Source organism: Crinia signifera, chromosome 6, assembly GCF_055691185.1.
Source record: "Crinia signifera chromosome 6, ASM5569118v1, whole genome shotgun sequence".
In the NCBI taxonomy this organism is placed as follows: Eukaryota; Metazoa; Chordata; class Amphibia; order Anura; family Myobatrachidae; genus Crinia; species Crinia signifera.
The window spans coordinates 134,104,955-134,177,043 of record NC_139222.1 but is presented as its reverse complement, the minus strand read 5'-3'; the positions used below and the strand labels follow the sequence as shown (position 1 = coordinate 134,177,043).

Below are 72,089 nucleotides of genomic sequence, written 5' to 3'. Positions count from 1 at the left end.
TTACTGAACACTCCTTGTATTTTCAATGATTACATTTTTAACTTTATTTATTATTTGGTTAACGAATTATAATATGATTTATTTCTTGACAAATATTAACTTTTATACTGAACTCCCTGTAAAACAAATATATATATATATATATATATATATATATATATATATATATATAAATACTTATAGTATTCAAGTAATCAAACTCAGCATGCAATCACTCAGAGCAGTGCAACCATTATGTGATCAGTAAATATCAATATCCAAGGCCAGGTATGCATTAAACATTAAACCAATATGACAACATAAGTGTATGTGTCATTTATCAACGCAGGAACTTAACTTTGCATGATTTAAACATGTCACCAACCAATATTGCATTAAAAAATGGTAAGGCAAAACTCAATAAAATAAATCCTGGTGGGAAAATAATTTATAGAAATCATAGGTGTTCTCACACTATTTAAGTATATACACTATTATATTTTAATGATAAAGTGGTATTTTAATAGATATATTTATTAAGATGGTTGAAGGCCTCTAGAGGGCATGACATAAGTAATATGCATGGAGCATTAGATTATACAATATGTGCATAGGGTTTTATTTAACTATTACTCACACGTTTAGATTTCTTTGAAGAGTTGACTTTGCCGGCAGTTTATTTTATTTTTATTTATAGTTTATTGATGTTTTCATTAAATCATGTAATTTTTTTGTACTTGCTAAATGTCATTGCACTTACATGTAAACAACATTTTGGACTGATGAGACCCACTGTTTGGTGAAAATAACCACACATTTAATCAGGCTGTAATGGTTCTATCACATAATGGCAAGTGTCATGGTACAAACACCCTCATACTCCCCCCTCGTGAAGTATACAAATGCATTTATTATTACCTCTTTACAGAAAGGCTTAGATATTTAACTATTGGGTGTGATGGTTTATTTTGAACATCGACTAAAAGTGGGTAAAGTAGCAGTGCAAGGCCTCATAATTTAAAGCAGACCAACTGACACGAGTCATAGTTAGATTGCTCTTTCTTGAACATAATGAAGGCACACAGATGTGTTTTACCACATAAGAAAGTAATTTGAGAACAGGTAAACTTTTTTAAATTGAGGTAAATGATACAAAACACAGTGAGACATACTTCAGCACTCATCATGGTTTTTCATATCTGGTTCTAAAGAAACACTAATGCTGCTGACATACATGCAGGAACTGTATGGTGGCTTAGCTCAATTGTAAACTGGGCTAAGGACCTATTTTTCAACCATCGATGGTTAAATTGATTAGATTTTGTACTATTGGGCAGATTTAAAGGTGGACAGCAATTTTTCTGACAACACCCTCCAGCCCATTTCCAATGTAGAAAATCAGCAGCCAATGACATCACAGATAATAAACTTATAAAATAGAAATATGTGCCAGTGCTGGCTGTTCCAATAATATAGACAAGACGGTTCTCAATAAAAAGACATTTAATAATACATATTAGTGTACATCTATCACAAATATAAAATTAAATAAACCATAAGAATAAAAATAAAAATTGAGCAAAATTGATGTGATATCATAGGAATACAGATTGTATCATAGAGATCTCCGTAGTATATGGCTTTAAATGAAGTAATGTTAATTGGTATATTATCCGTTGGGGTATTCTGGTAGAATTTGTAAGTCCAGAAAGAGTGATAATGGTTTGTCCAGATAATAAACTGCTGACCGCTGTTTCTACATGTTAACCCAAAGTGAGAGGGTTGTATGGTTGCCATTAAGGGGGGGATTTAATGTTTGTCCCCCGACGGGGGAGATGGCTGTGGGGCCCTATTCTTCCCCGACAGCATTGAACAGGGGTTCTCGGCAGAACGAGCCCGACAGCACAAGCTGTCGGGCTCGTTCTGCCGAGAAAAGCCGGAAATAGGCGAGCTCCCATTTCCCTATTTCCGTCCTCAGCTCGCGTCCACGCCCCTTTCTCGCCGCTCGGCGGCCGGGACATTGAATCCCGACCTCCGAGCTCAAGTCGAGCAAAGCGAGAATGGGACAGGGGCACGGCTGTTGAGCTTGCTCGACAGCCGTACCCCTTACATTGAATACCCCAGACACTGTCATAGTCAGCCATATTAGGTTTTCTTAGTGGTAGCACAGGCCCTATTTTTTTGATTTTCAAATTACTTTTAAAGAGTAATTAACACACTCCAACACAGCTTTAATTATACAGAAGGATAGATGAAATTAAGTTAGGCTGTGTTAATGCATCCTGAGGACCAGATCTGACACTATCACAAATACACATTTTTATATGTTTAAATTATTGTTGTTAAACAACTTTTAACAACTGTTAAAAGCCATGCACTGTTTTGACATTGTTTACTGTATTTTGTACTTAGATTCCCTCTCTTATATTACAGTAGTCCTAATGGACAGAAGTAAAAAAGGTAGCACAATAGTAGGTTGTACAATGTATACTTATTAAATTAAGGGCAGAATTAGAAGAAAAATGAATAAAATAAACTATAAAACAAATGTATTGTATCTAAGGTTTTTTTTTATACTTTCATTTTTAATACAAAACACATACCGGTAATGATGTTTTCGTTTAGTTTATGTAGTGATAACTCAACACTTTGGATGGTCTATGGAGTTTAAGAAGGTTAGGAATGTACTTATTTTTGTAATTTATAGTCTTGCAGGTACGATATATTGGAATGTAGAAATGATCAATAAAGGAATTTAAAATGCATGTAGATTAATATTAATTATGGAATTTGATGAAGACCTTTATAGAATTAGGAAAGTACAAATATATATTGTTTGTCTCCTTAGAATGTTTATTTATGATCTACTATAGTTTTCTCAGTAATTTTGTACCTAAGCACTTAAATGTGAATGTTAATATACTGTACGTCTGTCTATGTCCCCTTGTCACCTACTATGTTTTGCTTTCTGTAATCTGAATTAAAGTAGCCATTCTACCACATTGTTGTGATGTGACAATTATTATAGGGAAATAATTGTGATTTGATCATTTATGATGTATCAGACATCAGAGCTATGAATAGAAACATAGGAACTTTAGATACAGATATTGGAGTGAAATGGATCTATACCACTGTAGCTATACTGTATGCAAACCAGCTGTCCCCCCAAAAGTCTATTATGTATTGTAAACCACACAACCCAAAATTTTTAGGTCCCTGGTTGGGACTCCTGTGCGGCCCCACACCATACATTTAAAAAAAAGGGCGTGGCTTTGGGAAAGAGTATGTGGTTTCATGGAATTTCACGGTCATGAAGCCATGCCCCCCGTTTTGCCTCTACTAGGCTGAAAAGTGCTGACAAAGGGGACTCCCAACTGCCCCCCCCCCCTCCATACTGTGGGACACTGCTGGACACAGGTGTTAGGCAGGATAATTTAAGAAAATCATGACAGTTGGGAGATAATGCCTCCAGTGGGACTTACTCCTCTAGGCTGGAAGGGCCTCTGTTGCTGCTGCTACTTCCCCTGGCCTTCACTGAAGGTAGGAAAGTGGAAAGCACACTTCTCCCACCCTGTTGCTTTGTCTAGCAGCAATTTCAACTATGGTGCTGGCTCATGAGCCAAAGCTTGCTGGCTCTGTATAGATGTGGCCCACAGCGCAGTGGAGGAGGACGTGGCTTACTGGCGGCACTCCCTCTAACGTCCACACTCCACCAGTGCCGATCTCTCTACACCGTATTCATTAGGAACAAAATAAGTCTACAAGCAAGTGGCATGTCTTTAATAGAAATATGTAGCTTGTTGCAACATGGCTAATTTACAGTATGCTACAGGGAATAATGGAGTGCACATGTGAGGGCATTCTTCTTCCATCAGCAAGATTTAATGCTGCAAAATGTCTTCAATGCTTTTTATTTATGTTTTTAATTGGCTTTTAAGATTCTTTTAAAGGGAACCCCTTTGCTAAAAAGGAATATATTTTTCTCAACAACATGGGACACTAGTCTACTTCCTTATAGACAACTGAGGTTTTTAAATATAATAGATACTAATACTATATTTTAATTTTAAAGAATAGGATTATACTTTAGCAACAGACAGATTATGCAAGCATTGCCCCAACCAGAAGCTTGGCATCTAGTTTAATAAATATATGTTTGAAAGGTATAACAAAGAACATTTCTCCGAGACATATGAGTGGGATGGGATTTTCAACCTCCGCATGTCACAGATTCTGGCATGTCTACCAGATCTCAGTAGAACTCACTCCACCTTCAACAACCAAAACATACATCAATGTAAATGAAAAAAGAAATGACATCATTTTATCAAATGCACAGGCTGCGTCATCTGCCTCGGGTGTAATGCTATTGGATTATTGCCAGCCTGGCATTGGCAGAATTACACCTTAAGAAGATTATTTACAGCAATATATAATTGGGTGCTAGTTAAGTGCCATAAAAAGGGTAATTTAAATACAGGAAATACATTTATGTGCAGCATATCTTTTTTTATATAAATATATACTGCCCCAACTGCATCACTGTGTAGACTGTTCACATGAACATCTATATAGCATTACAAGTATGTGCTATTATCATGTACGTCCGAAGCCCCATGCTCACTAGACAAGTTTATACATGATATCGCTCAGAAAGGCCCTTTTTAGCAATATCATTTAAAAATTTGACTAGTATGTTTACTTAATATTGTAAACGATGCGCGGACCCTCACATTGTTAATGATATCCCCCATCCGTCTGTGCATGCAGCTCAAACAGCAACTGCATGCACCGCAGGGGACCCAGTGACATCATCAAGCGATATGTATACGCACAATGTCATATGACCGGACTCACCACTAATATCATATTATCCTGCCATTTGGCAAACTACTTACCTAAAGGGTGTTTCTGGAAGTTAGACATTATGGGTGGTATACAGTTGTTTTTCACCACCATTTCAGCTCACTGTCCCTGGAGGTGGTGAGCTGAAATGCACAAATGCCTTAATAAACCTGACCATAATAAGCACGATATATGTGCAAAAAATAGATCAATTGAATATCACCTTACGATCTCCCATAACTTTTAGATGGGAGATTGGGCGCGATATAACAATTGAATACCACCCTAAGTGATTTTCATCTAATTTGCAATCTGGAGATCATAACTGATGTAAAATCAGTTGGGAAAAAAAAGACTTTAGGTAACAATATACCACCTGCCTGACGATATTTATTAATTTATGTACAGTTGCTTATAAAGCGCAGCATATTCCTTGACTATAGATTATTTTTTAACCATATTGTCTATAATGTATAATAATAATTGGCTGAAAATTTGAAGCAGAATAGTAAAAAAAAATAAAGACTACCAATTGAGCTCCAAATAATCCAATCGTCATAATGATGCTTATAATAACAGGGGCCAAATTCTCCTGCACTTACTGTACCTTAGAAACTCATCACTCCACACCAGGAGGTAGAAACAGTTGAGGATCAGCAACTCATTGAGGCACCACAGACTTCTATGCAGGAATAGTTGAAGTTAGATATCAATGCAGTTTCTGATGGCAAGGTCATGCAGATGTTCTGCGTCATATGTAATAACTTAATAAACCTGTAGGACATCAGCAAGATTAACAATTAGCCATGTACAGCTTCCAGCGTAAGTGTATCTGTATGCTACACTTAAGGAACCGCTGGTTAGTGTATTTGGGAGAATAGAAAGTGGGTCATGTTGGGCCTATCACTACAATAACACAGTTTCATTAACCAGCACCATAAGGATGTAGATTTTCATTCCACAAGGGGAAGGTTGTAGATGAGCTACAGATATAGGCCCTTATTCAGATCTGATCGCAGTACAAATTTGTTCTCAAAATGGGCAAAACCATGTGCACTGCGGGTGGGGCAGATGTAACATGTACAGAGAGAGTTAGATTTGTGTGACTTATTTTGTTTCTGGGCAGGGTAAATACTGGCTGCATTATTTTTACACTGCAATTTAGATTTCAGGGGCAGATTTAATAAGCTTGGTGAAGTGATAAAGTGTCTGATTTTTATCACTGGCCAATCAGCTCCTAACTTCGAAGCTACAGGCTTTGTTTGAAAAATGACAGGAAGAAGCTGATTGGCCGGTGATAAAAACCAGACACTTTATCACTTCACAGAGCTTAATAAATCTACCCCTCAGTTTTAACACACCCCACCCAAATTTAACTCTCTCTGCACAGGTTAAGGGCAGGATTTATTAAAATACATCGCCGCCCTTCGCCGCGATGCTGCCGCATATGTACTAACATATGCGGCTGGCATCGCAGTGCGGTGACGGAGGCCCCCCGCGATACCTGTACACTGGTGTGCGGGGGGTCTCCGTCACCTCCCTGCCGCCACGCTCTCCCCTCACACCGGGGACAGCTATGCATGCTGTCCCCTGCGCTTCCTCCTCCCCCCTGCAGCCGGAAGGATGTCTGGCTGCTTCACTAGGGGGAGGCAGGGCTTACCTTCCGGGGTCCAGGAGGACCCTTCAGGAAGGTAAGCCAGAGGGGGGGTCGGCGAGGCGGCGGGTTTGCGTCGGTGGGCGGCGAATAGAAGCACATAGGCTTCTATAGGGTATCGCCACCCAAAGGTGGGTATCATTTTTGATACATAGAAAAATGCGGTAAAACCAGGGTTTTACCGCATTTTCCATTTGAAACATCTCGCCCTAAATCTGTCCCACCTGCAGTGCACGTGTTTTTTTCCATTTTGAAAACAAATTTGTACTGCGATCAGATCTGAATAAGGGCCATAGCCACGGTTATCACGGCTACTTCACAACCTGACCTTGAATGGGTTGTGGGTGTGACTACAATGCCACTAATGTCAAATCCCCGTCAAAATGAGCCACATCTACATCTGTATGGCAATGCGTTTTGGATTATTTCCCATTGCACATTTTAAGAAAGAGAAAAATTAGAAAATAGAACCAGCCTTGTATAATATTGTACTTATAACATAAAATGAGAATATATAATGTTTATTCCTATCTGTGTTAAATATGGAACTATTTGTGTCTAGGCAAATTAAGGGTTAAATCTAAGACATGAATGCTATGTTGTCAAAATTGTCAGTTTAGAGAGGAAACGACAGTAGGTTAATCATAAAAGAACCAAATTGCCCCAGAAAGGCAATTTTACAACGGTATGCACCAGAGAAACCAGAGACTGGGTCTTACCTGCTAGCCCTCTGCCCTCTATTGGCCAGATTCTCTAGGCTTCAAAAGTGATAAAATGGAGAGTGATAAACAGCCAGCCAATCAGCTCCTACCTGCCATGTCACAGACTGTGTTTGAAAAATGTAAGACAGGAGCTGATTGGCTGGCTGTTTATCACTCTGCATTTTATCACTTTTTTTATAGCTTAGAGAATCTGGCCCAAAGTCACTTACTGTACCTTGAATAAATCTGTAGAAGATATTTAACATAGGGGTTTCCGGTGAAGACATTGATAATACCAGACCTTCTGGGTACTGGTTGAAAGGTAGGGCAGCCTGTGGGATTTCCTTACAGGGGATCCACTACTTTTCTTAGTTGTCTCTCAATTACCTGTTAGGAGATTTTTAGTGAAGTGTCACTCTAAACAGGTTTGACATTTTTAATTGGATCATTATTTGTGGTCCCGGTCTCCAGTGTTCAATTTAGCCACAGGCAAGACAATTTAGGGCATTATTCTGGTCGATGTGTAAATTTCCGAATTCTTTCGGTTGGCGTTTTTTAGCCGTCTGCGCATGCATGAGCAACGCTATGCGCATGTGCCATGCATGGTCTCCGTACTCGTTCTCACTAATAACGTACAGAAATGTGCACCGCATTCACTCATGAAATATGGGCGTAATATTCGGAACTACACAGGGGCGTAGTTTCAAAGTAGGCTAAACTGGGCGTAAACATGGGCGTACACGAGGGAGTGCACTAATTCTGGTAGGCGTTCATTGGATAGAACACCGACTGCAAACGAACCAACAGCCAGGAAATATGCTGTCTTCATAAGCAAGTTTCACTTTGCGGACACCACTCGGTCATGCGCTAGGCATTCGGATCGCCCAATTAGTATGGCCGCACCTGAACCACAGTCAGCTGAACACAATACAATCCACTCCTCTACTCATTACTCATTAATTACACTCTTTTCATTGCTTCAATTGGAACCTTTGCAGCCTAAATGGACCATTACTAAACACACAAATATATGCTGAAAGATAATAGTCGTGAGTTTTGCGTTAATACACCGCATCGGTGCGTACGGCCAGCTTCCCGTCCGTTCTGACGCTGTAAGACCGTGCAGACGCTGTAAGACCGTGCAGAATATGTGTGTGTCCACCGCACACGCAAGGTTTGGATGTCGTCCGTAAACATGCCCTCTTCTTAAAGAGTGAGTCCGTCCGAATGCAGAGGACCAGTGGGCGTTTCTTCGTACGATGTCCGCACAGCATGGCGTGCGGTCCGCTCCGAAAGAATTCGGAAATTTACGCACCAACCAGAATAACCTCCTTAGTTATCTCATGTGCTGTAGGTAATTATTCAGTTCCCTTTTAGTTAGATTTTTTTATATGTATATAAAGGGGGGTATGCAATCTGGGATCACGGCTGTCGATCCCCGCCAACAGCCGTGATCCTGGCCCGTTTGCGGTCAGATAGACCGCCTAACGACAGACAGGATTCAATGTCCCACCTGCCGATGGGCCCAAAGGTAGCATGGCCGCAAAAACTTTGGATTGTCTCTCTGCGGCATGGATCACAACAATCCACGGCCGTTATCAGCAGAACGGGCCCAACAGCTTCTGAAGTCGGGCCCGTTCTGCCTTGATCCCACATCAATGATGTCGTTAATGACAGCATTGAATATGGAGCCGCCGCTATATCCCACAATCGGGAATAGCCGCAGCACATTGCATACCCCCCTTAATGACTATATTTAATGTTAATAAGTTATTATAAGTTAATCTCCTTATTGCTCACAATGATTTATAGCTTTTCAGAATACTTAAATTGCTTCCCTGACCTTATGAATTGTTTGTGAAGGAAATGTTAGCTGGCTAGCTAATTGAATCACTCAATTCAGTCATTAAGGTAAACACTCATAGTAGCATTCTTCACTGAAGTGGTCCAGTAACTTTGATGTTGTCTAATAATGATGGTTATTTGATGTTAGTAACATACTTACTTATATTTTGGAGTGTTGCGTAAAACAAATTCATCTTTAAATGATAGCGTTGTAATGGAAATTAGCAAAATGGAAATTAAAATGCTATTCCTCTAAACCTAAATTGCTCCCCTTCGAAGTAAACATCATGAACCTGCTCGTTCTTGTCTTGCTGGGTAATAAAAGTGTCAAGAAATGAATTATAATAACATGTGCACTAACATAATCACACATTTGCAATCCTATTTACATACATACACCTAGAATCCCACCCACTGTGTTATAAACTAGTCAACAGCAAGAATAAATTAAAATATAAACAACAGACCTGAAATAAAGAGAGGTGAAAGATTTTTTTTTTTATAGATATTCTAATCTAGAGCCATAGTGATTCTTCATTAAACATATACTGCAAAGCACTGTTCATAGCTCAGTTCTCAGGAGTATGTGACCCTAACTGCATCTACAGGTTGAGTATCCCTTATCCGAAATGCTCGGAACCACGAGCATTGTGGATAAGGGATTTTTCCAGATTTTGGAATAAAAAAAAAAAAAATACTTACCTGTCCGCTGGTGGTGCCCCTATGGTCCCTCGGCGTCCACTTTGTCCCCTGGCGTCCACGGCAGGCCTCCTGCACTGTCTCCGGCATCTCCAGTGTCCCAGGAGTGTATTGCACGAGTTCCCAGGCGCGCCGGTGACGTCACCGGCACGCGCACACACTCGTATTATGCACTCCTGGGACCACTGGAGACAACACAGAGAGGATTATGAAGGCCTGCCGCGGACTCCGGGGGACTTGGTAAGTATAAAAAAAATTCTAATTATTCCCAAAAACCACAGTTTTTGGAATAATTCGGATACGGGATGCCCGAATACAGGATACTTAACCTGTACTGTATAGAGCACACGGTCCTGAATTTAAATTGGTGTCCCTTTAATGTGTCCAGAACTTTTTCTATCCTTGTTAGTAGACCGTTTTCTTGAATGCCTTTGGAGATACAGTATTTCTGATGATGCTCAATTGAAGATATAAAAGAGAATCTGATTGGTTGCTATGGGCAACATCCCATCTTCAATTGAACTACCATCTTAGTAAATATACCCTTATAAAAAAAAACAAGAGCAATAAGGTGTTTGAAAAACCCGCTCACCTCTACTTAAAATTAGACAAATATATACTTGCAATTATTTTTATGAACCCTTAATTTTAGTGGAGTAATTTATTTTTTTACAGAGAAAACTTCCTATAATTATTTTCACTATTTTATTAAAAATGCTTATAACAGACATTTGGCATTGTTATAGAACCCCAGGTACTTTTATTGTACTGCTGTCCAATATTAGTTTGTGTTTTTCGGGGGCACACACAGATTTTCCCATTTTCACCTATACTTTACCTGTGAAAAACAGCCTTTATTTTTGGGTGAAGCACTTAGGGCAAGATGTATTAAGCCCTGAAAAGTGATAAAATGGAGAGTGATAAGCCACCAGCCAATCAGCTGCTACCTGTCATTTTTCAAACACAGCCTGTGGCATGGCAGGTAGGAGCTGATTGGCTGGCTGTTTATCACTCTCTATTTTATCACTTTTCAAACATATTACAGTACATCTGGCCCTAATATCAATTGTCTAATAAGATTAAACAATAGCGAAATTAACAGGTGATATGCATGAAAAGTTAATGCGTTTTGACCTCAAATTCAATATCCCCCTTTTTCTGTTGTTTGGAACATCACCAGCTTGCTCTACTGCAGCTACTTTATGGACCAGGAAGACATTTACCTGGCTATAGGACCTTTAGCAAGCCAGAGGTGAGTTTAGCTCAGCTTTTTACCTCGGTACTTGTTTCCTAGCACAGCGCCCACGATTTTCAATCGTATGGCATATTATGCATTGTATCACATCGCATGCCATATAGCCGCATGCGATGCGATGCAATTTTAAATTTTATAAGCACCCTAATGGGTGTTTTCAATGCTAAATGGCCCCCTATATGTTTTTTAATTGTATAAGCACCCCAATGGGTGCTTACAATGTTAAATGCACCCCCACGCCACCCCCACTATGCGGAGGTACGCGTCCTCCGACCTTTTCATACCCCCAATATACACGTTGGCGTGGAGTTGACTTTAGATTGTGTCTGAAATCAACTCTACGCCGACGTGGACAGTGTGGGTATGAAAAGGTCAAAGGACGTGTACCGCCACCCCTCGCGGGCGCGCTGCTCTCGCCGCGCTTCGGGTTGGCGTTGATACTGGGGGTGGCGTGGGGGTGCTTTTAACATTGTAAGCACCCATTGCGGTGCTTATACAATTAATAATCTTATAGGGGGGCCATTTGACATTGAAAACACCCATTAGGGTGCTTATACAATTTAAAATCGTATACCATTGCATTGTATGCCATTGTATGCCATATACAATGGTATACGATTTTAAATTGTATAACATCGGGTGCCATTGTGTCACATCGCATCCCATTGTAAGGCTTATGGTATCCAATGCGATGGGCGCCGTGCTAGGAAACAAGTACAGTACCTTTACCTCATGTAACAAAGCAGAACGGGATGCCATCTATTCACTCCTCTGTGCTGACTACATATGACAAGCTGACATGTTAGAGAACTTCACCATGCAAACATGGAATGATTCTCTCACACTTGAAAAGGGTCATAATACCAACTCCCAGTAAGTAATGAAAATATGTTCCCACATTACATAAAGAGAATCTCAAGGGTGAGGGAGAGATTAAGTCATGGTATTGATCAAACATGTAGACCTGGACAAACTGGATTTTCCAGATCTCAGTTTGTTTTTACTGTACAATCTGACACAAATAACAATAATACAATGCTGTAACACCAGGTTATAAACCTCAGTGCAACTCCTATTTATAAATAAAGCACCTTATAAAGGCCTCTAGCCTGGTTAGTTAATCTCACCTTTAACTCCATTTTATTTCATATAATGTATTCCTTTTTTCTAATGACGATATTAAGTAATAATACTATGATGCAATGGTTGAAGTGAGAATTTTATAGTGCGGATATGAAAAATGTAAAGGTATTTAGTTTTTCACTTCATGAAAAGTTGTTCACGCCAAAGGCACATGTGCCAGAAAAGTGGGGGTGACCACTAAGAAAAACGTAATGGCTGCATAGTCATGGAGGAGATTAAACATGATAGCTGGGTGTGACCTAAGAGGTCATGTGACATGGAGAGCCTATGGCTGTCTTGAATTTGGGTTGTTGGCTCTAATCATTACTCTGGGAGAAGGAGGAGTCTTCCTCTTCTTCCAGAAAATTTTCTGAGTGAGTACACGTTTTTGCTGCTCTGCAGGTTAGGCCCAGTTAGATTAAAATTCACCCCTAGTTCTGTGCCCCCTTTAGTCAGGAACATGTCCCGTGCTGTTAGGCCGCCCGCCCGCTTTGCGGAGGCCTTGGGTTCAGGGAGGGGGGCTGCGTCCTCACCTCATGCAGACAACTCTGCTCTGTGTGCCGCTGGTGGCTCCGGGGGAGGGCGTAGGGGCAGCGTGGCTGATGCTGCGGTCCCTGCGCTCCCTGACTTGGAGCTGACGGCGGCTAGCGGGCGGAGGGCGTCGCGCGGCGGGCGTGACGGTTCAGCAAGCGCCCGCCGCGGCCTGGCGCTGGTGGAGAGCAGCTTCCCCCAGGCTTTCCAGGCGTCCGGGCGTGGTAGGGGACGCCTAGGCACTGCAGCAGGGCGCTCGGGGAGAGGCCGCGCGACGGGGCCTGCAGCGCAGCGGGTGCCGGATGATGACGGTGTCCCGCTGCGCGTGCAGCCGGCCAGGCGCGGCAGAACAGCATCACGCGGTGGGCGCAGGTCTGTGGACGGCGCCCGCCGCGCTGCTCGCGGGACGGGGGGCGCGGGAGGCGGCAGAGATAGGAGCAGCGCCGCTGAAGCTAGCGTGATGGCTAGCCCAGACCGGCGGCCATTACGCAGCTCAGCGCGAGCACGCAACATGGCGCCCGGGCCTAGGCGCCCAGGAGGTCGCAGGGGGGTGTCGGAAAACACTGACACAGGGCCAGAGGGAGGATCAGGAGAGTCTGAGAGGGGCATTTCTCCTTCCCCTGATCCTGAGACCCCCATGTACGGCTATAGGCCGTCATGGGAGAGGCAGAGTCATAATGAAGAAGAGGGGACACAGGCTCCTCCTAGATCGAGGGGTAGCAGTAGCACTAGGAGTAGTAGGTTGCCCAGGAGTGTTAGCAGGGACAGGGATCCCACAAGGGGGCCCAGCAATGCACGCAGGCCTTCCCCTGCTGCATTTGATCCGGCTTTATTATCTGCGGCATTATCGTCAATGGCAGGGGCTCTGGCTCCTTTGATAGAGGAGGGTCCTGAGGAGGCCGGTTCATCACGGTCTGCCAACCGCAGATCTTCTGCTAGGGGGCAAGCCATTCCTGGTTGTGCGGAATTTGTCAGGGCTTTTAGAAACATCAGCCCCTCAGGGCGCGGTTCCAGGCCTAGGTCTTCTCGCGGGCAGGATGTTAACATTGCTTCTAGCGGCCGCAGGTCGGGCCGGAGCAGGGCAGAAAGGCCCGCCAGGCCTTTGTCTGTTGTTTCCTCAGATCCTGATGAGAGAGAAGCTGACCCTGCGGACGAAGGAGAGGCTGATTTGGAGGATGACACAGATGACGACACCTGGGCGGCACAGCCTGAGTCTACAGGTGAGGAGAATACAGATGAGGGGGCCGGTTCAGTGGCGTATTCATCCACGGTGGGGTCTGGCTCTAGTCGTTTTTCCTCTTCCTCCTCCTCCTCATCTGCTGGTGGGTCTGAGGTAGGCAGTACTAAGAAGGCGCGCAAGCGGGCAGCCAAATATGCTAAAAAGGAGGCGGGTCGGCAGGCGCTTAGTCGCAAGCGTAAGCGTGCAGCATCAATTACTAAGAGGGAACGCAAGCGCCGCAATCTTCCTGGGGTCGTGCACTGTGACTACACTGCCGTGCTTCGGGGTCTTAGGGAAAGCTGTAGGGCGAAAATTCAAAAAGGAGAATTCGTGGACTTGTTCAGCCTAACTGATGAGTCCAAAAAAGCCGACAAAGCTGCTAAGGCAAAGGGAGGTATTGGAGCGGAGGCTTTCCGCTCTTATGATAATTGGCTGGCGGGATTCTGCGTTTTCTCCGCATGTTATCTGGAGGATAGGCCACGTGAACATATGAACATCATTAGATACATTCACATGGTACACGAGATGAGACGCACATATGGTGGGGTAGCGTGGAGGACATATGATGAGCAGTTCCGCCGCAAGCAGGACTGCTTACATATCATAGATTTTGGGTGTAAGGACGTTGAAGTCTGGATGGCCCTCACCAGGACTCCCGTAGAGGCGGTGGAGAGCACGCGAGCTGTTGTCGCCGCTACCCCTGCCGCAACGGTGACTCAGCGTCCCACAGGGAGTGACACGGCCGGGCCAAAGCGTTTCCCTACGGGCGGGAGGTCCTTTACACCAGGTGCTGTCAAAGGCAAATGCTATGGCTTTAATAATTCCTTCTGCAATCAGGGTCAGCGGTGCCGATACAAGCATGTCTGCATCAACTGTTCAGGGAATCATCCTGCATTTAACTGCTTTCGAGGTGGCCGCCCCTCTCGAGGGGCGGTTGCCTCGGCAGCACCAAGGCCCTCCGCGTCAGGCAACCCTAGATAGAGCCTTTACTCCGGTAAGGGTGGAAGCCATGTCACCATGGCTCCGCCAATACCCTGACAAAGAGTCTGCTGTTTTTCTGTTACAAGGTTTTACTGAAGGTTTTCACCTCCCTATACAGAGCGAAGTGGTTGGGGGGAAGTTTAGAAATCTTCAGTCTGCTCGCGCCTTGTCCTCAGTTTTAAGGGACAAGGTTGACACCGAGCTGCGTTTAGGTCGCATGGCCGGGCCCTTCCCTTCTTCTCCCCTGCCCAATCTAATTCTATCCCCCGTTGGGGTAGTGCCAAAGAAAGTTCCTGGTAAGTACAGACTTATCCAGCACCTTTCTTATCCAGCAGGCTCATCGGTTAACGATGCCATCCCGGAGGAATTCTGTTCAGTGACCTATCAGTCGTTTGATGACGCACTAGAGATGGTCCGGGCCAACGGTGCGGGGGCACTGATGGCGAAGGTCGATATTGAATCGTCATTTCGTCTCATGCCCTTGCACCCCGATGCTTTTAGGTACATGGGCTTCCGCATAGGTGAGGAGTACTTCATCGACAAGTGTTTGCCGATGGGGTGCTCCGTATCCTGTGCCTTTTTCGAGAAGTTCAGTAGCTTTTTGCATTGGTGCGTGGAAAAATCATCAGGAATGGGCGGGATCGCTCACTACCTGGATGATTTCCTTTGCGTTGGCCCTGCCGGTTCCAAGAGCTGCGCTGTATTGCTAGAGACGGTTCGTTCTGTCTTCTCGCAGTTTGGGGTGCCAATTGCGGAAGACAAAACCGAGGGCCCTATGACCTGCCTGTCGTTCCTGGGGATCCAGATAGACACAGTTTTAGGGCACTGCTGTTTACCTCTGGAGAAAGTTACCAAGCTGAAAGGAGTCATTGACGCTTGCTGCGATTCTCGTAAGATTACGTTGCGCCAGGCTCAGTCGCTACTAGGCCAGCTTAACTTTGCCTGTAGAGTCATCCCAATGGGTAGGCTGTTCTGTAGGAAGCTAGAGAGAGCAACCTCTGGAGTCGCCAGAGCACACCATCTGGTGCGATTATCCGCTGAGATCAGGCGCGACCTAGCGGTCTGGTCAACCTTTTTGGAGGACTTCAACGGCATCCGTATCTGGCTGGCCCCCGTGGTTGACAATTGCTCCCTGCAGCTATTTACTGATGCTGCTGGCGCGACGGGTTTTGGATGCTTTTTGGACGGTAGTTGGTGCGCACAGACATGGCCCTCTTCGTGGTCTGCTAAGGGCCTCACGAAGGACATGTTGCTTCTTGAGCTGTTCCCGATCATGGTGGCAATGGAAATCTGGGGCGCACGGCTTGCTAATCGCAGTGTACTCTTTTGGTGCGACAACTACAGCACAGTGCATGCGATTAACAACCAAAAGGCCAAGTCGCCTTTAGTGCTAAGAGTGTTGGCACAGCTATTCCTGCAATGTCTATGTTTTAACATCCTCTTTAGAGCTAGGCATGTCCCGGGCACTCAGAACGGAGTAGCTGACGCGCTTTCGCGATTTCAGTGGGAACGCTTTAGAGAGCTGGCGCCTGATGCTGACGTTGTTGGGGTCTCGTGCCCGGTTTATATTTGGCAGGTCATCAGCCCGGACTGGAGGGGCTAGCGGAATTATCGGTAGCGCCGGCTACTCTTAGAACATACCGCCAGGCTTGGTCGGAATGGGAGGCTTTTTCTGGAGGGTCGGCACAGCCAGGTATGCGTGGTAACAAGCTATTCCTATCTTTTGTCTGGGGGCTGTACAAGGCAGGAAAATCCAGAGCTGTCGCAGCGCGGTACCTGGCAGGAATATCATTTTTTGCGCAGCTGAAAGGGAAGCATGATTTTACAAAGTGCTTCCTAGTGCGTAGGGCCTTGAAGGGTTGGGCTCGCATTGCTCCTGTAGCTCCCGATTGTAGACGCCCCATTAGCTTCCGTCTTTTGTTATCCTTGTTGGATAAAATTAGTTTGTTTGCAGACTCCGAGTTTGAGACGTTACTGTTCAGTTTAGCCTTTTCCATGGCCTTCCATGGGGCTTTTAGAATATTAGAGCTGGTTTCGGCATCGAAAGTTAAAGTTGCTGCGCTGTTATACACAGACATTCGCATAGATGCAGGGTCTCTTTGGTGCAGGATTAGACGATCCAAAACTGACCAAGCAGCGAGAGGGACGTGGGTGCATATAGGCTCTGTTATACCCAAGTCAGCTTGTCCGGTGGCAATGGCCGAGCGTTATACACTGGTACGACCAGCAGGGGCTAAGTCATGGTTGGCACATTACGATGGGTCTCCCTTGACTAGATATCAATTTACCTGGATGCTCAGGAAATGCTTGGGTAGCCTGGGTCTGTCGCCAGGGGAATTTGGCACCCACTCCTTCAGAATTGGAGCTGCAACATCTGCTGCTAGCGCTGGGCGGTCAGTTAAGGAAATTAAGAGGCTAGGGCGTTGGCGCTCAGCGACATACAGAAAGTATATTAGGCCTCACCTCCTGCCCTAAACTGTCTGTGCATGTATGGTTTCCAGCTGTTTGGTTGTACTCCTATGTTACCCCTGCCCGATTGTTTCCTACTCGGGGATTAGCCACGCTCTGTTGTTGGGCCAGCGTCCGGAGTTTTCACGCTTTTTTACCTGAACTGACGGACTCAATTCGGCTATTTCTAATTCGGCTAATTCGGCTTCAATTAAGAGTCCCTCAGCAGGTTCAGACGTTTTTTCCTCCGGCCGAGTAATCCCTTGTTTTCCAAACTCCCATCCAAACCCATTCCTCCCTTTGTTTGTGGCTTCCCTTCTGTGTCCAGGAGTGGCTTCAATTGGCATTGAAGCATTTCAGCACCAAATTGTGCAGCAACCACCAAATTCCTTTTTTCTTTTGGCAGACCCTTCTAAAATTAGTGAATTTATGTTCCGGAATACTAGAGGCAGGCTCTAACTGATGTTAAACATCTCCTTCTTTATAGGTGTGGGCTACGATGCATGCAGAGTATGGATAGTTGGGCACTCCTTTGTGCATTGGGCGGCCAGGTTGATAACTGCAGGCGAGGGCCCCGCATGTGATTTTGGTCATTCAGGCCCTTATTCTGGTTGGTGCGGCCGGAGCCGCACACGGTGCTCCGGCCGCACAAACCAATCCCCGCCCACGAGACGGATCGCCACGGCCGTCCGTACACGGACGGCTGGCGATCCGCATAAAAATGGTGGAGGCGTACGCCTCCACCATGGTGGGAGCTGCCCCCTGCATTCGATGGTCGTCGACCATCGAAGGCAGGTCCGCACGCCCCAGCAGCTCCCGCAAGCTGAGACCACACGGACAATCGTCCGTGTGCTAGCTTGTATGGGGGCTGAGAGCTGACATCCGGCGACGTCAGCTTTCCGCCCCCATGAGTTGCGTCATACCCTCATTACCATGCATACGCCCCGCGTTTGCATGGGAACGCCCATGAAACGCGGGGCGTACACATAGGGAAATGAGGGTATGAAGCCCCTCACGCCCCTATACGCCCCCTTTGCGGCGGACGAAATACGTCTGCGGCGAAGGGGGCTGCACATGCGCAGATTGACCTCTGCGCATGTGCAGAATAAAAACATCGGCGGTACGGCCGCACGCGGGCCGTACCGTCCGAACCAGAATAAGGGCCTTGGTGAGGTGGATGGGCGTGAGAGGAATGTCCTGGCGCGAGCTAAGGACATTCCTACTGATGAAGGTGAAGTGGTTTGGCTTGCCAGAAATATTGGTGATACACCTTGGTGGTAACGATCTTGGGAAAATGTCCCAATTGCAGTTGCGGGCCCTGATTATTGATGACCTGGCTGCCATTAAGGGTGCCTGGCCTAGATGCACCCTGATCTGGTCCTTTGTGGTCCCCCGGTTGTGTTGGAGAGGTGCGAGAGACTGTAGGGCCATAGATGAGGCCAGGAAGAAATTGAATTCAGCTGTTGCTAAATGGGTGATCGGATCTGGGGGGGCTGTGGTACCACACGAACGTATAAAGTTCAGGCATCATCAGCTCTTTAGGCCGGACGGGATTCATCTAGTTAAGGAGGGTCTGTATTGGTTCATCGAGGACTTGCTTGCAGTTGTAGGTTCGGTCCTGTAGCAGGTGGCGGGCGGGGGCCTCTGGGCAGAGGCCCCGCGTTGGCGGGAAAGAGCGGCAAGTTATTGATTCAAGAGGTTTATCAAGTTATGTTATTGCGTATTTGGTCATGTTGCGGTGCGCTCGCCTCTCATTTGGCTTAGGCCTTCGCTAGATTACCCGACCGGGGATGGCGAACCCACTCGGAGGAGTGGGCAGCCAGTGCTGTGGGTTGAGTGGATACCGCTTTCTATGTTAGATTGATTATGCATGGGAGTTGGGTGGAGCTTAGTTAAAAGCCGCTCTTTTCTGGGCCACCATTAAAAATATAAAAATAATATAAAAATAAAATAAAAATAAATATAAAATAAACAAACAAATTAATAACAAAAATTAGCATAAAAATTCTTTCTAAATAAAATTCAGCTAACAACTGTTCTGCCAAATTCAAGTCTCCGTGTCTTTATTTATTACATAGAAGTATAAGTATTATGTGACATCAGAACATGCTTGGGGTCACACATCTGCTATTACAATGTTTAAAAGGGTGGTGAGGCAGACAAGGAAAGCGAGGCACACAGGGTTGGTGAGGGGGCAAACTCTGGGTCAGCTGGAGAAAACGTGTGCGGGATATGCTGTGGGTGTGGAATGACAATAAACTTGACAAACAACATCTAAAAATGTTTGGAATCAAAGTAATTGTACACATTCCAAAGAGGAAACTCTCAAACGTGTATGCTTCTGCAACATTACCCATCCCTCCCTCTTGCGGTGAGACATGTTGGGATGTATTGGAGGGTGCATGTGAAGTACATACTGTGAGTGGGCAGGAAAGGACATGGGAGAGGACATGCTGTGGGTGGTCATGTTATTTCTGTCTGGTGTCAGGAAGGGGCATGTGAAGGACATGCTGTGGGTTGGTAAGAGTGGGCATGTGAGGGACATACTGTGGGTGGGCAGTTTACAAATATGATTCATGCTGAATGAGGTCATATTACAGAAGATTTAAATAATACAGCAATATACAATCCACACAGACATAAAAAGAAAACTTTGAAAGCACAGTAATCATTATGCAGGTTTGGTGTAGGTATTTTATGTAATAGCTTCCAGTAGTTGTGTATTCCCCTCTCAAAAGGTCCCACGTGAGGCAGCCATCTTGGCTGTACTGAGTAGGATTACCATGAGTGAAATAATCTACCCCTAGAAGAGATGGCACAAAATGGGGTGACTGCAGCATCCTAACGCTGAGAATAGGGTCAAGTCCATGTCTGGGGGTTGGGATCATTTGGTCTACAGTACGATGATCGACAGTCATTAGGTCGACACCATAAGGTCGTCATGGGAAAAGGTCGACATGGGTCTAGGTCAACATGGGAAAGTCGTCATGGTTCTAGGTCAAAAGGACATTAGTTCGACAGGTCGTTAGTTCGACAGGTCATTAGTTCGACAGGTCATTAGTTCGACAATGTTTAGGTCAACAGTCTAAAGGTCAACATGGGGTTTTTCACAGTTTTTTTACCTGAATGTCAACACAGACACAGTTTAATGTGCACTGCATCCCCTCGCTGCGCTCGCGATGCGTCGGGTACATACTATTTTATTTTCCCACCACGCCCTAGTGGATGGTATGGCATGAAATACCACCTGTCGGCACATGTCGGCTCAAACAAACAGTGAAAAACCCTATGTCGACCTTTTGAATGTCGACCTAGACAATGTCGAACTAATGACCTGTCGAACTAACGACCTGTCGAACTAAAGACCTTTCGACCTAGAACCATGTCAACCTTTTCCTATGTTGACATAGACCCATGTCGACCTAGAACCATGTCGACCTAATGGTGTAGCCCTAATGACTGTCGACCATCATGCTGTAGACCAAATGACCGCATCCAGTATTTTTCATCCTATCCACAACTTTACCAAATGAGGCAGCCATGTTGGGTGTACTATGAAGGTCACCAGAGGTGTTTTTTACCTATGGGCCCACCCCCCCCCAATTTGTAGTAGGTGAGGCTCCAGCGCAGTGAAAAGTGGGCACGGACCAGCATTATACCACACACCGTAATGCCCATTGCACATTAGTGAACTTTGTAATTCCAATTACACATAAGCCCACACATGATGCCCATTACATACTATATAACACTCCGCAATGCCCACGACATACTGTATAACACTCCGCAATGCCCACGACATACTATATAACACTCCGCAATGCCCACAACATACTATATAACACTCCGCAATGCCCATGACATACTATATAACACTCCGCAATGCCCATGACATACTATATAACACTCCGCAATGCCCATGACATACTATATAACACTCCGCAATGCCCATGACATACTATATAACACTCCGCAATGCCCATGACATACAGTACTATATAACACTCCGCAATGCCCATGACATACTATATAACACTCCGCAATGCCCATGACATACTATATAACACAACGCAATGCCCATTGCATACTATATAACACACCATAATGCCCATTACACATCTGACACATAAGTGCCACTTACCTACATGCTCAATGCCAGGGGCTTCATGCTCGATGCCAATGGGCTTCATGCTCGATGCCAAGGGGCTTCATGCTCGATGCCAAAGGGGACTGAATTTGCTCGTTGCCAAGGGGGGCAGAACTGTGCAGCGGCCTGCTCCCGTCCGCTATTTTCAATTCAGTGCACCAGTGGCGGTGTGCAGCAGAGTGGGAGCGGTGGTGTGCAGCAGGGAGGGAGGGTGGGAGCGGTAGTATGCAGCAGTGTAGGTGGGTGCAGCAGGGTGGGTAGGTGGGTGCAGCAGGGTGGGTGTGGGAGGGTAAGTGCAGTAGGGTGGGTGCAGTAGTGTGCAGCAGGGTGGGTGCAGCAGGGTGGATGCGAGGGTGGGGTGCAGCAGGGTGGGAGTACACCTGACCTTACTCACCCCCCTGCCTGTGCTGCTGTGCTGCAGTGCATCCTGATCCACCTCCCCCTGCCTGTGCTGCGTGCATTCTGAGTCCCCCCCTCCCTGCCTCTGCTGCCTGTGCTGCTGTGCCCCCCCTCCCCCGGGAGAGAGACGTGCTGCTGCTATGTAAAATTCATTCATATCTCCCGCTGGACCGCTAGCCAATGGGCGCTTGCGGTCCAGCAGCCAATCAACTGGTGGCTGCTGGACCGAGTGCGCCTATTGGCTAGCGGTCCAGCCAGCGGGAGCTATGAATTAATTTTATATAGCAGCACGGCCACGGAAGTCTCTCCCGCACACAGCGGGCAGGGGAGCGGGCGAGCGAGGGAGCTGGTGGTGACAGCACAGCTCCGGCGCCATGCTATGTTCCTGCACCCGGAGCGTGTGCTCCGCCGGCTCCGGGCTCGCTACGCCTCTGCCCCCTGGTAAAATCCAACACCTTCTCTGCATAGTGAAGCCAGATGCAGTCTGTGAGACTGCTCTGGCTTCAATGTGACTGCCAGTGACTTCCTATTGGAAGTCCGACCTGCCAGTCACTCAATGCAGTCCCATTAGGAGGTGTTCCCTCCCTCCAGGATGCCTCTCTGTGTGCAAATGCACGGCAGCCACCATAACGGGTTATGCGCATGCGCGGTACTGCAGACCATACTGCGCATGCGCCGAACCCAGGAACCTGATTAAGCCTCCAGGGGACAGCTGGAAAGGCAGCCCATGGAGTCTTGGGCCAGAGGACCGGCGGCCGGAAAGTGCGGGGAGCACGACAGTGGAGGGGTGGAGGGGGGGGGGAGCATTGCAGCAGACCTCTCCTCCAAAGGGTAAGAGCTGCCACTGATGGTCACACACTGGAAAGGGGGCTATACCAGAGCCCGAATGCATATATGTGAAAACTGACACTTGTATACTGGCATACTATACCCGGTATAGAAATATACTGTACACATGAGAACATCCTGCCCGTGGAGGTCACTGCTGGCAGGATGTGCAAGCAGAAGTGACCATTGCCTCAGATGGTACACATTACAGGAATAGCACACAGTGGGGAGGAAGAAATAACAAAAAACGGTACTTATGTATTATCTGGGCTCCCATGTTAAATGCACCCCATTTTTTCATACCCCTACTATCCAACTACGCATGGAGTTGATTTTATATAGTGTGGCGAGCGCAGCGAGCCACCGTGCCCGAAGCGTGGCGAGCGCAGCGAGCCCCGTGAGGGGACACGGTCTCATAAGAAAAAAGGGAGCCCAGATATTACATAAGTGCCCAAAAAACACATGGTAAGAACGCATTTACAGGTAACCAATAGAAGCTGGAATTGGGATATAATTATACCTGTCGTGGTCTCATCGTTCCTGAGCTATTGATGTTCCACCATCGATCCTGCCTAGCTCTCAATGTTCTACCATCGCACCCCAATCATTGATGTTATACCATCCTTCCGGCATTCATCTCTGGCACCCACAGTAAGGTACCCCTCTACCTATTGTGGTTGGCGGCCGCTGCCGGATTAAAGAACTGGGAGATAGAGAGAGGTTTAGTCAGTCGCACAGAAATGAATGGATATTAATGCAAGGGTGGACCCTCCTTAAGTATTATCAACACTCAATTAGTGATGGATATGAGGGTGTGCTACCATGGACACGGATAGGACATAGTTATCAGGAAAGAAAAGAGTGTCTTTTGTTGGTGCACCTGGAGAAAAATAATAATTCAATAAAACGTCACTTTTATTTAGTTCATTAAAATATTTTGCGAATATAAAAGGAAATAACAAGACATAAGACAACACATAGTGATTTAAAAAAGGAAAAAAATCCTTACACCCAGTGTGAAACCCCACTGCTTCTTCTCCCAATCTATTGGAATAACCTGTGTGGCTTTTTACAATTGTAGCGTGGTTCAGGGTTATTGTTACTGTGTATACAATGTTTCAAACTATCCCTGGGCTCTTTCTAGCAGCCGCTGGTAAGCACCTGAGCACGGATAAATTCCGTCTCAGTGCTCCTGCAGGCTTGCTGGAGCCAATGGTACCACGTCCTACGGTTCTCCCACTGAGCAGCGTGAGAGGAGTGCCAACGTGCACTTCCTCGCTCAAGTGGATTTGAGAACAAGCAGGAACACTGACGGTTCTGGCGCCAGATACCGTCCCAGTGTTAGTCTCTAGGGGACCGTGTCCAACGGTCAGCCTAACGCAGCCAACAATTCAAAAATACAGTATATAAGTGGGGAAGGGAGAGTGGGGTATTAAACACACTAGGTGTGTGATGTAGTCAAGCGTACGCTTTCGCAACAAAAGCTTCCTCAGGACCTGGAGGGTCCTGAGGAAGCTTTTGTTGCGAAAGCGTACGCTTGACTACATCACACACCTAGTGTGTTTAATACCCCACTCTCCCTTCCCCACTTATATACTGTATTTTTGAATTGTTGGCTGCGTTAGGCTGACCGTTGGACACGGTCCCCTAGAGACTAACACTGGGACGGTATCTGGCGCCAGAACCGTCAGTGTTCCTGCTTGTTCTCAAATCCACTTGAGCGAGGAAGTGCACGTTGGCACTCCTCTCACGCTGCTCAGTGGGAGAACCGTAGGACGTGGTACCATTGGCTCCAGCAAGCCTGCAGGAGCACTGAGACGGAATTTATCCGTGCTCAGGTGCTTACCAGCGGCTGCTAGAAAGAGCCCAGGGATAGTTTGAAACATTGTATACACAGTAACAATAACCCTGAACCACGCTACAATTGTAAAAAGCCACACAGGTTATTCCAATAGATTGGGAGAAGAAGCAGTGGGGTTTCACACTGGGTGTAAGGATTTTTTTCCTTTTTTAAATCACTATGTGTTGTCTTATGTCTTGTTATTTCCTTTTATATTCGCAAAATATTTTAATGAACTAAATAAAAGTGACGTTTTATTGAATTATTATTTTTCTCCAGGTGCACCAACAAAAGACACTCTTTTCTTTCCTGATAACTAGGATTAAAGAACTGCATTAGTGTTATCACCCGCACATCAGTCTATGCAGCTATTGCATCATTAATACCTGAATGTGTGACTGAACGATACTGTGTATTTAAATTGCCAAGATAATGTACAAGTCTTTCACTGCTGTTACCATCTCGTTGCGTTAGTAATAAAAGACTGTGTTTGTACCAACTGCTTCCTCAATTCTGATTAAGCCACTGGAATTATATGGCACACATTGCAGAACCCTTGGTATTAAATGGCACACAATACAGCACCCCTGGAATTATATGGCACACACAGCAGCACACCTGGACTGATACGGCACACTTAACAGCAGTAAAAACATTTTTTTATTTTAATAAAAAAAGGGCAGCTCTCCTGTACTGATACTGTGCACATGGCTGCATCCCTGGACTGTTATATGGCACACATGGACCCCTGGAATTAAATGGTATACATGGCAGACATTTACAGGTATGCTCGGGGGGGGGGGGGGGGGGGGGGGTTGTTTCTCTAGATACCAAACTTGCTCATCTCTAATAATGACACATGAGTACATTGAATTTTCATCAATAGCAGCTCTTCTGTTTGTTGTCACCTAGTTGTTTTTTTTTTCATGCAGACTTCTTTAACCGTTTTGCGATTCACTGTAGTCTATAAGACTTTTTCCTTTGCAGAAGCATCAGGGCCGGTGCAAGGCACCGGAGCGCCCCAGGCGAGTCGGGGTGGGGGCGCCCCGGTGCCGGGCGGGGGGGGGGGGGGGTCGGGGTCGGGGGTCTGGGGGGGTCTTGGTTGGTACCTGCGTAAAAAAAACTTCTGTCCCCGGCGTCCCTGCTGAGTGCTGGTGTAGGGGTGTCCGTGCCGCCGGGGGAGCCTGCGGCGCTGTTATCGTGTATACGCTTGTCGCGCCCGGCGGGGTCCCTACAGTGCATAGAAAATAACTAGCGCTATGCGCGCGGCGTTATTTTCTATGCTCTGTAGGGACCCCGCCGGGCGCGACAAGCGTATACACGATAACAGCGCCGCAGGCTCCCCCGGCGGCACGGACACCCCTACACCAGCACTCAGCAGGGACGCCGGGGACAGAAGTTTTTTTTACGCAGGTACCACAGTGCAGGGGGTGAGGGGCGAACTGCCGCCCTCCAGGTGCCGGCGCCCTAGGCAAATGCCTAGAGCTGCCTAGTGGTGGCGCCGGCCCTGAGAAGCATACACATTTGAGAGTTTCTTCTTTGGAATGTGTACAATTACTTTGATTCCAAACATTTTTAGATGTTGTTTGTCAAGTTTATTGTCATTCCACAATTCATATGAAGTATTTTAATTATTGTTCCCAATACATTGTTTTGCAGATACATTGGCAGTAAATTGCTGGCATAAAAAGCATGATTTGCCCTCTAAGTTACACCATTTGTCTCTGGACTGTTTCAGGGCCATAGATGGACACTAGGGCGGAGTGAAAAAACTGAAATTGAGATTTTCAAAATCGGCTAGTGTGGGAAAGTTCTGACTTGACCTGAATAAAAACGTGCAAAAGCTTTTTGATCTGAGTCAACATCTTCTGTTCTGGCAAGAGTCCTGAAGTTTCACTTTTTTGGTGAAAATGACGAAAACTGTGAAGATGCTCCGATCTAGTTAAAATTATGTCATGATGTCTTAGAGTGGTTTATTAATATACTTCAGCTTAGTAAAAGAGAGTACGAGCTTGTCCTAGTGCAAAGTGACTGACTTTGTTGGGAGAAAAAATCCCTGATAAATGAGCCATTTTCATGTTTTCAATTGTGAATATGGTGTTTTCTCCGGAATGTGTTTATTTATTTTTAATTTTTTTGGGAGATGATGCTCTGTAATTGATGTGATCAAGAAAAGAATCTTGGTGGAAAAAAAAAACACGGTAAATCCCTTTTGTTTGCCTTTAATAGAATAGTGCACCTACGTGTCTTCTAATGTCCAACAAACTCTTTACTGAATGCTCCAGTAAGTTCAGTAACCAATGCATTACACTCTGTTCTTTTTGTGCAGGATTTAAAACACTTCTGTTTATTGTCTTTACTTGTGGCAGTTTATTTTGAACATGAATTGGTCTGAAAAACATTTTTGCATCCCCTATGCTGGGAACATGAAAGGGCTGCATTACGGCATATAGGCCCTTATTCAGATCTGTGCGGCCGGAGCCGCATACGTTGCTCCGGCCGCACAAATCAATCCCCGCCTACAATACGGATCGCCACGGCCGTCCGTACGCGGACGGCTGGCGATCCGCATGAAAAATGGTGGGGCGTACGCCTCCACCATGGTGGGAGCTGCCCCCTGCATTCGATGGTCGGCGACCATCGAAGGCAGGGCCGCACGCTCCACCAGCTCACGCAAGCTGAGACCACACGGACACTTGTCCGTGTGAAAGCTTGTTTGGGGGCGGAGAGCTGACATCCGGCGATGTCAGCTTTCCGCCCCCATCACTGGCGTCATAGCCTCATTACCATGCATACGCCCCGCGTTTGCATGGGAACGCCCATGAAACGCTGGGCGTATACATAGGTAAATGAGGCTATCAAGCCCCTCACGCCCCTATACGCCCCCTTTGCGGCGTATAATTTTTGTGTGCGGCGATTTCGCCTGCACATGCGCAGAGTGACCTCTGCGCATGTGCAGAGTGAAAACATCGGCGGTACGGCCGCACACGGGCCGTACCGCACAGATTAGAATAAGGGCAATAGTTATGCCAAAGATAAGCCAATATATTAACAGTTTAATACAGTGAAGTGTATAATGATATAATAAACAAATACATCTAATGTTTAGTGATATTTAAAATTATACATTAAACAGTTTACACTGTTACTTGTAATACTTATTGTAACAGTTACTGTTTTTCAATAACAGACTGCAACAGTTATTTCTTATTAGAAAGATCTGACAACCAGACACTCTTATTGATAAGACACAATATACCACACTCACAGTGCTCCAAACAATGCTAAATAGTATTTATATAAACATTTTTACAGATTCATAAACAGTGCAGGTTTTTTTTTTTAACTTGATTGACATTACTATCACAAAACATTCCTAAATTCATATAAGGTTGTGAAAAATATAATCAGTTTTACTCCATATGTGCTAATGTCCTGTTATATAGACGGTTGGTTGGACATTAATAGTGAAAAGGTAATGAGGCTTTTGAACTGTTGTATCACTTCCTTTTGGCAGTGATACAAGACCCCCAGTGGGGAATAATCCTTCCTACCAATATTAGTATACCCCCAAATGCATAGCATATATTGCAAAGGCTCACTGCATAAGGGATACAGAAAGGCTTGAATTTAATTTAATCTATTTTTATACGACAGGCCCATTTGTCCCATTTATCTTAAATAGAAAATTAATAAAAGTAAAGTTTAAAAAAAACGTATTTGACATATTAAGAGTGCCCCATAAAGAGAGTCATCTTTTCCTTCCCCATTGATACTGTGTATATTTGGACTCAGGGGAGCACCATCAACTCCAAAATTCAGCTATGCCCAATTCGGGTCATAGTCACCTTTTTCGAGAATTGGTTACAGGTCACCCAGGCCGTCCCCCACCACAGGAGAGACTAGGTCTCCCTTGACCTTTCTCACTTAAGGTGGGCAAGAACCTTGTGCGGAACCCAAAAACCACACTCCAGCCACAAAATAAACATCAGCCCGGAGAACTGTTAATGAGGGTGCTACCAGAGATTTACTATTTTTGTCAATCAAAGATTTTCCAGTATTAGAGATTTGCACTATTAGCTTGTTATGGTTCCTATACTGTAGATTAAACAATGATTGTCTGCACTATGCACTAATGCTGAAAGCAGTTGTCTTCTTAGGAGCTCAACCAAAGCTCCAAATAATTTGCACAAAGATGAAAAATAGAATGTAGAAACCAGCGCTTAAAACACACTTTAGTTGCAGTAGTTGAATTCTACAGTCCCAGCTAATTCCTTTCATGTCAGACTGATCAAGGAACACAGAAAGGTTTTTGACCTTACGACTATGTCATATAATTTCTGGGTATACTCCTTTAAATGTAAAATAGGTGACTCCACTTACATTATGGACCTTATTTAGGTGCGAGGAATGTTTTATGTGCATGTGCAGATGCAGGGTGCGTGTGACCAAGGCGAAAGGGGTGTTCACAGGGTGCACGCACCCAGGATTGCGGAAGGGGGGCATGCGGCGGGGCAGGCGATATCCCCATGGGAATGCCCAGCAAATCGCCCGGGGTCATGGGTGGAGTGGGCGGGCAGCTGAAACCCCACTTCCGCCCACTTCCTCCCAAGGGTGTACTTCGCCATCATTTGATGGTCAGCGACCATTGAAGGATGGGGGTGGTTCCCCCATGCCTGCGAATGGATGTTTATTTTAAACATCCGTTCACAGCCAGAGCGGGTGAACCCACGCTGTGAGGGGGGGGGGGCGCCCCGGCATTCGCCAGGTGGGGTTTGGTGGACTCGCAAGGTTGCAAATTTGCAGCCCTGCGAATCAACCAAAATAACTCCTCATATTCCTTACTCGAGTGCACATAAAGGTATCTTTTTACAGCCCATATACAGTACATGCAAATCATGGCTTGAATCACATAGATGAAAAACACATACCTGTACTGTAGTATTTCTGCCTCACATGTGCAACGGAATCTGCTGCACTATATAAGAAACTGTAAATAAATAAACAAATGTGCCGGTAGTGGTTTCTTTGCACCCACATAGGTGTAGCTGGCGGAAATCATGTTACACCTAATCCACAGGAATAACACATCTTATTCTCACAATTACAGGTACAATGGGTAAACAAGTAAAGCCAGGATATACAAAAAGGAATCAGATCCTTTTTTACTGCATTCCTTCCACTTCTCCACATTCCATATGGTTTTTCTCTCAAGGTCGTTTCTTCAATATTTGCATATGGTGGAAAAATGAGAGAAAATCCAATGTGTAAAGAACGTCTTAATTCAAATGATTATGATAATTGGAAAATATGACATGGGCGTACCGCAACTCACTATTTGTAAGTTGGTATACACGTATCAAGGTTTCTTTAGAAGGAATTTCGTACCACTACTCACGGTCAAAAGAAATTTTCAAAATATATAATGGTTTCTTTCAAGATTCTTCTTTTAAAAAATTGATTTATTTAGAAATACACTCCAATAAAAAAACATAATAATGAAATATAAACTTTTATTAGACCTCAGGGTGAGGGCAGTGTTGCCGTGAAGTCTACACACGCATAAAAGATCCAGATCCAAGGTGCGTGTGGACACTCACAGGACAACTACCTGCGATGTGTTACTTATTTACCACTGAGTGCCGCCGTGCGCTGCCTACTACATATTGACCCAACCGGGTTCTTTTAGAGGTCACCAGTATCATTAAATTTTCCTTACAAGGTGTGCTGCCTATTTGGAGTATATATATATATATATATTTATATATATATATATATATATATATATATATATATATATATAAATCTTGTAGTTCCGCACTCCCAGCCAACAATGTAACAAATATGCTCCTTTAAGGTGACACAATGTGTCCCAATGTATAGCAGGGTTGGATAGTCCAATAAGGGCACTCACCAGTAAATCATAAAAGGTTTATTCAGGGTACATTACCAATCAGGCATAGTAGTCTACGTTTCGGCCACCAGGTGGCCTTTCTCAAGACAGGTCAGCATAGACGTCCACACAGTACAAGAGTCAGGATGTATACATACAAAGACAAAAAGGACACCAACTGTGCTCAATAGAACAATAGCAGCACCTCTGAGGGGTCCCCTGTTAGCTGAGATCCAAGGGTTTTAGAGATCAGGGAGAGAGTTTCAGAGTGCGCTAACAGTAAATACTATTTTTTTTATAAAATAATTTTATTTATTAAAAAATTTAATACAATTGATAAATAATTTGCAGTAATTTTAGGTTTCCAAACAGTATAGCGAGCCCTACTCGCTATACTGTTTGGAAACCTAAAATTATTGCTAATTATTCATCAGTTGTATTACATTTTTTATTAAATATCATTATTTTATAAAAAAAAAATGTATTTGCTGTTAGCGCACTCTAAAACTCTCTCTTTCCCTGATATATATATATATATATATATATATATATATGAAGCAGCATGTAGGGGGGCACTCCAGTCACACACCGATGCTTGCAGTAATAATTCTTTATTTTGAATATCAGCAACATTTAAATACTAAGGTATTGTCTTCAGGCTAAAGAATACAAACAGGACTTACCTATTTAACAGACAAACACCCCAGTGAGACTCGCACCAGCAGCGGGCCCCCACCATGGACAGCGCACACAATAGACGTCACAGTCCGCCGGCTCTGCAGCCAATCGCACTATGCATCAAACGTGATACCGTCACCACGGTACCAAAAAAATTGAACACTATCATACCAAATCACATATAACACAGAGAATAAAAAACAAAAGTAAGGTTGACATGGAATATGAGCTCCATACTGTATACCACTGAATAGCACAACAAGTCAGGTTTAATTGCAATCGCAATTGAGCTCAAAACGATCAAAGTTCTATGGACTTAATTTTATCCAGTAGCGATGGTGGTCCAAAAAACGGAGCAAACCATATTAAACCATCCCTTTAGGGGTGGCAATGAGGGCCCTCATCACCGGGAGCACCAGTACACCTGTCGTGGTGGACAAAGTACCCAACAAAGGGGGAAGAAAACCACCCAGCTAAAAGAAGAGTTAATAACAAAACGTATCTTCATATGTTTTGACGACTGTAGAAGCCCAAGTGTTATCTAAAGCAGTGGTTTTCAACATTGGTCCTCAAGTACCCCCAACAGTGCATGTTTTACAGGTCTCCACACAGAGGCCCTTATTCTGATCGGTGCGGCCCGATCAGAATATGCGGCCGCAACCGTGCAGGCGAATCCCCGCCTTCCATACGGATCGCCACCTGCCGTCCGTATGCGGATATGTGGCGATCCGCATGAAATTGGACGGGGATACGCCTCCTCCGTCTTGGGAGCAGCCCCTGCATTCGATGGTCGCCGAACATCGAATGCAGGGCCGCACGCTCCACCAGGTCCCGCAACACAAGACCACACGGACACTTGTCCGTGTGAAATCATGTATAGGGGCGGGCAGCTGACATCCGTCGATGTCAGATGCCCGCCCCGTACCCACGCGTCACGGCCTCATTACCATGCATACGCCCCGCGTTTGCATGGGAACGCCCATGAAACGCGGGGCGTATGCATAGGGTAATGAGGCTAAGTAGCCCCTCACGCCCCTCTACGCCCCCTGTGCGGCGTATAAAGAATCCGTGCGGCGAAATCGCCTGCACATGCGCAGAGTGACCTCTGCACATGCGCAGACGATCAACATCGGCGGTCCGTCCGCATGCGGGAATTTCCGCACCGATCAGAATAAGGGCCAGAATCACAGGTGAAATAATTAGCTCCACCTGTGATCTTTTAAAATGTGTCAGTGAATAATGAGTGCACCTGTGCACCTGCCAGATGAGCTGGAAAACGTGCACTGTTGGGAGTCCTTGAGGACTGAGGTTGAGAACCACTGATCTAAAGGATTGTCTTACATTCCTTCCAGATTCTTCAATGACTTTGAATGGACATTAGAGCAACATCATCTGGTGAGACAATTATGCCTGAAAGAATTTTTCAACAAACCCACTAATGACATTCCTACTAACAGCGAGACTAACACTAATGTGGCCACTATAGGGGTGATCCTGAATCAACTCTGTAAAATCATGCCTAAATCAATATTCGATCCCCAGTCCATACGTTCCTTTTCCAGAATAACTAATGTAGAAGTTCAAGTATCTATTAAGGGTCAGGAACCAGTGCATAACAATTTCAGTAAAAGTGAAGACTTGGCTTCTAATAACTCTCTCATATTCCACCCTGCGGATAAAGGGGGAACATTGGTTATAATGGATGTTGGTAAATATCATGCACAAGTGATGGTGCACCTTGACGATTTATTCACTTTTTCATGCCTTAGAAGTGATCCCTCAAATCGTTTTATGCTGGAGTTGCGTAACAGTCTGCTACAGATGCAGGAGTTATTACTATGGCTCTTATGAAAGCGCTTCTACCATCTTACCCATTGGTACCTCCATTTTACTGTACCCCTAAAGTTTATAAATTAATCGTGGACCCACCTGGCCACCCTATTGTGGCAGCTCATGGGTCCCTGATGTAGCCAACCTCTGTCTACAGTATAAAGACAGTCTCCTGCAGCCTTGGATTCGCGGCCACCCTAGGTACCTCCTTGATACCATTAATCTATTACATAAGCTTTATGCATTACCTCCTCTTGGGGATGATATGTGTATATTCACAATCAATGTTTGTGCCCTATATACATCTTTCCCCATGCAATGGGTCTAGCAGCATTACGTCTTTTTTGTCTAACAATGTGTTATACCAGGGCCCGGATATTAACTTTTTGTTAGAATTGATGACACTAATTTTGACTAAAATTTTCATTTATGGAGGTAAATACTACCTGCAACTCATGGGGTGTGCTATGGGGGCGGTGGTAGCCTCCTCATACGCAAACATCTTCATGTTTGAGTTTGAGGAGTCATTCTTCTTTAATAACCCCATGATTGCTGACTGCATAGTCCATTACAATCGATATGATATTTTATTGTTTTGACGTGGACCCCTAGGAGACCTCAGTAGTTACATCGAGACACATAATTTAGACTCTAGTCCAATCAAATTTACTTTCTCTTCCAGCTTTTCAGTAGTCCATTTTCCACGATGTGTCAATCCAGCTATCAGATGGCAAAGTCTTCACGTGTTTATTTATAAAACCCACTGATAAGTATAACATTTTGGAATATTCTAGCTGCCATCCTAGGCCTATAATACACAGCCTGCCTTACTCCCAACTCCATAGGGTTAAGAGGATAGTGTCATATTTTGATGAGGCATCCAGACAAATGAACTTCAGAGAACCAAGGAATTTTTTTTAGCTCTTGATCGGTCCAACCTTATTGTTCCCTAGATGGCTGAGAAAACCCGGGGGGTCAGCTCCCATGGGTCACTACTTACAATCAAAATATCCCTCAGGTTTGTATAATTGTTCGTAAATACTGGCCCCTCAAACAGACCGATGGAGCCCTTATTACCCAGATACAAACATTCTAAGAGCATTAGAGACATCATATTGAAATCTGATGCTTATCTCCAGTCAGTGAGACCCCAACAGAGGCAATTGGGCTGTGTTAGATGCACATGTACTATGTGTAGATTCTTAATACCCAGCTCTACGTTAAACCATTCCCATTCAGGTAAACCAATACAAATAAGACCTACACTAACCTGCAATACGACATTTACTGTGTATCAAATAATCTGCCCTTGTGACTTATTTTATATCGGTAAAACCGAGACTGCCTTCAAAGTACGTATGACTGCTCACTGGCCGGCTATATGCAATGCTCTTAGTATTGGGTCCAGCCTGCCTCGCAGCACTTTTTAAATGCGAAACAATGTCTTTCATCCCTCAAGTACCGTTTGATCTACCATGTCCCAGAGGTTGGCTGCATCAGGGACCCATGAGCTGCCACGATAGGGTGGCCAGGTGGGTCCGTGATTGATTTATGAACTTTATTTATTTCATGCTTTTAATAGTGCGGCACTGGGAGCCGCCAATCTCAGTAACGTTGTCCACTACCTATATGTGTGTGTCCATTTGAATAAATAAGTTTTTTATGTTATCTGCACTATGAAGCACCCATTTTGTCTACCTATATAGATCTTTTAATTGCTGGATTCAGGTGCCATGGAGGTCTTTAAAGGAGCAGCTGGGTTTCATCACACCTGAGTGCATTATACAACGCTGTGGAAACAGCGGATTGATATTTAGGGGACTTGTAGTTCCACGGACATTCTTATATATATAACCATCCTCATATTGACTCTATTACAGACCTTTGACCTTGAGTCAAAGCTAATACCTGACAGTGCATAACTCCAGAAAAACCAGATGCAAGTACAGTAATTCCCACTCTAAGAAATAGCCTAAGGCCAAGGAGAGAAATACTCCACTAGCCTGAAAATCTGGATGCTTAGAGCCAGAAACAGAAAAATTATTTAGGGTCATAACCCAACTTCACAAAAATCCATAAAATCTGGTTAGTCCACAAGCATAGGCAATTCTGACCTTCCCTCAACCACTCTTCATTATCTAGATCAGTTATTATAAGATAATATGTAACCTAAAACCATTAATAAAATCCAGGCACTTAAATAAAAATTGAAAAAGACTGTCCATAAAGAACTGCGTGCTCCAATACACAAAAGTGTTATACGGATAATTTTATGCATTACAGTTTTAGGGGTGTAGGTTGTGTCATGGGTTAACAGGTTACAATGAAGTTACAATAAAGGCTTAACAACATTAATACTTAAGGGCATAGTCAATTACCTGCAGGACTTTGCTGCAAATGATTTAGAAAAACCTGTAACCAATTTTGGATTGCCACATGCATGTAATCTCAATAACTATGGTATTCCATTTTTAGAAATTGATTGTGGGTTTTTTGCGGCAATTGAGATGAAAAAAAACCTGTCACCTGTTCTGTCTATTCCAGTCTCTGCTGCAGCTTCTTCACATTGTGGTTGGTTGCTGCATTGACTACTTCCCAGACAGATGTACGTGATGGCACAACACTCTGGGGACACAATAGACTCTCAATAAGGTCAAAGGGTAACAAATATGCATAACAAGAGGTTCACAAATAATTATGATAAAGAGGTGTATTTTGCCAGGAAGAAGGCTTAAAAAGGTGATTCTGGCGTGCAAAGGCAGTAGCTGAGGAGAAAATGGCCTGGCCAATAGATCCTTTTTTAAATATATAAGTGAAAGGAGAAAATCAAATGGAGGAATAATAAGATTTAAGACAACAAATGAGAACTTGGTGGATGGACAAGGCAATAGCAGATCACCTAATTTATTAATAAATAATTAAATAAGTTATTGAGGATCAGCCTACCCCCAATTTCAGAATGGTCAAGAACATGGGCCCTTATTCTGATCGGTGCGGCCCGATCAGAAATATGCGGTGATGTCCGTCTTGGCGAATCCCCGCCTTCTATACGGATCGCCACCTCCGTCCGTATGCGGATATGTGGCGGTCCGCATGAATGTGGACGGGGATACGCCTCCTCCATGGTGGGAGCAGCCCCTGCATTCGATGGTCGCCGAACATCGAATGCAGGGCCGCACGCTCCACCAGGTCCCGCAACACAAGACCACACGGACACTTGTCCGTGTGAAATCTTGTATGGGGGCGGGCAGCTGACATCCGGCGATGTCAGATGCCCGCCCCGTACCCACGCGTCACGGCCTCATTACCATGCATACGCCCCGCGTTTGCATGGGAACACCCATGAAATGCGGGGCGTATGCATAGGGTAATGAGGATAAGTAGCCCCTCACGCCCCTCTACGCCCCCTGTGCGGCGTATAAAGAATCCATGCGGCGAAATCGCCTGCACATGCGCAGAGTGACCTCTGCACATGCGCAGACGATAAACATCGGCGGGCCGTACGCAAGCGGGAATATCCGCACCGATCAGAATAAGGGCCATGGCAACTACAAATGCTAAAAAATGCTAAATCATGCACTTGGCTCACAAAAACCCAAAGGCTGAATATGGTATCACGGGTACTATAATGTAAATTACTGAGGAGGAAAGAGATTTAGGAGTCAATATTTCGATTGACTTAAAGGCAGGTAAGCAATGCAACCAAGTAGTGAGAAAGGCAAGTCAGATGCTTGGTTGCATAGGGAGAGGAATCAGCAGCAGAAAAAAAAAAGTAATAATGCCACTGTATAGGTCATTGGTTCGGCCACATCTGGGATACTGTGTTTTGGAGAACATATCTCCAGGAGGACATAAATACATTTAAGAGCATAGCAAGAAATGTAGCTAAAATTGTGCATAGTTTACATCACAAAATGTACCTGGAAAGACTAAAAGATCTGGTACTTGAATATTATAGCGGCGCCCCCAATGTACATCGTACGATGAACGTATCGCATCGCATGCCATATGCCCGATGGCATGCGATGCGATGCAACGCGATTTTGACCCCCTATACGATTAAAAATCGTATAAGCACCCTAAAGGGTGCTTTTGAGCACCCTAATGGGTGCATACAATGTTAAATGCACCCCCACGCCACCCCCCCACTATTAACGTGAACCCGAAGCGTGGCGAGCGCAGCGAGCCCGCGAGGGGCGGCGGTACGCGTCCTACAACCTTTTCATACCCCCACTATCCACGTCGGCGTGGAGTTGAGAATAGATTAGTGTGGCGAGCACAGCGAGCCACCGAGCCCGAAGCGTGGCTAGCGCAGCGAGCCCTGCGAGGGGACGCGGATACCTTCACAGGTAAACGCGTCCCTTCGCGGGCTTCACAGGTATCCGCGTCCCCTCACGGGGCTCGCTGCGCTCGCCACGCTTCGGGCTCGGTGGCTCGCTGCGCTCGCCACACTAATCTATTCTCTACTCCACGCCGACGTGGATAGTGGGGGTATGAAAAGGTCGTAGGACGCGTACCGCTGCGCTCGCCACGCTTTGGGTTCACGTTTATAGTGGGGGGGGGGGTGGCGTGGGGGTGCATTTAACATTGTATGCACCCATTAGGGTGCTTAACATTGTATAAGCACCCATTAGGGTGCTTATACAATGTTTTATCGCATCGCATCGTATGGCATTGTATGCCATGTACAATGGCATACAATTTGAAAATTGTATGCCATCGTACACTAACCAATGACATCGCGTCGCATCGCATACCATCGCATGCGTTATGGTATACGATGCAATGGGCACCCCCAAAATACACAAGTACCAAAGATCTTAACATGTATAGTTTGGAGCAGAGAAGGGAAATGGAGGGCAGGCATGATATACATTTTCAAACTTACCAAGGTATATAAGGGAGACATTCTTCAAAGGAAGTAAAGTAGTATAACTCGAGGACATACACTGAAAGAGAGGTAGGTACAGGGGAAATTTAAGGAAAAATTACTTCACGGAAAGGCTAGTGGATAAGTGGAAAAGCCTCCTGTCAGAGATGATAGAGGCTAAGACATTAAATCAATTTAAACATGCTTGGTATTCCTTTATCCATGCCTATTAATGTTTACTATTAATATTATTATCTCTAAAATCATGCTTTATGGTGAATTAATAACATTGTTGCAAATATTGGAACTACTGTATGTTTAATACTTATCTGTGATGTGCTGGTTCCTGAACCTGTGAAAGAGAAGATTTCCAGGCCAATAAATATAGCTTACCCTATAATGTTATTAATCTATGTATAACTACTGAGAAGAAGAAGGCTGTAGAATGGTGACAACTCTTGAGGTAAAGAGAAGCAAAGGGTTAAGTTAAATATACTTACCAACTGAGGTATTTGCACTTCAATTGCACTTAAACGCCAATCTGAGGCTTGGGTGGAGGAACTAAAGAAGAAAACACAAATGGCGAGATTAGATTTCCTAAATATATTTTATATAATCATCATACTCCTGTCTGTGATATCTCCTGCATATAAATGTAGGAACAATAGATGAATCATGCAGAGAAAAAAAAAAATTATATGATTTAAGGAACTAAGAACATTCTTAAATTGGCTCCTAACATGATCTAGGAATTCAGGTGTGACCTTAGACAAAAATGTTTTAGCCCAGTTTCCTTCTTTAGTAAGACAGTTAGAGCTTAGGGTTTGGTTCATTGGTCGACGGTGTCTAGGTGGACCCCCAAAAGGTTGACATTCACAAGGTTGACATAAACAAAGGTTGACACAAGGAAAAGGTTGACATGAAAGTGTCTGACACATGAAAATGTCGACATGAGTTTTTAGAATTTTGAGGTGTCCATTTTTATTTTGTCGAACATGGACCATCAATAATATAATGTGTCCCATCGAATGGCTCACTACTTTGCCATGCTTTGGGCAAGGTGCCTTGCTCTGCCAACGCTTGGTCGGCACACTACAATTCCCAAGTGCATGGGGATGTTTAAGTATGAAAAACTTTAAAAGACATTTTGAAAATTGTTAAAATCTCATGTCAACCATATGCTGGGTTGACCACTATCGTGTTGAACATGTTGACCAATTGACTTTCGATCTATATGAGCATGGAAAACGCTCATAAACTTAGTTGCTTACAGTACCATATATAGCTTCATAATACAGTTTAAACAATGTACACAAATTAGCTCACCTTTTTTCCAATGCAAGTTCCTTCTTCGTACACTTTTTCTGTCCTTGTTCTGTTTTAATGCACATGTTTGCTGTGTTTGATTTGTTATACGGACTCTCTGGTGCTGCAAAGCTTTGTGATTGCTTATAAATAAATTGTGCCATGGAATGAATTTCACATATTTTCCATTTGTAATTAATGTAATGAAGAATTTTACATTTATTTTACATTTTCTTCGCACAGGATTAACAGTTTGTGTGTGCACACAGATTAGCACTTTGCATTTAAATTGTCATTGATAAAAGTAGACTAGAGCACTGAAATCAACTGAAAAAAATCAAATCCTTTGTAGGCAATTTATATGTGTAAGAAAACGCAGGAATACTGGATGTCTCCCCAACCATTCCTACCCAGTATGTTTTCTGAGACTTAAATGTAATGTATGTGCAAAGAGACAGGTGAGGTTCATGGCAATTCTGCACAGAGCACAAGAATAGGCTATTATTCTCTAAGTCTTGTGGTCCAGAGTCAACATGACATATCCCCAGGGAACAATGAATAAAACAAACCTTGTTTCACTACCTCCCTTCTGATGCGCCAGTTTAACTCCTTGGGAGGTTAAATGCAGATATTTTCTATCCCTCTGGCCACTGGCATGTAAAGAATGCCTATCACCTCCAGCAGGAGTTCTCAGCCTGGCCAAAGTAAAGCTATTATCTGAATAATCACCCACTGCACTTCTGCCAAGCCCTTAATGCAAACTAAGTCAAATAAGTAGCAGGTAAACTATTACATTGAGCCCAAGGTGAGTGAAATTTGAGCCGGCAGACATGGTTCACTTGCTGAGCCAATAATATTCTGTTAAAGTTAAGCAACAAGACGTCCTTATTTTGTGTTACCATGGGAGCAGTATAATCACTCTTTAGCTAATCATTATGCCCTGCAGTAGCAGGTCTGCACACCTAACCTCTGCTGCATCTTTTAATCCCTCATCACCCATTATGTCTTTTAGTCGATTGGGCGTGAGACCAAGCAAATTCCGAGATCCTGGACATAGACTGATGAATGAAATTAAAATGATCAATGGTTACCCATATTGTCCAAGTCAGAAGGAAATCCTGATGAATTTGAATGACCGCCTGGCTGCTTATCTTGAAAGAGTGAAGTCTCTGGAAGAATCGAACCAACAACTAGAGCTGAAGATCACAGAGCTCTCTGAGAAACGGGTGGTGGGCTGTGACAACAGCGGCTATCAAAAGACCATTTCTGAACTTAAGAGTCAGGTGAGATCATTTCCCTCTTTAAACTAATTTAAATACCAGAGATTTTAAGTGTCTAAATGTAAAACTACAACTACAAGGTTTTCTTCAAAACATTAAGAGGCTCAATCTAGAGTTTGACATAAAAAGTCTGCTTTTAGCTCCTACAAGCTTTTATCATTACTGCATTTTATAATGACAACTATACTAATACAGAGGCAGACACATGCAAGGAAGGGGTAGGCTAGTATAACCCAAGTACAACACGTGCATTATTTTTACTACTGTATGCAGAAATAGAGGCAGCAGTATATAACTCTGTCCAGAAGAGTATATAGTATGGGGGGTGATCTGGTTGGCTCGCAAAGCAGTGAAAAATTGCTGCTTCGAGCGCCTTCTAACGCCACCCGCTGTGTATGCGAATGCTCACCCCCGCCACGGCCCGCACACCCCGCCACTTTGCGAATGGATGTTTTGCATGAACATTCATTTGCAGGGTAGCGTGTGGGTGCAAAACTATTTGATGGTCGCCGACCATCGAATGGTTTTTACTCTGCTCGCAAATCTAAGTTTGCGGCATCCGGTTTGAAAACGGGACAGGCGGCTGATGTCCTGGGACCCACCTCCATTCGCATGGAGATGCCCAATGTTTTCCTGGGCGTGGGAATGCTCAGGAAACGCTGGATATTTCCATGCAAAAACCACCTGCCCACCTTGAACACACGCCCTCCCCCATGCAAGTCAGGGCTGTCTTAACAGCGGTGTGGGCCCCTGGGCAAAGCAATGCACTGGGGCCCTTACCCATTCTCCCCTCCTAGGGGTGGGGGGTGCTATCAGCAGCAGCTTTGATGTCCCACGGGTGGCAGGGGGTGCTCTATCTTCCACTCAGCGTGTAGGACCTGGAGCAGTAACTTCTGCTAATTACTCCTTTACTGCACAGGTGGTGGGAGGGAGAACACTAATGTGTGGAAGTGGGCACTGAGCTGAATGAAGGGTCCCTTGTAAATGACTTCCAGGGAGGTAGGGGGTGTTTTATACGCAGGGGAGGGTTGGATAATGGAGTGGGCTTAATATTCGTCATTTTCCGGTGGAAGGGCAGCTTGTTTGACTGCAGATATCGCCATTATCTGGAAATAGATTTCTTAGCCTTCTATAGTATAAAAACCTAGAGTCCCAACTTTCAGGAGGTGCTGGGAACTTGGGGATCAGAGATCAGGAGCCAGAGCAATCCATTGACAAAAATATAAAACTGTACACCAGACGTTTGGAGCTGGAGCAGGGACCGGCTGCTGGAAGGCTGATATCTCTGGTTCTGGGCATGATAGAGACAAGCCACTAGTGTCGACAGAAAGGGGATAGTCCCAGATTTTGGAATATATGCTCAGAAAAACTCTAAGTCAGAGAGAACTTGAGAAATATGACTGGGAATTGCAATTAACAGGTCGGATGTGGACTGCTGCTTTGAAGTTGGATATCTCCAGTTCCCCATGGCCGATTTTCAAAATTCTGGTATCCCTGGAAAAAGGGGATCCTCAGCTATCAGCATAGGGCCCTTATACACCTGGGGCCCCTGGGCAAGTGCCCATTAAGCCCATACGAAAAGACGGCCCTGATGCAAGTGCCACGGTAACTATGCAAGCCACCAAAGATGCCCACACAGCAGCCATGCATATGCGAATATGCGCATGCACAGCGCTTAAACATCGTTCTCGTTGCAAACACACCAGGGACCGAGTAAATTAGAATTCAACCCTATGTTCCTTCGTTTCCTCCCTGTTGCAAGGTTATGCTAATGAGAATTATCAGCATGGACCTTGCGTAAGTTAAAAAAAATCAACAATTAGCAATATTTAAATATACCATATAATTGTATCCAACAGATAATTTCCAGCATTAGTGCTATTAGGATCAGGAAATCAACACTTTGCTGTACCAGCCATGGCATGGTGACCATAGTAACAGTTGCATAGCTAGATGCTGAAGTAAGTGGGAGAAAAAAGTTAAAATATTCACCCCAGCAGTGTGGCTACATAATGATGTGGGTCTGACTATATCATAGTGGGCATGTGCACGCGCTCCAGTGCTATTTTATTGCTGTATGCTTTGGAAGAACTTTATTCCACCATGGCACTACCATCGCAGAACTTATGAGTGGTTGGCCCAGGTGTAAAAAAAAATATAATTTGGCCCCCCCTCATCCACTACAACCCAAGTTCACAATATACTATGCAGAGATGGGTGGCAACAGTGGGTCCCGTAGTACTTAGGAGCCCGGTATGTACCTGCTGCACCAATGGTAATTCCACCTCTGTTCTGCTGGAACAAATTTCTCCCCTTACACCGACTATAGATATACTGTAGCACAGGCACCATACTCAAAGAAGGCTGGTGCATATGTAGACACACTGAAAAGGAAGAACCATGTCACTCTTCACAGTACAGTGTTAGTTGGTAGAATTTGCAACCTCTAAAAAGATCAGGGGAATTCTCAGAACCCCCTTACAGGTAAAGTGATCCATAACATAAATCGGGGGAGGAGATATCTCTTTTGGTAATAATAATAAGATAATTAAAAGTAAGAATTTGTTTCCCAAAAACACTTAAAAATGGCATTCTCTAAAGCATATTTTGGTGGTTGCAGTCTGCTTCATTAGATGAACATTAATGACGGAAGCGAGTGAAAAACTGGTGTGCTTCTTCTCATCCCAAAAATGTAGGCCTTTGTAATGGACCTTGAGAACGATGAAACCTTTTAGATACACAGAGCATAGTTCTCCACAAAGGTTCCCCAAACAATTTTCACAAGCTCTTCTGTAACAGAAAAGTCACAAACACAAATATACACACACAATCACAATGATTGGGTCACACAATATACAGTAGTGTCCACCTCTCTTTTACAATATCTTACAGCGTGGGTACATGTCACCCTGAAGCAGCTCTCACTCCCTTCTCCCATGGTACACAGGGCCATATGTACTAAGCCTTGAACAGTAATAAAGTGGAGACTGATAAAGTAACAGCCATTCAGCAGCTAACTGCCATGTCAATAATGACAGGAGCTGATTGGTTTGGTACTTTTTCACTCTCCACTTTATTACTCTTCACTTTTCAAGGTTTAGTACATCTGGCCCATAGACCCAAAATGGAGACAGGTTGACTTTAATGAATCTTTTTTCACAACAGTAAATGGACACAGAAACACAACATCCAGCAATTAACGGCTTCAGTCGTTCACAAAGGTGAAAAACCTGAAACACCATTTACAAAGAACAGATGCCACACTCATTGTGTGGGAGGGCTAGATCAATGCTTACCAAAGGTTATAGTCCATTACATAGAAATAAGAAAGAGAAGTTACTGTATAGAGTCGGTTGGATATTTCAGTTTTAGATAATTAAAAAGTTGATTTTCCCAATAAAATTTATTTTGTTTAAAACAAAATAAACAAATCATGGATCAAATGCCTGTATCATCCTGATTTTAGCTGCTGTTACTCTTTAATCATGCCCATTGCTTTGTTAGTATGACAGACTTTTTGAAGGGTTGGTGCTACTGTGGTCCATGAACCGCTTTCTGATGAAGTCAGTAATTATGAAACGCCTCTGATGCTATTGATGAGTGGTACATTCGTAATAGAATATGACCATGAAGTAACTTGGACTGAGGACCTTATTCTGGTCGCTTCGCATCCCCCTTGCATTCGCACGGGAGACCGACGTTAGGGGTATGTGCATGCGCATGTGTATTTCGGCACACGTGCGTACGCCAGGTGCATGCGGACGCAGCGAACAGACTGTTCACCGGGTGCACGCATCCAAGATTTCGGGCCTGTGGGCGGCAGACTGAGGGTCTCGCCCATGGGAATGCCCAGTGTTTCATGGGTGTTCTCATGAAAATGCTTGGCATTCCCATGGAAATCGCCTGGTGGCGTGGGGGCCAGGGGCGGGCAGATGCCAAATGTTCACTCATATCTAAGGTTACCTGAGAGTAACCTTAGATGTGCATGGGCCTTACACATCATTTGATGGTCGGCGACCATCGAATGATGCGGCTGTTCCCCCCACATCCTGCGAATGGATGTTTATGTTAATCATCCATTCGCAGCACATGCGAACGTATGTGGCGTGCGAGAGGGGGGCAGGTGTACCGGCATTCGGCGGCCGGTGTTTGGTGGACTCGGAAGGTGAATCAACCAGTATAACCCCCTGGGTCCCAATAGCAATAACTGGGTAGAAAAGCAGTGAAGCATTTACTACTGTACATGTTTTATTTATATTGTATAAATATAAATGTTTTTAGCACCAGGTTTGCTATCCAGGTTCATGAGCTAATTAAATAGAATGGTGGATGAAAACATGAAATGTTTTGGTACTCTTTACCTAGCACGGCGCCCACGATTTTGATCGTGGGCATCGTAGGTAAAAAAATCGCGGGCATCGCGGCCATTGAATGCACTAAAAATCGGGTGCTACGCGACCGACGCGATGCCCGCGATTTCCCATAGGGAACAATGTTAAATTTCTCAATTGACCCGATTTTACTGTTCAATGCCTCAATTGACACGATTTTTCCATAGGAAACAATGTTAAATGGCCCACAGAGGCCAAATAGGCACCCTGAAGTGTGAAATGGCCCCCACAATTGTTAACGCCAACCCACGATCAACGTCAACCCGAAGCGTGGCGAGCGCAGCGAGCCCGCGAGGGGCGGCGGTACGCGTCCTACGACCTTTTCATACCCCCACTATCCACGTCGGCGTGGAGTTGAGAATAGAATAGTGTGGCGAGCGCAGCGAGCCACTGAGCCCGAAGCGTGGCGAGCGCACGCGGATACCTTCACAGGTAAATGCGTCCCTTCGCGGGCTTCACAGGTATCCTCGTCCCCTCGCGGGGCTCGCTACGCTTCGGGCTCGGTGGCTCGCTGCGCTCGCCACACTATTCTATTCTCAACTCCACGCCGACGTGGATAGTGGGGGTATGAAAAGGTCGTAGGACGCGTACCGCCGCCCCTCGCGGGCGCGCTGCGCTCGCCACGCTTCGGGTTCACGTTGATCATGGGGTGGCGTTAACAATTGTGGGGGCCATTTCACACTTCAGGGTGGCTATTTGGCCTCTGTGGGCCATTTAACATTGATAGGTTATAGCGATCTGCGCCCCCATGCCAAATAGTCTGTACAGGCATGGCAATTTTGACTACAGTGTATTTAGCCTATGGCCAAATCTGCCTAGTAAAAATTACCCATGGAATTGCTTTACCTGCCTGCTGTGTGTACACTCCGTTAGTATTATGGTCTCAACAGAGACAAGTCCACCCATAGCTATGCTGCCTAAGAAAGGAGAGCAGAAGTTGTTTTAAGGAAATGCATTAATTATTATAATTAAACATTTAGGGGGGATTTGTCAAAGAATGGAAAGAGATAAAATAGTAGAAAATAATGGGACAGATGTATTAAGCCTGGTGAAGGCCTATCACTATCAAACACAGCTGATGTGTTATCTCCTACCACTTTATATCTTCACCAGGCTTAATACAACTGCCCCAATGTACTGTACCAATGCATTTGCTCCTGTCATTTTTCAAACACAGCTTGTAACATGCAAGGCAGAAGCTGATTGGCTGGTACTTTATTTGTCTCAATTGTATCTCTCTTTGCACTGTATGAAAAAGAAAACCCTCAAGGCTCTATTATTTATCATTTGCAGCCAGCAGCTGAAAATTAATATGTCTATTGCTCCAATTAGCTACAAGGAATCTTTAGTCTCCCAAATGTGACATTGACTAGTCACTGGGACTTCAGCACATGTGCAAGCTGGATTGGGGGGAATCACCTTCTATTCCACCTCCGGGTACTTGCATACCTCCCAACATGACCCCCTCCAGATGGGACACAATGCTCTGCTTCTGGACTTCCCTCTTAATTTATGTTTTTTTTTTTTTTTAAATAGGTAGTTTTTCATACTTCACTATCCAAGTGGGCAGAGTTAGGATATAATAGTGTGGTGAGTGAAATGAGCCATGCGAGGGGATGCGTTACATACATATGGTGTCCATGTAGCTTTACAACACCCCAAAATATGAAAAATGTATGTTGACCTTTTCGAAGAAAATAAAGTGTATAAAGATAAATTACCAATTGGCTTCTGACTGTCATGTTACAGGCTTTATTTAAATGAGATGACTGTTCTGAGCCTTAGGGACTATGCACTGAGCCTTGTGGACAGAGAAAAAGACAGAAAAAGTGGACAGAGATAAAGTAACAGCTAAACAGCTCCTAACTGCCATGTTACAAGCTATGGGGTCTATTTAGCAAACATTGGATGGAGATAAAGTAGATGGAGACAAAGTACCAGCCAAATAGCTCCTGTAATTTTTTTAAACCCAGCCTGTGACATTGCAGATAGGAGCTGATTGGCTGATACTTTAACTCTACCCACTTCATTTTCAACCAAGGCTTAGTAAATAGACAACTAATGTATATTTGAAATGTACAGTTAGGAGCTGTGTAGTTTGTACTTTACCTTCGTCAACATTAACTCTTTACAAAGCTTAGTAAATAGGCCGCTCTGTCTTTCTTCACTTTATTTCTCTCTAGCATTGATACATCTCTTGCATAGTAACAATCCTGAGAACTAATGAAGATATGTTTAAACCACCGCTTCTCAACCTCGTCATCAGGATCTCACACAGTGCATGTATTTCTGGTCTCCTCACAGAATCACAAGTAATATAATAAGCTTCACATGTGGATCTTTTCAAACATGTCAGTGAGTAATGAATGCACCTGTGCACCTGTCGAGTGACGTGGAAAACATAAACTTTGTGAGTTAGAGAACCACTGTCTTAAACAACTGAATTAACAGAGTAAATAATAATGGTAACAGAATTAAGTCTAAATAATAAATACACTAGTTAAATGACCCAGCATTTCTGTTCCACCCTGCCCCCAGCTATGTCCTGATCAGCACCCCAGTTTCATACCTCCAAACATGACCCTCTCCAGGAGGGACACAATGCTCTGCTCCTGCACTTCCCTCTTAATTTATGATTGCCATTACCTGTGTTGAAACACCTTTCTTAGCAATGTACCTGTTCAACACAGGTGATGGTAATCATACATTAAGAGGAAAGTCCAGGAGCAGAGCATTGTGTCCCTCCTGGGAAGGGTCATGTTGGGAGGAATGAAGTTTGGTCATGTCCATCCACTTTAGTAAAGTGTGCCCTCCTGCATTGTCTGACTCCCTTTACTCTCTGTGTTCCGGGTGGTGCAAAGTGTTGTTCCCCCCCCCCCCCCCCCCCTCCTAGTCTGGCCCCTACTATGGTAGGGTCTTTCTCAGCTCTCTAGCAGTGGGAGCCATATGTGTGTTTGTGCCTACTCCCATTGTGCATGCATGCTGAAGACATGAGAAACTTTAGCGGACTGTTATATAGATAATAATATAAATAAATAAATAAATGCATTTATGGGGTACTTCCAGAAATTTGGTATTGCTAAGTAAATACATTGTGAAATTAGCACTTAACAAAATATTGCCTGATTATAAAGTCTCTTATTTCTCCTTAAAGATACACAGGGCAAAGATTTTGAACTCTGAGCTATGGCTGCACATGGAGAATACGAAAACAGCAGCAGATGCCTTTAAAGCTAAGTGAGTGTTTCCAGCTTTCACATATCTTTTTCCCAAAGGCATCAGTTACATAGTTGGCATGATGTCCTGCATGACCAGCCTTGCAGCACTAGCTTAGAAATGAAAACCAAAGGTTTTACTGATAGAAGCCAAAATGAAACCATGGCACAATGATAGTAGTCCATTTAGTCTTCAAAACCAGTGCCAAGAGCAAAGTGTAGTATGAGCACTGTGCCAATGTTCTAAAAGTGGCTTATAAGACATGTTCTATAAATGCCCTGAGTAAGGTGTACAAGATTCTTCATTTCCAACAATTTCTTCTTAAATCATTCAGGTATGAAGCTGAGCTAGCTATGCGTCACACCATCGCTGCCGATGTAAAGAAGCTGAAGGATACCAGCAGTGATCTGGATATGGAGAAACGTTGTCTGGAAGCTGAGTTGCAGATCTTAGGTGATCAGAAAGAGAACCTAAAGACAGAACTTAAAGAGGTATAGTAACCAGTCAGTATCAAAGAACATGTGTCCTAGTTCTCCCAGGACAATCCTGCTTTTCCTGCCACTCAAACTCTTACACCAAAATGTTTTTATCCTTACGCTTCAGATTCCTGAAGGGTTTTTTGGTTAATTAAAATTCTGTTACTGGTACTGACCTAAACTGTCAAAGATCTGGTGGCCAGGTGTAGTAATCCAAACCATCTCTATTATTATTAACAACAGGTTCATCCCACTGCAGTTGTGATGGATGCAAAGATTTTCCTTGAACCACCTTCCCCAATGCCCACCTCTTCCAGAGTGGCAATTAAGAAATTAAACATTTTTGCAGGCATCTACACTGTTAAACATTTCCACAATGAAAACAGGTAGTACAGATGGAGACGCTCTCTTCTGAGAGCCATGCGCGTCAAGATGCTCCTGCGCCCCATTCTCGGCAATGGATGTGCAAGTGTGTGAGATGCTCGTGCGTCCACATCCGTCAGATCGCCATCCGCCAGATACCAGTGGATGTGCAGAGAGAGGCTCCATCTAAACATAAAATATAACATTTGACAAACATACAATTTTACAATTTGTTGTCACAAAAGGTTGCTATATATTTTGAGAGTTAAAGAAACTGTTGCTCCTTTTTCACAATACTATACATTATGTAATTTGCACATCATAACATTTTACATTTACTGGTTAACTATTATTATACTGCAGTATGGCTTATGCTGTGTATACACGGTGTGATATTAAGCACATATCCCTGGCAATATGGTTGCTGAGCAACCATATTGCCAGTGATTTGTATGTGCTGTGGGAAATAATTCACCGGGTGCGCTCTCCCATGTTCAGCCCCTAATGGTCGCTGGTCACAGAAGCATGCTTTTGTGACCAGCTATTTCCCCCTGCAGCTCCCCTGGCAGAGTCTCCTTTTCATCAGCGACCATCTCTGGTGATAAAAACAGGACACTGAGCAATATATTGCACCGTGTGTGCACAGCTTAACTAAAATATCTTTAAATTTAGACTGCAAAAAAAAAATGAAGTCAGAGGTTCACACTGTATTCTTACTCGGGGCAGATTTATTAATTCTGAGAAATAACGCACCAGCCAATCAGCTCCTAATTTTCATTTTCCAAACTCAGTCTGTAACTTGACAGTTAGGGGCTGTTTGGCTGGTGCATTATCACCTTCCACTTTATCACTTCACAAGGCTAAAAAAAAAAAATCTGGTACACAGTTTTGAAAGTGTCCTTAAACAGTTTCATAAAGGTACTTGAGCAGGTCCTTAAAAGTATCTGATACTCAAAAGAATAAAGCTGAGGCATATCCAAAAATTTAGAAAATTTTCATAGTAAAACAGCAGCAGCTATATATTATCATTCCATTTATTATAGAGGAACATAACACAGATTTTGGCATTGAGCGATTCAACAAATGCCGATAATAGTACAGGTTGAGTATCCCCTATCCAAAATGCTCGGGACCGCGAGCATTTCGGATAGGGGAATTTTCCGGTTTTTGGAATATTTTTTTGCAGCCATACTTACCTGTCCCCTGATGGTCCCCGGGCGTCCCTCGGCGTCCGCGCAGTCCCCGGGCGTCCACAGCAGGCCTCCGGCATCTTCTCCTGGTCTCCAGCGGTCCCAGGAATGCATTGCGCGAGTGTGCGCGCGCACCGGTGACGTCACTGGCGCGCGCGCACACTCGCGCAATGCATTCCTGGGACCGCTGGAGACCCTGGAGAAGATGCCGGAGGCCTGCTGTGGACGCCCGGGGACTTGGTAAGTATGAAAAGAGGGTTAGGGGGTTAAAAAAAAAATTTGAATGATTCCAAAAACCACGGTTTTTGGAATAATTCGGATAAGGGATGTCCGGATACCGGATACTCAACCTGTATAACTTTCCGAAATGTCTTTTTGTATTAATTTGGTAGGTAGATTAGGCAGTAAATCTGTTACTGAACAAGTTTCTTTTAATCCCAAAGTCCTTTGTTACGAGAATTACTTTTAGGAATTGGTGCTTCCTTGCAAAATATGAATGTTTGCCCTCCCTTACCTTATAAAAGAATGCTTGATAGGCATGTGCCACAAAAATGGGATGTGTTTTCAAATTACACCACAAAATAGCACAATCGTATTTACATTACACTTCATATAGTGCAGTTGATTCACATTAAACCACATATAAGTCTCCCTTATTCATGTTACAACACAGAGAAGAGCCCATTGGTTCTGTTGTTTCAGGCAATAGTAAATTGTATACACATTAAACCACACATTAGTGCCCCTTATATATAATAAGTACAGGTCGAGTATCCCGTATCCGGGCATCCATTATCCGAATCATTCGAATAATTTTTTTTTAATTCCCCCCCCCCTAACCCTCTTTTCATACTTACCAAGTCCCAGGGCGTCCACAGCAGGCCTCCGGCATCTTCTCCAGGGTCTCCAGCGGTCCCAGGAATGCATTGCGCGAGTGTGCGCGCGCACCGTTGACCTCACAATGCATTCCTGGGACCGCTGGAGACCCAGAGAAGATGCCGGAGGTCTGCTGTGGACGCCCGGGGACTGCGTGGACGCCGAGGGACCACCAGACACCATAATAAAAAATTATTCCAAAAACCGAAAAATTCCCCTATCCGGAATGCTCGTGGTCCCGAGCATTTCGGATAGGGGATACTCGACCTGTATATAATAAGTAGTTGTGCCTTTTACACATAATGCTGCTTAAACATAATGCCCAGAGTAATGTTGCTTACACATAATGCCCACAGTAATGCAGGTTACACATAATGCCCACAGCAATGAGGCTTACACATAAAGCCCAGAGTAATGCCGCTTACACATAATGCCCAGAGTAATGCAGGTTACACATAAGGCCCACAAAACTTCCACTTACACATAGGACTTCATTCATGTCTGCTCGGTACCCTGTGTGTTCACACGTGGGACCAATGTTTTGCCACTGCGCATGAGCATATTTGCATATGTGCATGTGCAGGCCTGCAGTGCGGATGCCTTTGGAGACTTGCATAGTCTCCATGGCGCTCATACAAGGGGGCAATTTGGAGGTGGGCAGGACATTTCCTGGGCTTACCCACGAAAATGCTGGGTGTCCCCATGTGAATGCAGGTGGACAACTGGCTTCCCGGGGCAGATGGCTGCCTGCCGAGTTCTCGGAGCAGGATGCCACAAATCTAAGTCAGCAAAAACTGACTTAGATTTCCTAGCTCTGAAGAATTCATTCAATGGTTGGCATCTCCCAGCAGCCTTTGTGTCTGCTGGGACCATGACCAATTTTTAAATTGGATACCATGGGCATAAGGTGCATATCTGGTTTTGCCAAAATTATATTGGATCATCAAATCTTGAAGAAGTAATCAATGACCCAACAAAAAGTTGGATATGGATTCAAAAATTTTGGATTCAACAATTTTGAATTGGAGTTGGCTCCAATTCAATACTCTATGTGTGGTGCAAACCTAGCTCTGCACATTCCTCAGCAAGCAACACCCCAACCTAGCATTATAAAGATGGCAAAAGAATGTTTTCGGATGCTTATCTTCTGTAGAGACCAAGCACCTTGTTCAAGTTGAAAGACCAATGTATTGTGTGAAATACTGGGAGATACTGTGATAGAAACGTCTTCAGTCTACTAGGAAATAAATCATGAGAGAAAAGTTCCCATTTCAATAAGACAAAGCACTATGCCAAAGCAACAATGGTGTGGTTGAACAACAATAAATGTTTCACGAATGGTCTAAAATGGCATCCCACATTTGCTGCAGGGGACCATGGAATACTGAGCAGGTCATGATACCTGTGACTTTGTTTGACCTTGAAGCTGCTGTATCTAGTAGGAGCTAGGGGCTCCTTAGTGGGACTTGTTATATAATTTTTTGGGGGCCAAGGGAGCAATAACCATTTCCCATTTTGTACTGTATTAATCAATTTGATTATTGTGGATGTCATCTCTGAATTGTGGCCACACCATCACACAAATTTTATATGCATGTACTTTATTTAAAAGTAAGATGCTTCTTTTTTTTTCTGTGGAAAGGAAGACTACTATCTGGAGTCACAGTTTATTGTGCACTTATTAGCACTGTGCCACTTAATTCAAGACAAAAACAGCTTTAAATATATATATATATATATATATATTTCCAACGTAGAGGCGGCACACCAGTCAATAATAAATATGGATACGGACCCTGTAGTAGGTCAACGTTTCGAAGCTTTATTTTATATGCTTCTTCCTCAGGACCAAGTAAACTTGGTCCTGAGGAAGAAGCATATAAAATAAAGCTTCGAAACGTTGACCTACTACAGGGTCCGTATCCATATTTATTATTGACTGGTGTGCCGCCTCTACGTTGGAAATGTGTTTACCTGCCAAGGGCAGTGTTGTGGCGAGCACCTGTATTATAGCTGCTTCAAGGAGTGCTACTTCAAAATCGTGATTATATATATATATATATATATATATATATATATATATATATATATATATGTATATAAATATATATATATATATTTCTCAAATATACTTACTAATAACCTAAACACACTGTTTCTCTTTCAATAACAGACGGGAAATCATCATCATCATGAAAAATCAAGGTGTCAAGTCAATGTTAAAGTAGAAAGCTCAACGGCAATAGACTTACCCAAAGCGCTGGAGAAAATGAGACAGCAATACAAGGAAATAACCGACTATTACCAGAAGGCCTCAGAAGCTTTGTATAAGCACAAGGTTGACATAATTTTTGGGGGATATATCTTGGTGGGTTTATGATTGTAAATTTTAGGATTAGCCCTGCAGTTTTGACTGAAGTCAGGTCAGTGACATAACTAGAAAGTTTGCGACCCCTGCACAAAAAGTTTCTGAGGACACCCCCATACATTAATTATAATTTTTTACCTTAATGTGATGTGTGTGGTAAGGATAAGGACTTGTTGGTTATACCCCTTTCACACTGCAGCTCTTAACCGGTATATTGCCGTTTTTTTAGCCTTTTAAACTGGTTAGAGCTGCAGTGTGAAAGCGCCAGTCTGCATTTACGGGTTACAAATAACCGGTATTTGCAAACGGGTAAAGAGCTGAGTCCTACACGGTTTAGAGCCATTTTTTTATGCATTGTGAACAGCTCTTAACTGGTATATAGGACTCAGGCAGTAGTTAGCACTGAGCTGGTTATCAGCGCAGTGAATATTTAATAATCGGGAGCCGATCATTACATATGTGCATATGTAATGAGTGGCTCATTCATATGCACATATGTAATGAGCGGCTCCTAGTGACCCATGCACACCCACTGCCTACCGCGCTGCCTGGATCCGCAGCCAGTTACCAGGGGAGGGAGGGGGTTTTACTAGGTGCTGGCTGTGTGTGTGTGTGTGTGTGTGGGGGGGGGGGGTCTGCTGCTTTACCGAAACCTGTGGCTGCCGCCCCTGGGTCACTCCCTGAACCCGCTCTGCATACTGCATGGTATATTACTGGTTAATTACCATGAACCTTTCACAACGGGTTCAATGTGAAAGGTACAAAAATGGTAATTAACCAGTAATATACCGTTTACAACATGCAGTGTGAATGGGGTTAAACTTGCTCTGACCCTGTTAAATAAACATTTAAAAAAACATGGTCAGTGCAGCTTTGGCAGTGGGAAAGCAGCATAAAAAAGTGACTTTTTACTCAATGAAAAAAATGCATAAGAAAAAATACACACATACAAATTTTCATTACAGTGTCAATCACATGTAAGACAATTGTGATGTAATATAGTAATAATAATACTATTGCATTATGGATCACAGTGGTACTGTGATGTAATGCTAGGAATGGGAGTGGTTGGGAAGATTTACCTTTCGCTGACATTTGAGGTGGGTGGAATGCTGGGTCCGGGCTGATGATGGTAAAGTCCCGAACTCCTTGGGGTGCGTGATGTGACCAATGTTGGTTGGATGTGCCCAATGGTGGGTAAGGCTGTGGCGTCCCGCTGGCCTATCCCTGACATATTTTGTATTATCCTGGGGTGTCACCACTGGTGTCTGGCATGTGTGTGGGCATGTGGATTGGTGATGGGAGGGGGGACGATCCAGTGGTAGATTGGGGCAATGTTGTTGGTATGCCTCGAGGTGCCTGGGTGCTGCTGTGCAGGGGAGGGGGGAGAAAGAATGTATTTGCCTTGGGTGCGCCGGGGTTGTCAGTGTCCCTTGGGATGTTTTAAGTGCCAGTTGGTATCCTCACTCATCATTACCACACACATTCCATTAAGAAGCAGAGCGCAGCATTACAACTAAAAAAACTATTTGATCAATTAGTCTGGGCTGGTCACCAGGCAAGTGCAGCAGCCAGCACCATCCAAAGAACCCAGTGCGCAGGTCCCACCAGAAAGCCATCATTTTTTACCTACATGCTCATTGCCAGGGGTTACTTGCTCATTGCAAGGGGTTTCATGCATGTTGCCATGGGTAACATGCTCACAGTGGCCATTTTTGGATGGTTAATTTAATAAGATTCTATCTCCCATGCCACTGCTTACACTGCGGTGGCATTGCTATGCCACTGGGCCTTTTTTTTTTTTTTCTTTAAAGTAATATTTATTGAGTTTTACATGTTAAATCAGAAAAATGGGAAATTGTGGCTGCACATAGATATGAAAGGAGCCGCTTTCCCCTACAAATACATTTCACAAAAGGTAATCACAACTGGTATTATCAAAACTGGGTGGTGCATTCGGTCTTATGGTGCGTACACACGGGTGCAATTTCAGCACATATCGCTGGGAATATGGTCGCTGAGCGACCATATTGCCAGTGATTTGTGTGTGCTGTCGGCGATGAATCGCCGGGTGCGCGCTCCCGTGTGCAGCCCCTGATGGTCGCTGGTCGCAGGAGCTTGCTCCTGCGATCAGATATTTCCCTGCCGCTTCCCCCGGCAGAGTCTCCTGATTATCAGCGACCATCTCTGGTCGCTGATGAACAGGAGAGACACTCAGCAATATATTGCTAGCAATATATTGCTTAGCAATATATCTCCCCCGTGTGTACGGGGCATTATAGTTGTAACGGTTACAAAGAAGGAAATGCTAATGGTATCGAAATCGTAGTGAATAATAGATCACTTATAATAGCTCTGTAAATGAGCAGGTTCTGCTCTTACATTTATCATACATTTAGAACTCCTGCTATTAGGATTTACTGTAGGCTCTTATTATGCTTTGGCAGTGATTACAAAACATGGTCATAAAGGCGCTCTAACAGTCCTGGCTTCAAGGATATACCTGGCCGAGCACATATATTTAAATCAAAATGACTGAGGCACTATTAATTTATCTGCTCTCAATCTTAAATAACTTTAAAACCTGGACCAATAAATTAATTGAGGATTGAGGTTAGGAACCACTGGTTTATCTTTCATCCATAATGCCACCTGCATTGTGTTGATTACATATTCATGACTGATGCCTGTAAGGACATGTCTGAGTACTTCAAATTTAATTTTAAATATTGACTATACCCACTGTCTCCTTGATCCCTGTTATCTTAAATATGGACAACAGGAAGGTTTTGTAGTGTACTGTAGCTGTACAGTATTTTTCTGTAATGTATGTTATGATATTTTAAGTATAATATTAGAACCAACATAAGCAAGTTACACCGTATGGTGTTAGGTTGGTTTCTATATGTACGCACTTACCTGTCTGACAGACAAACTAAACTTTTTTAATTATCTAATAAAATTATGTATTTTAAGAGTGGCCTCCAGTCAGGATTCCAGCACCAGGATTTCGACTACAGATATCCCATTCACTCTCTTTATAACTGCATCCCCCTGATGCTAATGTACAGGAGATCTCAAATGTCATTAGCTTGCTAAACAGAGTAGGACACACTGCTTGGCCTGCAGTCAATATGTACAGCGGGCCTTCCACTTCAACTTTTACCAACAGTGCTCAAGAAATGTTGAGTCATTCATGTTCATGAACATCAATCACGGGATTATGTTCCCTTAATGATTGTGGTTGGTGCATATATAATGTGTTTCCATCATCAATAGTATACTGTATGGAGTACATTCAACCAGGTACAACTTGAAAGATTGTAGTATTTAATTTTATATATGTACAAATTGATTCCTGTTCCTGGTACTGTAAGTAGCAGCATAGATCCTTCACCTACCAGTCAAAATGTACTGGTAGGTGAATATGTTCCCAATAAAATTAACCTGTCTAGGACACTAGGACTAGAAGGGCCACGTGGTTTTTAGTTGCCTTCAAATTGATGGTCGCAGACCATCGAATGCAGGACCGAGTGGTCCACCAGCTCCCGCAACCTCAGACCACACGGACATTTTTCCGTGCAAAAGCAGGGATCTGGGCGGGCAGCTGACATCCGGCGATGTCATATGTCCGCCCCCTACACGTGCGTCACGACCGCATTACCATACGTACGCCCAGCGTTTGCATGGGAACGCCCATGAAACGCGGGGCGTATGCATATGGTAATGAGCCCAAATAGCCCTTCACGCCCCTCTCCACCCCCTGTTCGTAGTGTTCACATTTCATGCGGGATTTGGCCATACGCCCCGCTCGCACATGCGCAGAGACGCCTCTGCACATGCGCAGACACAAAACATCGGCGGCACGAACGCACGCGGATATTACCGCACCAACCAGAATAAGGGCCCATGGTTTTGAATAACCCCCAAATATCCCATGGAGTTATACAGTAAGTGTGGTGTGGGAATTAATAAACTTGTCTGAAGAGGTCAGCTTCCAGGGAATTTTCAAATGGTTGGTATCTGGAGGAATGTTCAAATATATAATTCCAGAGAGCAGGTGAAGACCAAAAGTCCTGTAACCATGTATTTGATAATGTAACAGTTACAGAAGAGAGACATATATCTTGCACATAGCTTAAGGCATGAGTTGTCAAATATTTGTACAGAAGTTGATGTCTTTGCATTTTAGAACAAATTACATTAGATTCAGGTCTGGTACATAAAGCCGGGATGCAGTTTAAATCCCGGCAGTCAGGATCCCAGCGTTCAGAATCCCGACGCTGGAACCCCGACACTTTCTCCCTCCGTGGGTGTCCACGACACCCCTGGAGCAGTGTTCCCTCTAAGCTGTGCGCGTGTGCGCGTGCACACAACTCGCCGAGCCCGCGCACAGACATTACAACTGAGCGCACAAAGGTTAAAATCTTGTTTTAGTGTGCCACGAGTTTAATAAGGTTGAAAATCACTGCTATAGTCTATATGTGTGGTGTGTGAAGTCTGTAAACATTCAAATTGCTTTATTAACTCAACAGAACTCGAAACCTAGGCCTGTATACGTTATGTGACGCACAAAAACGCACAAAAATGTACATTTCCTTCCAAAGTTGCACAGTCAATATCTTTTTCTGCACAAAGCCTTCGTAAAATTAGAGGGAACATTGCCCTGGAGGGAGAATAAATTAGCGTGCCGAGCGTAGCAAGGCACCGGGACCGCTGATAAAAAACAGACAATTTATCACTTCACCACGAGCCCGCAAGGGGGGGGGGGGGGGGGCGATCCACGTACCCCCCTTGTCAGGATTTCGGGGGTCGGGATTCCGGCGTCGGGATTTTGAACGCCGGGATCCCGACCGCCGGGATTTCATACTGAATCCCATAAAGCCAATGTACAAAATGATGGAATTAAGTAGAGCAGAAGTAGTAGAAGAACATTTGGTGATGGAAATCAATCTAGATGCTTTATTCAAAATGAAGTTAGGTTAAAGTCAAATAATTTATAGGACAACTAGAAATGTCAAGTAAGTAGGTTCCATTGGCTGATGGAAATATTAATAGGTTATGGTTTCATCACCGAGGGGTAGATTTATTAAGCTTGGTGAAGTGATAAATTGTCTGTTTTTTATCACCAGCCAATCAGCTCCTAACTGTGAAGTTACAGTCTTGGTTTGATAAATGATAGGTAGGAGCTCATTGGCCAGTGATAAAAACCAGACACTTTATCACTTCACGAGTTTAATAAATCTACCCCGAGTTCGGAGTGGTAATGAGCCTTCCAAACAGAAATCCTAAATAAAACAGGCCAAAATTAGAAAAAGATCTGGAAAGCATACAAAGAGTTGGGTGTCGTCATCATAAATGTGATAAGTATTTTATATATATTACTAACTTTTCAAGCAGGTAAAGGATTAAATATTCCCAAAACACCAGTGACATGTATAACAGTAAAACACTATCTGAGTATGAGACAACTGGTAAGGTCCACCTCAGTTTGTTTTTTCCTGCATGTTAGCAGGTGGGGCCTCACTCTGTCTTATCACTACCAGCTGCTAAGAGCTGTGGGGGAGCAGACTCTTGGTACTAGTGCAGCACAGACAGTGCAATAGTTAGCATTACTGCTTCACATCACTAAGGTCATGGGTTCAATTCCTTCCATTGTCCTAGTTGTGTGGAGTTTGTATATTCTCCCCATGCTTGTGTGGGTTTTCTCTGGGTACTCCAGTTTCCTCCCACAATGTAAAAATGTACTGGTAGGTGAATATGTTCCCAATAAAATTAACCTGTCTAGGACACTAGGACTAGAAGGGCCACGTGGTTTTTAGTTGCCTTCAAATTTATGTAACTAATATATATTTAAAGTAAAATATCCATCAGTACACTGTTTGAACATGTGGAAATTAAATATAATTTATTCTGATCTAATTTTTTTTTTAAGTACAATGAAGTCACCCATCAGAGCAGAGTTGGCACCAACTTGCTTGACAGTCACAATAGAGAGCTGAAAATGTTGAGAAGGACAGTGCAGGACCTGACTGTTGAAATTGAAGTTCTTCATTGCATGGTACTGTATGAACACACCAAACCGTATGAACAATGCATAGCATGTTGCAACAAAAGCCATACACTGACTGCACAAAATAGGCTTTTACCAGCCAAAATAGCCCAGGCAACAGAACATTAGGTACTTGTGTATTATCACGGCGCCGGTGCATGCAACGTAGTTGGCGTAGTCAGAGCTACATAGTCAGCGTAGTCAGAGCTACGTAGTCAGTGTCAGCCAGCATAGTCATAGTAAGGCAGCGTAGCAAGCGCAGTCAGCGTAGTGTAAAGTAACGAGTAAGCTGCCGGTGTCCACAGGGTTGGGTGTGCTAGCAGACCAGCGCACCCTACTTAACGGGCGCCGTTATAATACACAAGCTATTCCCCTTTTTGGGGGACGCACACACAGTTGCAGTCACAGTCGTGGTCATAGCCGGTGATTAAACTACACAAATAGCGCTTACATTACGCTGGGGCGACTGCCGCCACCATGCAGAAGGGACACTAAACTGAATAGGATAGTACATAAACTACTTAACGGCACCGTTCCGTTCTAGGGCCCATTTTGTTTAACATTGCGGACGATACAAAACTGAGCAGAGTTATTAAATCATCAGAAGATGTCACCACGCCACAAAATGATCTTGACAATCTAGACGATTGGGCAAAAAAGTGGAAGATGAGGTTGAATGTGGACAAATGCAAGGTCATGCACCTTGGAAGACATAACCAGTGTGCTAGTTATTACCTAAGCGGGGATGAATTGGTTAATTCAGTACTCGAAAAGGATCTAGGAGTCCAAATAGACAACAAACTAGGGTATAGTGCTCAATGTAATATAGCAACTAAAAAGGCCAATAAAACTCTAGAATGTATTAAAAGGGGCATGGAAACTAGGGATTCAAAAGTAAGTATGCCTCTGTACAAATCATTGGTTAGACCGCACCTCGAATACGGAGTACAATTCTGGGCCCCACACTATAAAAAGGACATCATAGAATTAGAAAAAATCCAAAGAAGAGCAACTAAGCTTATTGGTCGAATGGAGAATTTAAGCTACGAGGAGAGATTAAGCAAGCTGGGACTATTTACACTAGAGTATGAATAAGTAACAATCTGCCTTTAAAATATCAGAACATACTATACAACAAGGGATTAGCTACTATAAACATAGGTTGAACTAGATGGATGCAAGTCTTTATTCAGCCTCACCAACTAGGTAACTATGTAACTATGTAACTGCCGCCGCCGTGCTGAACGGACACTACGCTGAATAGGACAGTACGTAATCTACTTAATGGGCGCCATGATAATACAACAAATACCGAAAATACCGAACATTATTACAGATAATCAAAATGTTTTTCATATTGTCTAAATTTATCACTATACTGTTAATAACAAATGTGTATACTTTTACATATATATATTGTGACACTGGATAGAAGAAGTCTGTTTTATTATTTTTCTTTATTGGTAGCAGGCAGACAGCCTCATCCACTTACTAATCATTAAGATAAAGTAAGTGGTAACCATAACCAGGTTAAGGGGGGCAGGCCCTGAACCAGTGCACAGTTATAACCTTATATCTCCTGATTCCTGCCCCTTAGGCAAGTAGTGCAGATGCTTCTGCTATACTTACTTGCATGTGACAAGATAGATGATACAGTAGATTCTACTTTGTGTGTATATTGAGCTTGTTTACCTTGTGTTTGATCCACTACAAGGATATTTTAAAATATTCTCATAAAATGACATTACATATATATATATATATATATATATATATATATATATATATATATATATATATATATATATATTAATTGTGCTTACATGCTCGGGGCAGTTCTGTCCTCTAACTCACTATCCTTAGAAGTAGACCTCTATTTTTATGAGTGGGACTCATTTAAACAAGGAGCGTTCACTGATTCCTCCTCTGCAGAAATCTGTTGGAGAAGCGGCACTATTTGAGATTGAGTCTGGTTATGCTGCTCAGGTGGAGAATATACGGGAAGCTGTGTCAAAAAAAGAAAATGAGTTGACAGTAATAAAATCAGAATCTGATAGTTTGAATTCTGAAAGTAGAATATTATATTATTTGAAAGACCTTCTGGAGATGGAAATAAGAACATACAGTATGCTAATGGATGAGGAGGAAAACAGGTAAGAAGATATCTACAGATTACAATGACATTTTATGAAAATATGACATATCAGCATCAGTAATGCTGAAACAAAATCTCTGATAATGAAAGCACCTATGAAATTGACTTAAATTTGAAATAATGTTGGTTCTATGACTGACCCTGGTTACAGATGCACATGCTGAACTTTGGGGGCTGCTTTATTAACTAACCAGCCCCGCTCCTGCCACATAACTCCCATTCTCTACTCCCTTCACTGGCTACCTGTAAAATGGTAAATTGTTTTCAAGATTGGCTTACTCACTTTCATGGCCCTACATGACCAGGGCCCACTCAATTACTACGATCCACTGAAGAAGGACTACTAACAGTACCCAGAATTTCCCTGAATTCATCTGGGGGTCGAGCTTTCAACTTTGTTGCTCCAACTCTATGGAACTCTGTCCCTCGCACAGTGGCCCTTATTCTGATTGACGCGTACTTTTCCGCATACTTTCGGATCGCGTCTTTACGGCGTCTGCGCATGCGTGGAGAACGCAACGCGCATGTGCCACGCCTTGACTCCGTACCTGTTCGGGCAAATCCCGTACAAAACTGTTCACCGCAATCAGTCGGGAAATATGGGCGTATTATGGGCGTCATGCGGAATGACACATGGGCGTAGTTTCAAAGTGGGCAAAACGGGGCGGAAACATGGGCGGACACGGGGGAGTACACTTATGTTGGGGGGCGTGCATTCGGATACCACTCCGAATGCACGCGAACAAAAAGGGAAGAAATGTGCGGTGTCCAAAAGGCTAGTATTGCTTAGCGGACACCACTCGTTCCTGCGGTAGGCGAACGGACCGCCTAATGACTACAAGCATTAACACCTGAACCCAATAGAATCGACTCCTTTACTCATTACTCACTAATAGGACGCTTGTCAGTGCTTTAATTGAAACCATTGCTGCTTCAAGGAAACCTTACTAATCACCCACATATGCTGTACTTGTCACACACTTTAAACCTAAGTCATGGTGGGTCATGTGATGTATTGCAGAATAGACATAATAGTGGGTTGTTTGGCGTAAATACACCGCTTACGTGTGGAAGCACCGCTTGCCTCCCGTTCGGATGCGGTATTCCCGTGCATATTCTGTAATACTCTGTAATACCGTGCAGAATCGGAGTGACTCTCCCGCACACGCATGGTTTGTATGTCGTCCGTAAACACGCCCTGTTCTTAAAGAGTGAGTCCGTCCGAATGCGGAGGACACGTGGGCGTTTCTACGGACGATGGCCGCACGCGGCAGCACACCGTGGCGTGCGGACCACACCGTAAGAATTCGGGAATATCCGCACCGATCAGAATAAGGGCCAGTGTGAGAAGCCCAGACTGTAGAATCCTTTAAAAATAGGCTAAAGACGTACTTGTTTACTCAAGCATTTCACTGACATCCACTATTAAGCTTGTTTTGGATTTTGAGCTGTAAAGACAATGGTAAAGCACTTTGAGTCCTATTGGGAGAAAAATGCTATATAAATATCATTATTATTATTATTATTATTTATTACAGGTTTTGATGGATTTGTTTGATTTTATTTTTTGAACTCTGACACACTGTACTTTCCATAGGATGCAAGATGTGATCAGTGAGTCGTCTTCTGGAATTCCAAATAACAGACACAGTAAGTGAAATATAGATATCCAGAAGAAAATGAGGTAAAATAAAAATGAGGTATATGTCTAATTTAACCTGGGTATTGATGTTGCCATTTTTAAATTTGTATTGCATATTTTTCCCATAATGAGCATTTGGGCAGCAGGGGCAGTGCAGTGGTTAGCATTAATGTCTCACAGGGCAGATGTCATGGGTTCTATTCCTGGCCATGTTCTCCATGTCCTTTTGTGGGTTTCTTCTTGTAACTACAGTTTCCTCCCATATTCTAAAAACAAACTGGAAGGTTGAATGACTTCTGGTGTGTATGTGATGGGTTGGTGGTTTATATGGTACCACAAGGGCTCTGCAGCACCTAACAAAGTACATTAACAAATTAGCAAGACAAGAAAATAGTGATTTAAAGAACCAGTCATTGCCAGAATAAGACATAGGCCCTTATTCTGGTCGGTGCGGATATATCCGCGTGCGTTCGGCCCGCCGATGTTTTGTGTCTGCGCATGTGCAGAGGCGTCTCTGCGCATGTGCGAGCGGGGCGTACGGCCAAATCCCGCATGATATGTGAACACTCCGAACAGGGGGTGGAGAGGGGCGTGAAGGGCTATTTGGGCTCATTACCATATGCATACGCCCCGCATTTCATGGGCGTTCCCATGCAAACGCTGGGCGTACGCATGGTAATGCGGCCGTGACGCACGTGTAGGGGGCGGACATATGACATCGCCGGATGTCAGCTGCCCGCCCAGATCCATGCTTTTGCACGGAAAAATGTCCGTGTGGTCTGAGGTTGCGGGAGCTGGTGGAGCACTCGGTCCTGCATTCGATGGTCTGCGACCATCGAATGATGGGGGAGGTTCCCTTAGATGGAGGAGGCAGATTCCGTGAAAAATACACGTGCGGTCCGTTCGGCCAGCTAATTACCGCGTTCGGACGGAGTTGGCGATTCGTTAGGAAGGCGGGGTTTCGCACGCACGGTCCTGGCCGCATATTCGGATCCGGCCGCACCGATCAGAATAAGGGTCATAGTTATAATCTATGTGTTCCAGGATTAGCTGTAATAAAACTCCAAAAAGCAGCAGGGTGACAGAAACCAAGGATTAGGTGCAACTGTGAGGGGGAAAACACACTAGGGAAGAGGGCCATGCTGGTGTGAACTTTCATTATAAAGGGGGGGTAGGGGCAGACAGGCATGACATATATGAGATAGATAATACAAGCAGCACTGGGTTCAGATGAGGGTCAGGTAGCATTAATGAAAAAGTGGATGGGGTTAAAGCTGGAACAATCTGGACACCAGACCTGTCTTTCTCCCTGCAGCAGCCCCTGCCTGTCCAGAGCTTATATTGCATGTTCCTATCTGGGGAGTGTCCCATTTAGAGTGATGTCTGTGACAGCTGTCGCTAGGGAGATGAAAGATACAAAATTTAGATTTATTTATTTATTAACAGTTTATTATATAGAGCAGCATATTCCATCGCGTTTTACAAAAGGAGACAGTGATACAACAAACCGGGTTTACAGACAGTCAAAAGGTAGGAGGGCCCTGCTCTCAAGCTTACAATCTATAGGAAAATAGGCAGGCATTGATACATAAGGATAGATACTGTATTCTTTATTGCATCAATTCCACCAGAATGCAAGGTTCCTGGTGTGCTGTTAGACACGGTGACCCAACAGTTTGGCCATGGGTCAGGGGGATGGAAAATGTGAAAAAGAAAGAGATTGGATATGTGTGGACTGTACAGTGGGGATGTGATTAGATAGGAATGGTATATGAAGGTTAAGTGACTGGTTCAGGAATTTGATAAGCTTGCCTGAAGAGGTGAGTTTTCAGGGAACACTTATCAGTTTGGTGACTGGAGGATAGTCTTATTGTGCTTGGGAGGGCATTCCACAGATGGACTATATGGGAAGGCTGTAATATTGCCTTTCCTGTCTCCATAGTGATAACAGTTACAGAGGGGTACCCTCCCCCCAACCCCCTTGACAGGACACCCCATGGTTGGGACAGAAGGGAGTATTCACTGAAAGCTCCATAGTGGCAAAAGTTGCTGCAGGGAGACAGTCTGGATTAAGCAATTTGGGGTCTGGACCATTCTGGTTTTCACCCAATCCACAATCCATTTAGCAACTGTTAAACATTTGTGGGTAGTAAGATGGAAATTTTCATAAAGGCAGTATATTGAGGTTTCAAAAACATAATAAGACAGAGGGCCAGATGTATCAAGATTCACAAAGTGATACAATACAGAATGATAAACAACCAGCCAATCAGCTCCTTCCTGTCATGTTACCGACTGAGTTTGAAAAAGTAACAGGTAGGAGCTGATTGGTCGCTGGATTATCACTCTCCATTTTATCACTTTTTGAAGCTTGATACATCTGGCCCAATTATCTTTGTTCTTTCAGCACTTTTTATTGGATCTTCTCTTAGGGTCTTGGATTAAATACACCTAAAAATTCCACAGTACTGTATTATAACCAGGCCCCGTGGTATTCTGATTCAAAAGGTATCCTTTTGAAGTTCCCAAGAGAAACCATGCAAATCTCACTGGATAAGTAGTCTCTGGGGAAAATGTTTTACATTCGAATGCTAAAATTAACCCTTTTTATCATGATGATAATAAAGGACATTTCACCTGAAATAATTAATATGAATTCAAAATAAAAAATTGTATAATATACAATACTATATTGTACAATGGATTATGGAAATAGCACAGAACTATTTTACAGCATTAAATGGAGACAATAATAATCAAACTATTTAAAAATGTGCCAAAATTAAATTTTATATGGTTATATGGAAAACATATCAAATATTTTAGATTGTTAAATAATAGAGCTAAAAACACACAAACAGAGCATATAGGAAAATAATATGATATGTTAATAATATCTCTACCGAGAAGGTTTAATTAATGTTTAATTAAGGTTCGATTAATGTGTAATTTTTATACTATGTCTATATCACAGCACAATCACTCATTGATTTTTTCAGTGTTCTTGTGTTTGATTTCAGAGTCATTATCCATCATCACCAAAAATCCAAAAGTTGAAGATTTGACAAGTGGACACACAACACATGGTGGCCTTTCAGGTTTTTAGAAGTCACATGACAAAGTTAAATAAATCTGGTATATACATTTGGTAGTGATGATTAGATTTTTTTTTACATGATTCATAAGGTAGAGGTCTCAATTCAGAACTTTTTTTTTTTTTTTTTAAACTTTTTATTTTCAGCATAGTGAAGGTACATAGTAAGCATAGATGTACATGTAAGTAAAATGGTTAAAGGTGCCTTCACATATTTTTTCATTTACATATTTCAAGAAGAAAAATAAAACATATAACAGGTTAGTTTGTGTTATAGGGAGGGGGGGATGGGGGGGAGGGATAAGGAGGGCGAAGGAGGGGGGGGGGGTGGGGGGTGGAGGAGGACAGAGTGGATAAGAGGGAGAGTGGGCCTAGGGATGAGGGGGGGGGGACTCAAAGTCTCTAGTTATCGGAAGAGGGTGGGGGTTCGCTTGAGGGGGGTCTATTTGCCAGTTGTTGAGGGGGGTACAGGAGGGTGGGACATCATGTCTGTCCATGGGTTCCACACTGCGTCAAACTTGTGGGGGCAGTCGTGGAGATAGCATGTTATTTTCTCCATGTGAGCTATATGCCATATGTAGTTGGTTAGGAGTGCTTGAGGGGGTGCGATTGGGGATTTCCAATGTTTGGCTATGACTAGTTTTGCTGCGGCTAGGATGTGTGACAGTAGCTTATTCAGGAGAGGGTCAATGTCTTGGAATGGGCGTGCAAGTAAGAAGGACCATGGATCTAGAGGGAGAGTGAGGCCTGATAGGGATTTCATAAGGGATCGGACTTCCTCCCAGAAGGGGACGATCTTTGGGCATGTCCACCAGATATGGGGGAGCGAGCCCCTTTGGCCGCAGTTGCGCCAACAGTTTGGTGTGGCTGTGGGGAACATCTTAGAGAGTTTTTCTGGAGTGAGGTACCATCTATAGTATAGTTTATATGTAGTTTCCTTAATACGGGTGGATATTGAGCATTTTGCAATGTTCTCGCGGATGTCCTCCCAGCATTTCTCATCTGGCGGGGTGCCCAGATCTCTTTCCCATTCTTCTTCGTGGCGGAGGAGAGTGGGGGCGGTAATGTCGATTAGTAGGTGATATATTTGAGAAATCATGCCCCTAGAGAGAGGGTTCAATGCGCATAACTTCTCAAAGGGGGTCATGTCCCGCAGCGTCTCCGTTTGTGGGAGTGATGAGAGGTAGTGTCGAATTTGAAAGTATTCAAACAGAGGGGGCGTCAGTGAGGGGAATTTGTTCTTTATTTCGTCTAAGGATAGCCAGGAGTTTTGGTTTGATAGGTCCGATGCGAAGCGTATATTAGATTTAGCCCATTGAGCGAAGGATAGGGGGGAGGTACCAGGGGGGAACGCCTGGTTGTCCCAGAGTGGTGTAAGAGGGGAGGGGCAGGAGGAGAGTTTGAATTTGTTGGTGGCATTGTCCCACAATGAGAGGTGAAATTTAAGTGAAGGTAGAATGCCGATGGGGAGGGGTCTGTGTGGTTTCGGCAGGTTCCAAAGGGAGGCTAGCGATCGGATGCCTAGTAGTTGTGATTCTAGGTCGATCCAGGCTATCGAGCCATATGGAGCAAAAGAGGTGGTAATTTGGGACAGGTGTGAGGCCAGGTAATAGTATTTAACATCAGGGAGGCCACGTCCGCCTTTCGATCTGGGCAATTTAAGGGAGCTAAAAGCTATTCTCGGTGGCTTATTGTTCCATATGAATTTGGATATTGAGGTTTGGATATTTTTGAGGGTTTGGGAGGGGACTTTAATTGGTAGGGTTTGGAAAAGATAGAGGAGTTGTGGTAAGATGGTCATCTTGGTAGCGGATATTCTCCCAAACCACGATATAATATAAGATTTCCACGTTTTGAGTTCTTGTTTTATCTTGTTCAGGAGAGGGGGGAAGTTTTCTTTATATAGGAGTTCATATTTAGAGGTGATATATACTCCTAGGTATTTAATCTTGTCGGCTTGCCATTTAAAACGGTAGGAGGATAGTAGGGAGGATTTTATATGGGAGGGGGTATGTAAGAGCATGGCTTCGGATTTGGTAAAGTTAATTTTATATCCCGAGAGGGAACCATATTCGTTGATAATGTCGTAAAGGGCTGGGAGTGAGGTCTGGGGCTGGGTCAGGGATAGTAGTACATCGTCGGCAAATAGTGATATTTTATATTGACGGGTGCCCACCTCAACCCCCCTTACCCCCTCGGAGAGTCTTATACTTGCTGCCAGGGGTTCGATCACCATGGCGAAGACTAGGGGCGAAAGAGGGCACCCCTGTCTGGTGCCGTTGGATAGCGAGAAGGGGTCAGAGAGGGTTCCGTTGGTAAGGATACGGGCGGACGGGGCTGTGTATAACGCAGATACCGCGCTGAGATATTCTGCGGATAATCCATAAGCTCGTAGGGTCTGAAATAGGAAAGGCCATGAGATGCGATCAAACGCCTTTTCGGCGTCTAGGGAGAGGATAAGAGAGGGGGTGTGACGGTTATTTAGGATCTGGACGAGGTCTATTGCTCTCCTCGTGTTGTCCCTGGCCTGGCGACCTGGGATGAAGCCTACTTGGTCATAATGTATCAGACCAGGGAGAACAGCGCTTAGTCGAGAAGCAAGGATCCTAGCGTAGATCTTAATATCTATATTTAATAAGGATATAGGCCTATAGCTGGCGCAATCAGAAGGGTCTTTTCCTTCTTTGTGGATTACTATGATCCTGGCCTCCAGCATCGTTTTGGGGAAGTGAGCCCCGTGGAGAACTGCGTTAAATACTTTCTTTATATGGGGGGTCAATATATGTGCGAATTTTTTGTAATAGGCAGCCGAGAAGCCATCTGGGCCGGGTGCCTTCGATGGTTTTTGCTCTCCCAGTGCCTTCAGTATCTCCTCGTCTGTAATGTCCTGATTCAGTTGTGCTGAGGCATGTTCAGATAGCTTAGGGAGTTTAGCTTTTTGGAGGAATTCGGATATTGCCTCTGTAGTAGGGGTTGGGCTGGATGGATCGTTTTGTAGGTTATAAAGGTTGTGGTAAAAATCTTGGAATTCCTGATTGATGGTGTTGGGGGAGTGGGATAGGGTGCCATTTTTGGTTTTGATGGCTAGGATGTTATTTCGCGAGCGTTGGGATCTGAGTCTTGAAGCTAATAGTTTGTCCGCCTTATCTCCTTTCTCATAGAACATTTGTTTCAACTTCTGGAGTGTTTTGGCCGTACGTTCCGAGAGAAGAAGTGAGACATCGGCTCTAGCTTTAGAAAGGAGATCAAGATTGGCTTGAGTAGGGGATAATTTGTGTCGGTGCTCTAAAGTTTGAAGTTTAATAGTTAGGCCATTAAGGCGGGACCTTGTTGATTTTTGATATCTGGAGGCTATACTTATAAGGTGACCTCTCAGAACTGCCTTATGGGCTTCCCATAATGTTAGGGGGGACGTATCTGGGAGGTCATTAAGTTTAAAGTAATCTAGTAGGCTGTCTTTGATTTGGGTGGAGAGCTCGGTATTATGTAGGAGGGAGTCGTTTATCCTCCAGGTTGATGAGGCGGGGCGGGGGGTTAATGATGTTATAGTTGTGGATATGGGGCAGTGGTCCGACCAGATCATAGGGTGGATTTGAGCTTTTTGAATTCTGGGCGTCAGGTCTCTACTAAGTAAAATCATGTCGATACGGGAGTAGGTTTTATGAACGGATGAGTAAAATGTGTAGTCTTTAGTTGTGGGATTCAGTATGCGGAAGGAGTCAAATAGAAGATGGCGTTTAAGGAGGGAGTGTAGAGCTAAGGTTGCCGAAGAGGGGGTTCTTTGGCTGGTGGGTGAGGGGGGGGTGGTACGATCCAGCGTTCTATCGATCACTTCATTAAAATCCCCTGCTACTATAACTGATCCTTTGGCAATCGTGGCGAGGAGGGAGTCTATTTTCCTGAAAAAAGAGGCTTGCTGTTGGTTAGGGGCATATACATTGACTAAGGTACATTCCGCTCCATTGAGTTTACCTACTAGTATCAGCCACCTCCCCCTCTTATCCATGTGCGAGTTTGAGAGGTCGAATGTTAGGTGTGAGGCTAGTAATATGGCGACGCCACGTTTTTTTTGTTTAGAATCGCATGCATGGAAAGAGAGAGGGTAGGCTTTGGATTTTAGTTCAGGGTGGGAGGGATTTTTAAAGTGAGTCTCTTGGAGAAAGACTAAGTCGCTCTTGGATTGCTTAAGTGTTAGGTAAAGTTTGGTGCGTTTTGTAGGGGAGTTCAGTCCCTTTACATTTTGGGAGTATATTTTAAGGGCCATGGGGAAGAGTGCGAAGAAGCGCTACGGGGGGTCTCCTAGGAGATCTCCTGGGAAGATTGCAGCTTGGAACAGGCAGTAGGAGGTGGTGTGGGCTTGGTTGATTTATAGTTGTTGGGCAACGACCTTGAGGGTGGGGGAGAGACAAGAGTAGGAAAGGGACGAGTAGAAGGGGAGTGAAAGGATAGGGGAGTTGGAGACCAGAGAATGGGGAGTCTGGTCGAAGTCGCCGGTCGGGGGAGGGTTGGGAAACGTCACTAAGTGACAAAGACCGGATCTGGGTATAAAACCCGAGGATAGGAGCGCGGCCTGGGCGCAGGGCGGACATGTGGTGTCAATAAGACAGTCCCAGTCCACAGGGGGGAGCTAATTCTACATGTAGGGAGTGGATAAGTATTGGGGGTGAGAATAACATTTCCTGCTAGTTTTGTAAGAGAACAGAAAACAGAACAATATAACAATATTCAAACTTACATAGGATTAATATGTACCGTAAGAGCTTCCTTCCCTCTTTTTAGAAAAAAGCAGTAGGTTTGGTCAGTGGCGGGTATCCCCGCGCCCCCCGGCTAGTGGGGGCGGGGGGGTAAGCGCTCAAGAGTTACAGATTGCATACTGGCAGTCCTTAGAGAAGGAAGATAGGTGTACGTGTCCAGCATGGGGGGAAATATCTAGATTCTGTACACAATACAGTTTCAACCGAACAAGGGTGTATCGTGGTGATAATAAGTGGGGATGTCTATGCTCAGAAAAAAGAAAACATTGGTTATGTAAGCAAGTCCACATATCACCTGGGTGTCGAGGGAGTTCTTAAGACAGTTCCTCAGTGGGGCCTCAGGGTGGAAGGCTGGTTGGGTTCGCTTTTCTAGCAGAGTGTACCTTAGACCAGTCACGGTTCAGGGTACGTCTTGGGGTAGTTAGTTGGTCTGGGTTGGAGGAGTCCTGGGGTCTGGAGCTCACATCGTCCAGTGGTGGAGGTGCTTTCAGGCCCATAATATCCAAGAGGTGGTGGGCTTCTTCTAGGTTCTTCGCCGCGTGGAAGCGGTTCTGGTGCCAGACTAATATGCGGAAGGGGAAACCCCATCTGTAACGGATTTTGTTCTCTCTCAGTATAGATGTGACGGGTCTGAAGTCTTTTCTTTTGAGCAGAGTGGTAGGAGCGACATCCTGGAATATTTGGAGGGTGTGGCCTTGAAAAGAGACTGATGGAAGTTTTCTGGCCTCACGAAGGATATCTTCCTTTGCTGTAAAGTAATGGCATCTGAGAATGACATCTCTGGGCTGAGAGGTTTCTTGTGAGCGGGGGCGGAGGGCTCGATGAGCTCTGTCTAATAGGAGGTGATCTTCCGGGATGGATGGGGAGAGGTGCGAGAATAATTTTTTGAGGTAGTCGTCTAGATGGGTTATTTCCACTTCTTCTGGAATGCCTCTAATGCGGAGGTTATTACGTCTCGCTCTGTTATCCTGATCTTCCTGATACTCTAGGAGGGATTGGACTTCTTGTTTAAGGGTGCGGATCTCCTCCTCTTGCTCATTGTGAGAGGAGATTACTTCGTCCATTTTTGTCTCTAGCTGATCTGTTCTGTCTCCGAGGTCATTGAGATCGGATCTCAGAGAGTTGACAGCTTTGTGTACTTCAGATTGGATCGCCTGGAC

General features: G+C 44.3%; 1 protein-coding gene across 1 annotated transcript; it reads left to right on the top strand.

The window, feature by feature from the left end:
• The first annotated feature begins 40,007 nt into the window (after nucleotides 1–40,007).
• Nucleotides 40,008–65,536, top strand: LOC146009642 (keratin, type I cytoskeletal 19-like). Its single transcript, XM_083150095.1, has 8 exons — nucleotides 40,008–40,355; nucleotides 47,898–47,980; nucleotides 48,294–48,450; nucleotides 53,038–53,232; nucleotides 59,168–59,293; nucleotides 61,217–61,437; nucleotides 63,037–63,089; nucleotides 65,514–65,536. The coding sequence occupies exons 1-8, from the start codon at nucleotides 40,008–40,010 to the stop codon at nucleotides 65,534–65,536; spliced, it is 1,206 nt and encodes a 401-aa protein (XP_083006221.1).
• The last annotated feature ends 6,553 nt before the right edge of the window (nucleotides 65,537–72,089 follow it).

What these genes read in the sequence shown, in the direction of transcription:
- LOC146009642 (XM_083150095.1), top strand. Translation starts at nt 40,008, where the DNA reads ATGCCCTGCAGTAGCAGGTCTGCACACCTAACCTCTGCTGCATCTTTT. An exon ending in TTTCTGAACTTAAGAGTCAG is followed by an intron (nt 40,356 to 47,897) that starts GTGAGATCATTT and finishes TTCTCCTTAAAG; the next exon opens with ATACACAGGGCAAAGATTTT. An exon ending in TTGAAGTTCTTCATTGCATG is followed by an intron (nt 59,294 to 61,216) that starts GTACTGTATGAA and finishes CCTCCTCTGCAG; the next exon opens with AAATCTGTTGGAGAAGCGGC.